Genomic DNA, 70,373 nt, shown 5'->3' with positions numbered 1-70,373 from the left:
AAAAAAAAAAAATCATTTTATTGTCTAAAACAGTGTTTTTCAACCACTGTGCCGTGGCACACTAGTGTACCGTGAGTGATCGTCAGGTGTGCCGTGGAAATTATCCATTTTCACCTACCATATTTTCCAGACTATAAGCTGCTACTTTTTTCCTCCACTTTGAACATGCGGCTTTTCTGTGGATTTTTCTTCAACCACCAGGGGGCTCTTTAGCAGGAAGTGAATCATTGGAAGTCAAAATTGGAAATCAAAGAGGAACGCGCTAATTTTCATTTAGAACAAGCGCATGCTAGCAGCAGGCACGATGGAGAAATGTTTTCAAACTCATATGATGCAGCTTCTAAGTTGAGGAGTATCGATCTGACTGTACAGGAGGGAAATAAAGCCGCTGCGCGTAAACTCGGCGTGAACAAAACCGAATTTGGAGACGGAGAACAGCGTCCTTAATATATCCAGCAGTTGTTAGGAGGCAGCCCTCTGGTTCCCTCTGCTGGGTCCTTATGGGAAACCGAGACCAGCAGAGATACCAGCGGCCTGTAGCCCGGTGCGGCTGATATATGTAAGTTTCCAGGGGGGTTAAAAAAATTTGAACATACAGTTTATAGTATGGTGCGCTCATAGTCCGGAAAATACAGTAATTGGTCTTAAAAGATTTTTTTGAAAACGAATTAATTATCTGCAAATTATGCCATCTTTGAGTGTCTTTGCTGTCTTTGCTTTATTCTAGTATTATTTCAACTTTATTTTTGTTATATTATGATTTTATTCTCTTGGTACTATTCTCATACGACTTTATTCTTCTAATTGTTTGACAATATCATCATAATTTATTAATGGTTTTCTTCTTAGCATGGCTCCATGCTAAGTTCCTTTGTGTATGCTGAATTATTTACAGCAAAAGATGTGTCTGCAGTTAAAAAGATACTTTTAACATCAGTATGCGAGTCCAACCCTTTTTGCTTAAATTAACCTCAATAAATACGGGGTTAATCTGTTGATTATTGATTGGATACTTAATAATCAATAATCATGAGTAGCTAAAAGTATTCATGCACCTGAGGAGTTCTAGGTAGAAATGTAAAACATATATTTTTGCACAGTTTTGGTTTAATTACTGCTCTAAATATGTTCTTCTTTCAGTAAATTGCCTTTTATAGGATTGTGTTAACGATTAATCGGTTACTAAATTAGTTGACGATAATTTTGATAATCGATTAATCACGATTAATCGTTTCAGCCCTTGGTTAAAGAATGTACATTTCATACAGTCTAGATGCGCTCTCTGCACTGAAGTGCCCTCTGAAAGCCTTGAAAATTTGTTGAGGCGGTTACAAACCCTGGTACCCCCTGCTGAGCCCTGTCACTTTGCTTTTATTACAGTCAAATCCACAGCACCCTGGCTGGACAATGCATGAATGTTTAAATTGCTCACAGTGTCCACTGGCATCACCATCAACCCCCATCGAAAGCAGGGAAGGCAGAGTACTCTATAGCTCCTCTTTCGCATTTTAATTACTCTTCACTGGTCTTGTCCATCAGACAGGTCTGATCTGTGCTTGTTTTGCACCGCGAGCTACAGTTCATGTATACTTAGCATTAAAAAAATAGAAAATTTGTGTTTAGTCTGTCCATTTTTTATTATAACAGTGCGTCTTTACAATACAGTTGGAAAGATTGTCTATTACCCCTCATATGGTGCCACATTTCTAAGTGTTGTTGTCCCACAGAAAACTTTTCAAAACTTCTCTGTCAATGTCAAACAGCTTATTTTGCTGCTGACTTTTGTTTGGAGCCATTTATTGGAATTAATGATGAAAATATAAAAACAAGCAGACACATTTTCTATTTAATAATGTATTCTAGGGTGCAAGTTATCGCTTAACGAGTTAATCTAACTCTAAAGTTGATTGATCTTATCAGAATTTTCTCTTGTATCAAGAGGATCCACCGTCTTTTCATAATATGCTGAATTAAAAAAAAATCATTAAGTTTTAACGTTATTTTGTGTCAGCTGTACTAAATAGCCTACCGACTGAATAAACAGAAAATCGTTTTCTCCGCTTTTCTGAATAACATCCTCGTCTTTGCAGCACATCAGTAATTTTTGATTGAGAAGTTCATGCTACTTCGTGACGCAGTTCGGCCGAATGAAGCGCTATTAAGGTGAAACTTAAAGAACTTGTCGAGTGTTTATATTTTAAAACAGAACCGCATAAAGTATATTTTGTATCCCAAACTGGACTCTATTTTGACTGTTTCTCTGTTCCGGTCCGCAATGGTCCTGCCCTTTTGATGTCTATGGTCCTGCCGTCATCTTTGTTTATATATCAGTTCCGCTTAAGAATGACCAGCAGCGCCCTCTGCTGGATGGCGGCCAAACTACATCACTAAAAAAAGTGTTAAGCGGACATTATTAGTAAATCCATCGAAATGAATTGTAATCTAATAAACCATTAATCGATATTTAATCGTAAATTTATTAATAGTTTTAATCCGTACTCTCTAAAAGTGAAGATAAAGGAAAATGCCTGAATATCAGCTTCTATCCAATGAGGGCAAGCCTTGTTTTTCCAGTGAGACAGATGCTATCCCACAGCATTACACTGCCTTCACCAACAGCTGTTAGGCTTTGGTAGAGCGGACAACCCTGCAGCTGAACCCACAAATGTATTTTCCTTACAAATGTTGGACCAATAGTATAAAATCTATAGCCAAGAAGCTTTTTTTCAACAAATTTCCTTCATTTTTTATGTTTACATGGTCAACCTCTTTGAGATGTTATTTCTTTGTTGTTGTTTTTTTAATATTTATCTGACATACACAGAGTTTTTGGTGAAATCCTGACTGATCCTGCATGTTTTCTGTGTATTAAAGCCCCCCAGTACTGGTCTGGTAGTTGAGGTCCATTAAAGATGCAATGTGTGAGACAGACCGGGGGCATGTCCTCCACTGTGTGTGTCTGTGTTTGTTTGCATGCGCAAAATGGACAAAAACAATCTCCTTTCTGTCCTTTTCTCACATGCCGACTCGTTCGCTTTCCTCTGTGCAACTAAAGACAAATCTGCTAGTTTTTCCACGTTGTTATTTACAGTTTTATTTACAACTGAAAAACTCAGCAGTGAGATCAAGTTTTGCACATATTTTTTTTTTATCTGTTTGTCATAATGCACAAATTTTGTGTGTACTATTGATTGCCATATATACATTAATGGCTTGCTCCATCAACATGACAACATTGACATGGATCTAAATGGTAGCACATTGAGAATTACTATGTATAAATGTCTGATCCGTTACACTGTACATGAATCAACAGTCCAGAAGGCAGATATTTAAATATCAATATTTACATTCATGCATCCATCATTTTTCTCATATAGGTACATGGTGGGGTATACTGTTAGCTATTACTTGTGCATGGTTACATGCAAGCATGTGTTTAATTTTTTTTCTTCTTTTCTTCCAAAATTCAACAGTTTAGCCAATATCTATGCATCTCTGACATTCAGAGACTCTTATCTCAAAGCCCTCATCTGCATGCACGCTCGCAGAAACTCACATCCAAATGCATTCACACTCACATGCATGGTCACACGCTGCTTTAACGTTGAAAAAAAAGCAGATCCGTTGTGTTTTTCCACTGAGGATGTGGAGGATGGCTGTGACAGCACTGAGTCACAATCGTCCCTGCTGTGGAAATCCTCAGTGCAACCTGATCCTGTTGCTGTTGGATAAGTCTTCAGCCACAATGTCAGCCCAGCACTCACATCCCCTGTTTCTGTAACTATAGGCAAAGCTCAGTGTAAGAGGGAAAAAATGAAGAGTGTCCGATCTGGACAAAACATGGCTGAAGGCGTCGGGCTTATGGAGAGGAATTTGTTCCAGTTTTGTTGCAAATAAAAAACAAAAATTCAAATATTTTAATTTGAAAAAGAAATTCTATGACGGAGTATAAACTAAAAAAGAAAAAGAAAAAGAAATTATGAGAATGAACTCATGCGAGAATAAAGTTGTAATTTTGCAAAAGTAAAGTCAAAATATTACAAGAAAAATGTCATAATAATATGAGAATAAAGTTATATTTAGAGAATAAAGTAACAATTTTATGAAGATAAAGTCATAATTTAAAAGAATAAAGTCCTAATATTATAAGAATAAAGTCAAAATAATATGAGAATAAAGTTGTAAAATTACTAATAAAATTATGAAAATAAAGTTGAACAAGAATAAAATCTAAATAATGTGAGAATAAAATTTTAATTAGCATATAACTTTTTTTATTGTGCAACTTGATTCTCTTAAATTTACTGATATCAAAAAATTTAAATCAAAAAAACTTCTTTATCAAAAATTATGACTACAGAGTAATTTAAAATATTTAAGTTGCAGGCTGATACTATTTCATACTCTATTATTTTTTATGTTTTTTGTATATATTTTACTCTTTGCTCACAATAATATTGGTACAAATTTCTCTCCATACCGGCTGATCACGTGACTGGAAACAAACCGTGAAGATTTGAGACTGTTGCGTGACGGAGTACAGGAAAAAAGGCCTGGAAACACACATTCACATAGCACATCATAGAGACCCTGACTTTCTACTGTAAGTCTGGTGAGCTGAAAGACAGACATGGGAAAAATAAAGTAAGTACACCCCTTGATTCAGTAGCTTTTACAGCCACCATTAGCAACAACAAAGCAGTGGTTTAGTGTCTTTTTCATTATTATTGCCCACAATGAAAAAAGACAATAGGTGATCTCACTTTAAAAAATGTCATTAATTCGCCACAAGTAAACAAATTGAGTTTATACAAGTAAATATATTAAGTTCATTAAGTTATGTTAAAAAAAAGCTTATATAAAGCAAGTTTTAAAAACGTAATTTATTACATAGAACAAATTAACTAATTTTTTAAAAGTTGGAGCTCCATTCTGTTTTTTCATTGTAATGCTCTCTGAAATTCCCAACCAACTTTTCAAAAAGGCTGAAGCCTGGGATTTGACTAGGCCATTGTGAAACCTTGATTCTTCTTATTTTTCAGGCATGCTTTGGTAGATTTGCAATTGTGTTTGCAACTTATAACAATAAGTTTTTCCATTGTCAGCAGTGAAATAATCTGCCAGAACTAGCACTTTTTCATCAATATTAAATAAATATTAACTTAAAATAAACTTGTATTTTATGCTGAAAAGTTATTTGCAAGTTAGTTTTGTCTTATTTTGGGTGCACTAAGATATTTGGATTAGAAACTAGGCCAAAAATACTTTAGGATTTTGGGATTTTGCAGTGCAACGGCCAGGCAAATGCAATGCAAAATCACAAAAGTTTGCCAAGTATTTTGGGTCTAATTTCAAGTATTTTGAGAAATAAGACGAAACTAACTTACAAGTGACTTTTCAGCAAAATATAGGAGCTTGTTTTAAGTACTCAATTTCTTAATATTGATGAAAAAGTTCTAGTTCCGCTTGCAGATTATTTCACTCATATAGGAAAAATTCTTGTTGTAAGTGAAATAATCCACCAATGGAACTAGCACTTTTTCATCAATATTAAGGAATAATTGACACAAACAACCTCCTATATCTTATTTCAGGTGTACTAAGATATTTGCTAGAAACTAGAACAGAAATACTTGGTAAGATTTTCTGTTTTTGCAGTGAAAACAGAATGATCAGCAGCACCTGGCTGCTAATTTCCCTTATGAATCCAATGTAAGCAGGGACCTCGCTTCTTCTTTCCTTGTCTGTATCTCAGCACCCAGAGAGAAAAAACAGAGTCTCAGCAGACTGACAGGAAGATCACTAGTGATTAACATAGTTTACAAATTATTTGCTTAAAAAAACAGAGCAATCAAGAAAAAAGACAAATTCATCAAAATGTCCAAGATTTGTAAGCATGTGTGTAAATTACAGGACAGTTTTATTTAAGTATAAAAATAAATTTGAAGATAGTTAAATAAAATAAATAAATGAATGACTTAAAATATATTACAGGGAACAGAAGTCTCTTTTTTGGCGTGGTAAAACAACCAGGACGTCCCGTGTTGATGTTGCTGCTCTTCTTCTCTGTTAAATATTAATTTCTTTATATTGCATAGTCAGATGAATCCACATCTCAGAGGCAGATCCTGCCTTTCACAACACGTGCGGTAAAACGGAGAACAAAAGGTGGACACCGTGACAGAGAGGAGGGTTATAAAAAAATCTTTCATTCTCTGTAAAAACATCATGCATGTTGTTGGTTGCCCGTCTGGTTGCTTGTTGTCCCGCTGCAGACGTCAACAGTGCGTGAGGTCTGGATCTGCTGCAGACTGGCAGACAGCTCCTCTCCAGCCTGCAGCCAACCAGCCTGTCAGCAACACTTGCTGTTACTAAAAGCATAATGCCCAGTCTGCTGTGCCACTTTTGACACCACAGGGAGTTGTGGTTCCTGTCTCTCTGTCTTTTCTGCTCCGATTTCGCTCTGCTTTCCGTCTTTTTTCAGCTCCTCTTAAGCGAAAGGGCATCTTCAGTCCGGGCTAAATGCCAAACAAAGAGGAGAGGTTTACCTGTCTGAAAGCTTCTGGTGAACCCATGTTGCGCTAAGGGTTGGAAAGGGTCTGTTGTTTTCAGGAGACATGATGTAGACATGATGGTGATTACTTCCTGGACCAGGAGAAACGTCTATACCACAGTGTTGTTTGTACCCATGGCCTTCTTGTTGCGGATGCTCATGGCGTACTCCCCGCGACTCGTCCCATTCTCCTCCTTTCGCAGTGGTTTCCTGTCAACAAACACGAGGTCAAATTCTGAGGCATAACATTCATCCTGTCTGTCATTACAATTTCCACTCTGTTTGTCTCTGTAGGGGAGACCTATTAGGCAAAATTCACATTTTGAACATTTTTGTACTTCGATTTGTACCCCAAAGGATTCTAAAAACCACTGGCAATGTTTTTTGGTGTCTGGAAGATGAGCCGTTTCATAAATCTTCAAATGTAACGTCACAAATTAGCAGGCACTGGCCTTCACCTAGAGTTTCGCCCGTCACCTAGCAACACCAGCAGAGTTCTGGCCGTCACCTAGCAACCCCAGCAGAGTTTCGCCCGTCACCTAGCAACCCCAGCAGAGTTCCGCCCATCACCTAGCAACCCCAGCAGAGTTCCGCCCGAAATGCAAAGTTGTACAACTTTGCAACTTTGCAAAGTTGTACAACTTTGCATTTCAAAGTAAATCTGTTATAGCTGCTAACAGTGGAAATAGCTGTTAACAGCTATTTCCACGTTCGAGTGTAAATGTTCGATTTGGGGTCGTGGCCGGCAGCAGCTTATTTGGATTTAAAGTGACAGAGCCCTAAAATGGCTCATTCTGAAAGGAGTTCAAACTAGTCAAAACTGACAAAAATGCAATGAAGATGTCCTGTATAGACCTATCCTAACCTGTTCAAGGAAGCACAATATGTCAAGTTTAAGATGATTTGATTTCTGCAGCTCCTCTCCTGGATTTGTTGATCTGGACAATCCTTCCTGTAAATAAGCTCAGTATTTAAAGGTCAATTTTGCAAGGAGACAGGAGTGAAAATACATCACCATGCAGCAGATATGGCAATTACCTACATGGACTGGTAGATGTAATTTCCCCTCTAAGTAATAAGCATGCAATGCTGTCAAAACAGCTTGAGAAATACATGACATGTCCTATTTGTACTCCACACTAAACTCCATCCTTTTTGTGAGTAAGTACTGCTACAAAATGCAGCTACAACCCATGATCCCTTCGTCGCTAATAGCCGTTTCACTCAGTGTGGCCCTTTTCATGCACTCCATAAAGCCTTTTTGGTTATATTATGTTTGTCCAGTGTACTGTGGCTTTTCATCAGCCCCTCTCTCCCCACACAGGCTTATGTAACTTGGAGACAGATCTGAATACAGTGAGTACAGTCATTGTCCAACTCAACACTGTACTTGGTCCTGACCATCAGAGCAACATTCTCACTGTGTGTCTCGTCCTTCGTCCGCATGGCTGAAAGCTCAGGTTAATATTCTGTTTTATTCTCCAGAATAGACCCAAAAAAAAGTTGTTTGTCACATGAAAAGCACAGTATGGAAGAAAACAAATATAACCACAGCAAAACACGGTAGTGGCAGCATCATGTCATAGGGAAGCATTTTTTCCAGCAGTGAAGTTGTTCAGTTTCCAAATGCGGATCAGACCAGACCAATGAAAACTGGTTAGAAGCTACAAAAGACCTGAAGCTGGAGACTGGGGGATGCCAAAGACTTAAATCCAAACAAAAATCAAGACTTGAAAATTGACCTTCAGAGAAACTCTCCAGTCAGACTGAGTTCAGCTGTTTTGCAAATCTAAGGTCAACAAATACCTTATTGTTATTTTTATAACATTTCATAGTTGTGAACTAGTTTGTGTTGATCAACCCCATGAAATTCAAATAAAATGCAATGAAGGTTGTAGCTGTAATGTTACAAAATATGGAGAATGTACTGAATATGAATACTTTTTCAAAAGTATGGTAAACCTTGTGGTATGGCATAACTCAGCATAAACTGCCTTCAATTTAGTTTAAACAAGCTCTCGTTATAATTTAAAACCTAATGTTTAATTCAATTTTAAATGAAAGGTATTTATGATTATAATTATTGTGAAAAAATTATACACAGACACATAGACAATCCAGTTTGGGGTGTCGTTTGTAAAGTTAAAAAATTTGCAGAAATAATTTGGGTTATTTAGCATTTCATGAGTCCATTTTTCAAGTTATATTATTCATTCATTTGTAAATGTTACTGTTTCAAACTAAATATCTCATTAGCAACAGGAATATTTACTGGTTCTTAACTAAATATTTAGTAAGCTACCTAAATAAGCTAAATAGTTAGATTGCCAATGAAATATTTAGCTCCAAACTAAATATTTAGCTAGCAAGCTAGATATGTTTTAGCTCTAAATAGCTGGTGAGTCAGTGCAGCCACTGTTGCTGCCGATCCATTGGTAAACATCCCACCTCCTTTGTTTTAAGCTGGAATGTTTTACATAATAGGAGGAAAACAAACGGTCTAGTTTAGTTTTATGGTCCACTTCCGGTTATCAGCAGGTGAACTTGCATATTAACTAAACGTTTAACTCTAAGCTAAATATTTAGCTATTTATCTTTGGACTAGATATGCAGTTTGGGGAAATATTCTAGAGTTTTTGACTTGGTCTTGTTGAGCTTAGCATGTTTTCAGAAATAAATCTGTAGTTTGAAGCTACATATTTAGTTGTAAAGTAAATATTTAGCTTGCTAATTAAATATTCATTAAATATTCATTTTGAAACTGAGACAATTATAAATGGATAAATGAATGACATGGTGAAAATATGACTTTGAAAAATGGACCCAAATTTCTTTCCTCTTATGTCAGGCTAAATAAACTAACTTATTGCTGTTAATTTTTAACTGTGTTGTGTAACTTTACATACGGCACGCTATAATCCTGTGCTTTTTAATAAATTCAAAGTTGCATTCTTTTGCTGAAGGTCATGAAAGTTAGCGAGAGAGAAAAAAACTGTGAACAAAGTGTGAGACGATGACTAAGACTTGTGTCATCTGGCTGGGTTTGTATGAGAGCACACCAGGGACACAGGATGGCCATATAGGACAGACGCTGCCTGCTGTGTCCATGTGGACGCTCAGAAATGAAAGTGCCCAGCCTCAGGGGGGAAACACATTCTGCTGCTGGGTTTGAGATGCCACACTGATGCCGCCGCAGCTCTGGGAATTAGGATGGACCAGAATTTCACCGATGCATTCCGGTGTGTTCAAGCAGCCAGGGGAATTTCCCTACTTTTCACATATCACAATAAATCTGCAGCTCCTGAAAGGATTTGAATCTCTAATCAATGACCTGTTCTAACTAGAATCTTGTAAATTGGAAATACTAGCATCCACATACAAAGTCAGTTACAGCTTAAACAAGTTTAAATAGTTTTCAGACCCAACTAAGATAAGATGACTGATGGATTTATGATGTTCCTATTCAGGTGACCTATTATGCAAAATTTACATTTTGCATTTTGTTGTGGTTTTAGTTGAGTCTCTACTGCTTCTAAAAACAGCCTAAAAAAACTCAGCTGTTTATTTTATCAAGTTAATGTCTTTTATTTCAAAAACCTTTGGAAGACAAAATTACCCATCAGCAGGCATTACCCGTCACCTAGCAACCCCTGCAAAGCACAGCCTGTTTCCTAGCAACCCTAGCAGAACTCCAGCATATTTGGTCAGGTGGTTTTACTGCTGTATGCGCTGTACAATGGCAGCTGGAAAAGACAAGTGTTTTGTTGTTCACTAACATCCAGAAACCACTTGCTAAATTCTTGTTGGTTGTGCAGGACACTCTACTAATGCTTTTCAAAGATGTATGGTTGTTAAATTGCAGCCATTTCCAAGGGTGAGTGTAAACGTTGAGTTGGGGGCGTGGCCAGCAACAACTTATTTGGATTTAACGTGACAAGAGGCCCTAAAACAGATGAGGCAGAATGACTGTGTGCTAAACAAAAAGAATATGTTTGGTGTAGCCCACAGACCTATCCTAACCTGCTCAAAAAACATAATAGGTTGCATTTAAATTCACTACAGCTGTGAATACAGGAACAGCCGTCAGTAAGACATGGTGGTGGCAGTATCATTCTGTCAGGATGCTTTTAAGTGGCTGAATACGAAGTGGGAGAGTTTAAAATGTAGCATCGTACTTCCATCCAGACTAACAGCCTGGAGCTGAATTGTAGCTTCACCGACACTCAGATAAAACATTCTCTGATCAAGACTTGTGCAGAAAGCCATCATCTTCAGACTCTAGACTGAACTGAAATATTTTAATCCACATGTGAGGTATCATGATGAATTTTTTTATTTAGACTCATTCAAACAAAGTTCAAACTAAAACTCTGAACGTCATGACCTGCTATACTTCTGAAAACAAAAGGTTTGAGACAATGATTCTGATCTTTTTAGTCCACGCAGAAGCATTACAAACAAAGTTAATTTAATCCTTCCTGCCAGTTTGATTTGTTCTGCTTTTCACACAGTGAAATATTTAAGCCTTTTTTCAGCCACTAATGATGATTTTCTGTTTACATCTAATGAAATATAGAATATTTTGATTTTAAGACAGAAATGTTTAACATCTGCTGAAAGTTTATTTTCAAAATGCACTTTTAATTTGGCTAACAATCCTCTGGAGAGCACATATTAAATTAATGCAATGCTGTACTGTCTTAATGAGAGATTAAATTTAAGTAAATAAATATAATTAAGCAGCTTCATTAGATCCTACATTTAACGAGCCACCATTTATGAGTCCTTATCGTTCGTCTCACTGCGGCTGTTCATTTCTAATCCCTCCTCGCCCAAACCTCATGTTTTGCTGACTGTCTTCTTTTATCTTTATCTTTCTCATTAAGTAAATTTGTCCTGCTGACCTCAGCATCTTTTTGTCTCTTTCCTAACTGTTTGGAGCGCTGCCTTTGCAGACTCAAACTGTACTTGTTTAAAGCTGCAGAAAAAGACCCCAAAGTTATTATTTTTTTCCTGGTAAATATATGATTTTACTCACATAAGCTTAGCAGAGCTACAGAAGCAATCCTTCTAGTCTCTGCTGATCCTCTGTATAATTATTAAAATAAATAATTTCCCATTATCCAGCTCATTTTGCAGTGTTTCACTTAATTACTTCATTGAAGTGAACAATCAGAGGCAAAGCAGGCTTATAAAAGCTGTTTTTGTGATGTTTCATGTGTCATTCTGTTTCCAGACGGATGGATTTGCAGGCTTGTTTATTTTCCCCAGGATGTAATCTCTCCACGGAGTGACCATGTCACTTCGGGCCACCGCACGGGGCCACAGCGCTGGGCCCTCGGAGCGACCTCTACCCGGCCCTTCAATAATAAATGTCATGCTGTCGGCACATGGCAGGTGGCAACACAACCCTTCACAGGTGAGATGAATTTTTCATGTCAAAGCTGTGCAATCACAGCGCACACTTTCCTGTTTGAAGTTTGGGGACTGGATGGTGGAGAAATTGGGACATGTGTTGGGCTGTTTACCATTACACCGGCCATCTGGAAGTTGGAGTAAAAAGTAGAAATATTAAACACAGGCTGTAAGACGTGGCTTCGGTTTCGATGCTGCTGGGTTGGCAGTTTTAATAAATAGCTGAATAATGTGTTGGTAAATATGTGATTATCAAGGTTATTACAGTTAACTAAAACTAATGAAATAAAAACTGATATTGAGAACATTCTCACTAACTGACAGAACTAAAAATGGTAATTAATGGGGAAAAACTAAAACTAACTAGATCTACATTGTGTTTGTAAGACTAACTAAAACATACTGAAATTATAGATACAATATCCTTTGTTTCCATGTTTATGAATATATTTATTAGCCTTTCGAAGTGATGTGAAATTTATTTATTTATTCCTATGCAAGAAATTTGTTGATTAAAAGTAACTGAATTAGACAAACAAATTCAAAAATTGTTTGTATTTTTTGAATACCAGAACAATGAGAGAAAGAAAAGATTGCAAATGTGCTGAAGCTCTGCTTAGGTTGCTTGGTAACGGGGCTGGGCTTGGCTGGGGTTGCTAGGTAACGGCGCAGTGCCAATTGATTATGACTCAACAATTAAGAGGTTTTTGAAACAGCGCATTTCCAGACACCAATAGCATTAACTTTTTATGAAATAAAACTTTAACGTAAAACCCAGAACTATTGCAAACCTACTGCTATTGGCCGGTCTTTGAAAAGCAGCCAATCCAGGAGCAGCATTTGTTTTCCTTGGTGCTGATTGGACTTACCCATCTCAGTTTTCAGTGATGAAAAAACTAAAACTACTAATAACTCACAAAAACTAAACTGAAACTAAACATCTAACTAATAATGACTAATAAAAGACAGCAAAGACACTCCTAAAAACTAACTCAATTAGACAAACAAAAAGTCGCAGCAAAACAAAATGAAGCTATAATGAAGAAACCCAAACTGTTATAACCCTGGAGATTATACTTTTCCCCCATGTTTGCGGTCGAGCCTCCCAGAGCAGGGAGTGATTAGGAAAAGCATTCATTAGTCAGATGGTTTGGGTTTCATTTGTTTTGGCTCTGTAGATGGCCAACTGCCTGGACTGCAGCATCATGTCTTTTGCTTTGGATGGCACAGCAACACTGAAACGCAGCATGTGTCTGAATCCTTTGCTCACTCCCTGGTGGTGTTGACTTTAGAAAAGGATTGTATGGAAGTTGTTTTTCTGCTTCAGCCCCTTTGCTTCTGACAGATGACTGGCAGACTGAGATTATAAGCACTAACTAAAGGGTAGGAGGGCTGGGACCTGCAGAGCTGGCTCATCTTCAGTCTGTGATGCTCCGGCTTTGGCCCTCGGCCAGCTGGTTTTCACTGGGAAAGCCCGGACCACTGAGCGGCTGGAAGGGCTATATATAACCAAATGTGTTCTTCACAGTGACAAACTCTTTCTCACATTGTTACTGACCAAGACGCTGAATTACTGCCTTCGCTTGCTTCAGGAACAGGGGCGTGAAAAAGCTCACTAATTTCAAGTAACGAGTGAAATAAGGGATTATAATTGCAAAGGAAGGAATTAGATTACTGTTAATTCCACACAAGCAGATTGTGTTACTGCGATTGATGATTAATGATGGTTTTTTCAGCAAATGGCATTTTTTGAGTCTCTATACTCCAGTTAAGCGATACTAAGCTAACAGGCAGGAAAAATTAGCCTCGGCGTTCCCAAGTTTTTCCAGACAATTCTGCAATTATGTAAAGAAACATTGAATTATCTTTACATATTTTTTTCTCACTTTTATTTATCATTCAATAATTATCTAGCATAAATGCTTCCTTCTGATTTTACTTGGCTATGAGTTCTGTGTTGGAAAATTTATCAGGAAATATATGATGACTTTTTTTAGTCTGATGTAAAATTTATAAAATAACATTTTCTACCACTATCCTCTCTTTTGATAAGAAAATATGTAACATTTTTATACCATTTACTAATCCCATACAATTATATTTAATCGCTGCAGTTTAGGTTTTTTAGTCGTTTCCTCCTTTCATATTTTTCTTGTCATTTCAAAGCAACTTGATGAAATTTGACTTGCAGCCAATCAAAGATGAAAATGACAAATAAAAATAAAGACTATTTCATTTTTCCATTTCAGTCTCCAGTAAGATACATTAATTTATATATTATAAAAATGACTGAAAAATAGAATTTTTTTTAAAATGAAAATGTCTGATTTAAAGATTTTTTTTCTCATCTTCCTTTCAAATTTCTGATGCTTCCACTTTGGAAAACACTGCCACTGTAACCAACAAATCTACTTCATAGTTTTCTCATCCTAAACAGACTCATGTGTTTTGTTTGGGTAAATAAATGTCCATTGCAATCTAAAACTGCATTAAATTTAGATTAAATTGTATATTTATTGTGCCACAGTCTGTGGCCCCCCACAGAGAGAAATCTAGACACGCCCCTGCTCAGTAAACGCATCACATTTGTCCTTTCCTCTGGACGATCAGCGTGCTCATGGTGTCACACTTTAACCTGACCAGCTCACCTCGCGGCTGGTGACTGATGAATGCGTAATGACGCAGTCTGGAGCCGTGCATGATGAAGCCTGCAGTCTGGAGCCTCGCAGCTTAAGGACACAACCTGCTTCTTGCATGTATAAAAGATGTGGTCTGCCACTGAATGACTGCGCAAATTAATCCATAAATAATGGCTTGGGTTTGGAGCCCCAGCTCGTATTGCGACGGCACGTTCTTACCGCTGCTGCATTAAAAATGGTGCCTGTTGGCTACGGGAGGATGGAGGATTGCCTTAATGAATTCCTGAGCCAACCACCCATTACTTCCACGCCCTGACTTTGCCCATTTGTTGTTTTAAATAAAGAGGAGGTGGAATAGATTTCTGCTGAGGGAAGCACACTTAATACACGTCCATAAATATACAGAGGAATGAAAGTAAATATCTTTAAAATTGCATAAATAAATTAGAGAACAGCCCCTAATTTAAAGCCTCAGAGCCGTTCTCACGAGAAGTGTGAGATCCATGTTTGCTCCATGTTTTATTAAGAGTGTAAATCTGCCAAATTATGCATGTATGCGTGTTAGATGTTTGTTTAGAGATGAGCGCATTTATGTTTTTGCTTAGTCACAGTTTTCTTCTGTTTCACATCAATTAACCTCCTGTAGTATCAGATAAACCTGAGTAAATACCAAAAGTAGGTTTAAAATTATGATTTTATTTATAAAGAGAGAAAACGTAAAATAAAAACAACTACAGTAAATGTTACACCCAGATCATGACGTAGGCTAAGATGTCTTATAAAGATACAAAATGTGCTCTGAAAATTAAAGGTGCGTTCACACCAGCCCTCTTTAATCCGCTTTAATCCAACTCCAGATTTTTTTTTTAGAAAGTCCGTTTCGTTAGGGGAGGAGTGAACAATCAATCGACCAAAAAAGTAAACTCTGTTCCGTCTAAAAACGAAGGTTTCAGTTCGGTTAAAGTGAGCTCTGGCATGATGCTAATGCTTATCTGAACGCCAACCAGGAAGTGGACTACAGAGCAGGGTATTCTGGGTAAGTAGAACCACCAGTGGGAGAAGAGGCTCATCATCTTTTACCGGAGACAAAAGAGAAATCCTACAACCGCTAAAATTTTACGCCATTCCGTTTTTGTTGACATTCCATGAAGAAGAAAGCTGCGTTCATGTCTTCTTTTGAGGTTTTTGTGTCACTTCCTCCTCCACAGGCGAGGAGGGGAACAGGTTTTTCAAACAGTTTGGTTTGTTTGACACAGAGCAGTGAAATTAAACCTCAGCAGCTGAAAATGTAACAAATGTAGCAATTTCGATTCCCAGTCCAACCGAGTCTACTGTAGCGTCAGATGTGAAAACACAGACAAGAAACAGACTGACATCTGTCTGCCATTTCTAAAGCTTTGGGATTCCAGCGAACCCCAGAGAAAGCCATCATCTCCAGATAGAGAAACATGAAACCTTCCCAGAAGTGGCATGTGAAAATTACTCCAAAAGCCCATCAGTGACTCATCCAGGAGGGCTAAAAGAACTGGAACAAACTTCCAGAAAACTGCAAAAAAACAACTAAAACACCAAATGAAAAACCCATTTGCTTAGAGCTCCCAGTTATTATCCTGTAACTACTAATAACTGGAAAATAGATTAATTATACTCCGGATTGCAAGTTATCATTTCTCTTTATTTAGCCACTTAAATCTAATGCTTTTTATTTGTTTACTGTGTTATAGTTTTATCATGTTCTTTGAATTGCTTTGTTGCTGAAACTGCAACACAAATAAACTTGATAATAATAATAACACAAGAAACAAGGAAACAGAAATGTAAACAAACACAACGGGAGAAATGATCAAGATTCAAAAGGTGTGAGGAGAACAGAACCAAACAATAGAAAAGAGGTTTTCAAAGTTATAAATTAAAAAAAAAAATAGATCTCAAAGGAATGAACTGAATATTAAAAGCAGGGATGAATAAATCCTAAAATAAAGCAAAACTAAAACTCATGAGAAGAACAGATAATAGAAAATCAATTAAATTATTTGAAAACTACTTTTTGTACTTACTGAGTTTATCTTTCTCTGATTACATGAATTTATTAGATAAATGTGACACAAAGAAGCAGAAAGAGGAGAAACGTTTATATATTTCACTAAAAAGCAGGATGTAAACAACTTTTGGTTGTACGTTTATCTGGAGGTCAGACAGTTTGTGTGACACTCGTGGCTGAAAACAAAGTCTGAATCTGTTGCTGCTGCAGGCGCTAAGCTCAACTTTTATCTTTTAATTCGCCGAATGGGAAGGAAGCTCAGAACGCTTTGTGTTGGGATCCCAATTCTTGCCTCTTTTGTTCACATTCACAAAGCCGGCTCCAAAGCATTAGTCACATATGGAAATTGTTCCGAGCGATATTGTTTGCTGTGTTTGCTCTTTGGTTAGCCACGCTGAAGAACAGGCCTGTGGATCTCCTCTTCTTAATTATATAACTTGGATTTTGTTTTGTTTCTTTATTCTGGGCCCAGTTTTTCTAATTATCACCTGTAATGTGTCTTTGTCTAAATACTAAATTATTATTCATCTGTGTATTAAATGGATCTGCTTTCCTCTGTTGATGTGGGATTTCCTGCCTGCGCTGCAGTTTGTTTAACGATTCATTTTATTTAATCGATCTGATCTGCGTTTGAACTCTCTCCATCGTCTCAGTCTGCACTTTGAGAAATGACAGAAAAACTAGAAACTGAGAGACTACAGAAGCAAGCTGGTGTTTTTTAATGGCTTCTAGATTGATTATTGTAACCTTTGTGACTTCGGTGCCTTCAGCAGAGTGGCAAAGGTCAAAAAAGCATTTTTAAAAAAATCTGTTAGATTTAGGCCTGTCACAATACGAAAAATTTGCCGGACGATAAATTTAAATTATTGCAATAAACGATAATATTGTTGTTTTGACAATCTTCAATTAATATGATGATAATGGGGTAATAATGCAAGTTCGTCCTCTCAAAAATCAATAAATCTTAATTTTCTGAAGGACTCTAGACTGGAACTGGGAAATATGTTAAATATCCATAATAAATAACCAAAAACGATTCATAAAACAGAGATAAAAACCACACACAACAGATACCATAAATTAAATGGATTACACTGCAAAAACACAATCTTACCAAGTTTTTTGGTCTTTTTTCTGGTGAAAATGTCTTATTTCAAGTAAACTAACTTGAAAGTAACTTTTCAGCAAGATATAGAGGCTACAGAGGCATATAAATGAATAAACAAAAACAAAGTAAAGCAAAAATCAAAATTGTCCAAAAGCAACAAAGAGTAACATCAACATAAGATACACAAAACGGAGCAACTTTTGGTACTGAGGATACATTTTTAGACAAACTGATGGGAGAAAGAGAGGAAAATAAAGAAACAACTGCGAGTTGATTTCAGGATCCTGTCAAACAACCAAAGTTTGTTTTAGATGCAGCTAAAATAAAGTAAATAAGTGAATAAATGATGAAAACCATATTCCTGACTTTTGAACTGACCATTTCACTCCACATAACGACATGCAAAATGGTTTTTAATGTTTCACGGACACGAGAATGTTATATTATAAATGATTTTCCCGTATCTATTGAAAAACAAGGTAACACTTTATTTGGCAGGGTGTGCATCAGACTGCCATGACACTGATATAAACATAACACCTGTCAGGAAGACGAACGAGTCTTTATGAATGTTTACGACGGTAAATAGTGACACTTTTAATGTAAAGTTGCATTAAAAGTCCATTAAAATGGTCAACTTTGCATTAAAAGTGTCATTATTTACCGACTGACACTTCATGACAGCAGTCATAAACATTCATAAAGACTTGTTCACCTTCATGACAGGTGTCATGTTTATGACAGTGTCATGTCAGTCTGATGCACACCCCGTCAAATAAAGTGTTACCAAAAACAATTTGAATACCGCATTTCAGCTGCAAGGTGCTTTGCATGATAAAAAGGCTTCCTCTAACCTTTTGATAGCCTTGTAGCAGATGATGATGGCAGAAAGGAGGAAGACGACTGAGGCACAGCTCACTGTCCCAAGCACTATAACGTCCACTTCCATCCACCAGGGCCTCAACAACGGCACCATGGGCTCTGCCACTGACAAAATGGAGAAAAGAGAGAGAAAATTAAGCAAAATTACAGCTGCAATCGATTAATCGGTTAATTCTGACGATTAATCGATTTAACATTCTACAAATTGTTCTTTAAACACAGGCTTATTCTATGTTAATGCTTGAAAAACATCTGNCAGCCTGTTTCCTAGCAACCCTAGCAGAACTCCAGCATATTTGGTCAGGTGGTTTTACTGCTGTATGCGCTGTACAATGGCAGCTGGAAAAGACAAGTGTTTTGTTGTTCACTAACATCCAGAAACCACTTGCTAAATTCTTGTTGGTTGTGCAGGACACTCTACTAATGCTTTTCAAAGATGTATGGTTGTTAAATTGCAGCCATTTCCAAGGGTGAGTGTAAACGTTGAGTTGGGGGCGTGGCCAGCAACAACTTATTTGGATTTAACGTGACAAGAGGCCCTAAAACAGATGAGGCAGAATGACTGTGTGCTAAACAAAAAGAATATGTTTGGTGTAGCCCACAGACCTATCCTAACCTGCTCAAAAAACATAATAGGTTGCATTTAAATTCACTACAGCTGTGAATACAGGAACAGCCGTCAGTAAGACATGGTGGTGGCAGTATCATTCTGTCAGGATGCTTTTAAGTGGCTGAATACGAAGTGGGAGAGTTTAAAATGTAGCATCGTACTTCCATCCAGACTAACAGCCTGGAGCTGAATTGTAGCTTCACCGACACTCAGATAAAACATTCTCTGATCAAGACTTGTGCAGAAAGCCATCATCTTCAGACTCTAGACTGAACTGAAATATTTTAATCCACATGTGAGGTATCATGATGAATTTTTTTATTTAGACTCATTCAAACAAAGTTCAAACTAAAACTCTGAACGTCATGACCTGCTATACTTCTGAAAACAAAAGGTTTGAGACAATGATTCTGATCTTTTTAGTCCACGCAGAAGCATTACAAACAAAGTTAATTTAATCCTTCCTGCCAGTTTGATTTGTTCTGCTTTTCACACAGTGAAATATTTAAGCCTTTTTTCAGCCACTAATGATGATTTTCTGTTTACATCTAATGAAATATAGAATATTTTGATTTTAAGACAGAAATGTTTAACATCTGCTGAAAGTTTATTTTCAAAATGCACTTTTAATTTGGCTAACAATCCTCTGGAGAGCACATATTAAATTAATGCAATGCTGTACTGTCTTAATGAGAGATTAAATTTAAGTAAATAAATATAATTAAGCAGCTTCATTAGATCCTACATTTAACGAGCCACCATTTATGAGTCCTTATCGTTCGTCTCACTGCGGCTGTTCATTTCTAATCCCTCCTCGCCCAAACCTCATGTTTTGCTGACTGTCTTCTTTTATCTTTATCTTTCTCATTAAGTAAATTTGTCCTGCTGACCTCAGCATCTTTTTGTCTCTTTCCTAACTGTTTGGAGCGCTGCCTTTGCAGACTCAAACTGTACTTGTTTAAAGCTGCAGAAAAAGACCCCAAAGTTATTATTTTTTTCCTGGTAAATATATGATTTTACTCACATAAGCTTAGCAGAGCTACAGAAGCAATCCTTCTAGTCTCTGCTGATCCTCTGTATAATTATTAAAATAAATAATTTCCCATTATCCAGCTCATTTTGCAGTGTTTCACTTAATTACTTCATTGAAGTGAACAATCAGAGGCAAAGCAGGCTTATAAAAGCTGTTTTTGTGATGTTTCATGTGTCATTCTGTTTCCAGACGGATGGATTTGCAGGCTTGTTTATTTTCCCCAGGATGTAATCTCTCCACGGAGTGACCATGTCACTTCGGGCCACCGCACGGGGCCACAGCGCTGGGCCCTCGGAGCGACCTCTACCCGGCCCTTCAATAATAAATGTCATGCTGTCGGCACATGGCAGGTGGCAACACAACCCTTCACAGGTGAGATGAATTTTTCATGTCAAAGCTGTGCAATCACAGCGCACACTTTCCTGTTTGAAGTTTGGGGACTGGATGGTGGAGAAATTGGGACATGTGTTGGGCTGTTTACCATTACACCGGCCATCTGGAAGTTGGAGTAAAAAGTAGAAATATTAAACACAGGCTGTAAGACGTGGCTTCGGTTTCGATGCTGCTGGGTTGGCAGTTTTAATAAATAGCTGAATAATGTGTTGGTAAATATGTGATTATCAAGGTTATTACAGTTAACTAAAACTAATGAAATAAAAACTGATATTGAGAACATTCTCACTAACTGACAGAACTAAAAATGGTAATTAATGGGGAAAAACTAAAACTAACTAGATCTACATTGTGTTTGTAAGACTAACTAAAACATACTGAAATTATAGATACAATATCCTTTGTTTCCATGTTTATGAATATATTTATTAGCCTTTCGAAGTGATGTGAAATTTATTTATTTATTCCTATGCAAGAAATTTGTTGATTAAAAGTAACTGAATTAGACAAACAAATTCAAAAATTGTTTGTATTTTTTGAATACCAGAACAATGAGACAAAGAAAAGATTGCAAATGTGCTGAAGCTCTGCTTAGGTTGCTTGGTAACGGGGCTGGGCTTGGCTGGGGTTGCTAGGTAACGGCGCAGTGCCAATTGATTATGACTCAACAATTAAGAGGTTTTTGAAACAGCGCATTTCCAGACACCAATAGCATTAACTTTTTATGAAATAAAACTTTAACGTAAAACCCAGAACTATTGCAAACCTACTGCTATTGGCCGGTCTTTGAAAAGCAGCCAATCCAGGAGCAGCATTTGTTTTCCTTGGTGCTGATTGGACTTACCCATCTCAGTTTTCAGTGATGAAAAAACTAAAACTACTAATAACTCACAAAAACTAAACTGAAACTAAACATCTAACTAATAATGACTAATAAAAGACAGCAAAGACACTCCTAAAAACTAACTCAATTAGACAAACAAAAAGTCGCAGCAAAACAAAATGAAGCTATAATGAAGAAACCCAAACTGTTATAACCCTGGAGATTATACTTTTCCCCCATGTTTGCGGTCGAGCCTCCCAGAGCAGGGAGTGATTAGGAAAAGCATTCATTAGTCAGATGGTTTGGGTTTCATTTGTTTTGGCTCTGTAGATGGCCAACTGCCTGGACTGCAGCATCATGTCTTTTGCTTTGGATGGCACAGCAACACTGAAACGCAGCATGTGTCTGAATCCTTTGCTCACTCCCTGGTGGTGTTGACTTTAGAAAAGGATTGTATGGAAGTTGTTTTTCTGCTTCAGCCCCTTTGCTTCTGACAGATGACTGGCAGACTGAGATTATAAGCACTAACTAAAGGGTAGGAGGGCTGGGACCTGCAGAGCTGGCTCATCTTCAGTCTGTGATGCTCCGGCTTTGGCCCTCGGCCAGCTGGTTTTCACTGGGAAAGCCCGGACCACTGAGCGGCTGGAAGGGCTATATATAACCAAATGTGTTCTTCACAGTGACAAACTCTTTCTCACATTGTTACTGACCAAGACGCTGAATTACTGCCTTCGCTTGCTTCAGGAACAGGGGCGTGAAAAAGCTCACTAATTTCAAGTAACGAGTGAAATAAGGGATTATAATTGCAAAGGAAGGAATTAGATTACTGTTAATTCCACACAAGCAGATTGTGTTACTGCGATTGATGATTAATGATGGTTTTTTCAGCAAATGGCATTTTTTGAGTCTCTATACTCCAGTTAAGCGATACTAAGCTAACAGGCAGGAAAAATTAGCCTCGGCGTTCCCAAGTTTTTCCAGACAATTCTGCAATTATGTAAAGAAACATTGAATTATCTTTACATATTTTTTTCTCACTTTTATTTATCATTCAATAATTATCTAGCATAAATGCTTCCTTCTGATTTTACTTGGCTATGAGTTCTGTGTTGGAAAATTTATCAGGAAATATATGATGACTTTTTTTAGTCTGATGTAAAATTTATAAAATAACATTTTCTACCACTATCCTCTCTTTTGATAAGAAAATATGTAACATTTTTATACCATTTACTAATCCCATACAATTATATTTAATCGCTGCAGTTTAGGTTTTTTAGTCGTTTCCTCCTTTCATATTTTTCTTGTCATTTCAAAGCAACTTGATGAAATTTGACTTGCAGCCAATCAAAGATGAAAATGACAAATAAAAATAAAGACTATTTCATTTTTCCATTTCAGTCTCCAGTAAGATACATTAATTTATATATTATAAAAATGACTGAAAAATAGAATTTTTTTTAAAATGAAAATGTCTGATTTAAAGATTTTTTTTCTCATCTTCCTTTCAAATTTCTGATGCTTCCACTTTGGAAAACACTGCCACTGTAACCAACAAATCTACTTCATAGTTTTCTCATCCTAAACAGACTCATGTGTTTTGTTTGGGTAAATAAATGTCCATTGCAATCTAAAACTGCATTAAATTTAGATTAAATTGTATATTTATTGTGCCACAGTCTGTGGCCCCCCACAGAGAGAAATCTAGACACGCCCCTGCTCAGTAAACGCATCACATTTGTCCTTTCCTCTGGACGATCAGCGTGCTCATGGTGTCACACTTTAACCTGACCAGCTCACCTCGCGGCTGGTGACTGATGAATGCGTAATGACGCAGTCTGGAGCCGTGCATGATGAAGCCTGCAGTCTGGAGCCTCGCAGCTTAAGGACACAACCTGCTTCTTGCATGTATAAAAGATGTGGTCTGCCACTGAATGACTGCGCAAATTAATCCATAAATAATGGCTTGGGTTTGGAGCCCCAGCTCGTATTGCGACGGCACGTTCTTACCGCTGCTGCATTAAAAATGGTGCCTGTTGGCTACGGGAGGATGGAGGATTGCCTTAATGAATTCCTGAGCCAACCACCCATTACTTCCACGCCCTGACTTTGCCCATTTGTTGTTTTAAATAAAGAGGAGGTGGAATAGATTTCTGCTGAGGGAAGCACACTTAATACACGTCCATAAATATACAGAGGAATGAAAGTAAATATCTTTAAAATTGCATAAATAAATTAGAGAACAGCCCCTAATTTAAAGCCTCAGAGCCGTTCTCACGTGAAGTGTGAGATCCATGTTTGCTCCATGTTTTATTAAGAGTGTAAATCTGCCAAATTATGCATGTATGCGTGTTAGATGTTTGTTTAGAGATGAGCGCATTTATGTTTTTGCTTAGTCACAGTTTTCTTCTGTTTCACATCAATTAACCTCCTGTAGTATCAGATAAACCTGAGTAAATACCAAAAGTAGGTTTAAAATTATGATTTTATTTATAAAGAGAGAAAACGTAAAATAAAAACAACTACAGTAAATGTTACACCCAGATCATGACGTAGGCTAAGATGTCTTATAAAGATACAAAATGTGCTCTGAAAATTAAAGGTGCGTTCACACCAGCCCTCTTTAATCCGCTTTAATCCAACTCCAGATTTTTTTTTTAGAAAGTCCGTTTCGTTAGGGGAGGAGTGAACAATCAATCGACCAAAAAAGTAAACTCTGTTCCGTCTAAAAACGAAGGTTTCAGTTCGGTTAAAGTGAGCTCTGGCATGATGCTAATGCTTATCTGAACGCCAACCAGGAAGTGGACTACAGAGCAGGGTATTCTGGGTAAGTAGAACCACCAGTGGGAGAAGAGGCTCATCATCTTTTACCGGAGACAAAAGAGAAATCCTACAACCGCTAAAATTTTACGCCATTCCGTTTTTGTTGACATTCCATGAAGAAGAAAGCTGCGTTCATGTCTTCTTTTGAGGTTTTTGTGTCACTTCCTCCTCCACAGGCGAGGAGGGGAACAGGTTTTTCAAACAGTTTGGTTTGTTTGACACAGAGCAGTGAAATTAAACCTCAGCAGCTGAAAATGTAACAAATGTAGCAATTTCGATTCCCAGTCCAACCGAGTCTACTGTAGCGTCAGATGTGAAAACACAGACAAGAAACAGACTGACATCTGTCTGCCATTTCTAAAGCTTTGGGATTCCAGCGAACCCCAGAGAAAGCCATCATCTCCAGATAGAGAAACATGAAACCTTCCCAGAAGTGGCATGTGAAAATTACTCCAAAAGCCCATCAGTGACTCATCCAGGAGGGCTAAAAGAACTGGAACAAACTTCCAGAAAACTGCAAAAAAACAACTAAAACACCAAATGAAAAACCCATTTGCTTAGAGCTCCCAGTTATTATCCTGTAACTACTAATAACTGGAAAATAGATTAATTATACTCCGGATTGCAAGTTATCATTTCTCTTTATTTAGCCACTTAAATCTAATGCTTTTTATTTGTTTACTGTGTTATAGTTTTATCATGTTCTTTGAATTGCTTTGTTGCTGAAACTGCAACACAAATAAACTTGATAATAATAATAACACAAGAAACAAGGAAACAGAAATGTAAACAAACACAACGGGAGAAATGATCAAGATTCAAAAGGTGTGAGGAGAACAGAACCAAACAATAGAAAAGAGGTTTTCAAAGTTATAAATTAAAAAAAAAAAATAGATCTCAAAGGAATGAACTGAATATTAAAAGCAGGGATGAATAAATCCTAAAATAAAGCAAAACTAAAACTCATGAGAAGAACAGATAATAGAAAATCAATTAAATTATTTGAAAACTACTTTTTGTACTTACTGAGTTTATCTTTCTCTGATTACATGAATTTATTAGATAAATGTGACACAAAGAAGCAGAAAGAGGAGAAACGTTTATATATTTCACTAAAAAGCAGGATGTAAACAACTTTTGGTTGTACGTTTATCTGGAGGTCAGACAGTTTGTGTGACACTCGTGGCTGAAAACAAAGTCTGAATCTGTTGCTGCTGCAGGCGCTAAGCTCAACTTTTATCTTTTAATTCGCCGAATGGGAAGGAAGCTCAGAACGCTTTGTGTTGGGATCCCAATTCTTGCCTCTTTTGTTCACATTCACAAAGCCGGCTCCAAAGCATTAGTCACATATGGAAATTGTTCCGAGCGATATTGTTTGCTGTGTTTGCTCTTTGGTTAGCCACGCTGAAGAACAGGCCTGTGGATCTCCTCTTCTTAATTATATAACTTGGATTTTGTTTTGTTTCTTTATTCTGGGCCCAGTTTTTCTAATTATCACCTGTAATGTGTCTTTGTCTAAATACTAAATTATTATTCATCTGTGTATTAAATGGATCTGCTTTCCTCTGTTGATGTGGGATTTCCTGCCTGCGCTGCAGTTTGTTTAACGATTCATTTTATTTAATCGATCTGATCTGCGTTTGAACTCTCTCCATCGTCTCAGTCTGCACTTTGAGAAATGACAGAAAAACTAGAAACTGAGAGACTACAGAAGCAAGCTGGTGTTTTTTAATGGCTTCTAGATTGATTATTGTAACCTTTGTGACTTCGGTGCCTTCAGCAGAGTGGCAAAGGTCAAAAAAGCATTTTTAAAAAAATCTGTTAGATTTAGGCCTGTCACAATACGAAAAATTTGCCGGACGATAAATTTAAATTATTGCAATAAACGATAATATTGTTGTTTTGACAATCTTCAATTAATATGATGATAATGGGGTAATAATGCAAGTTCGTCCTCTCAAAAATCAATAAATCTTAATTTTCTGAAGGACTCTAGACTGGAACTGGGAAATATGTTAAATATCCATAATAAATAACCAAAAACGATTCATAAAACAGAGATAAAAACCACACACAACAGATACCATAAATTAAATGGATTACACTGCAAAAACACAATCTTACCAAGTTTTTTGGTCTTTTTTCTGGTGAAAATGTCTTATTTCAAGTAAACTAACTTGAAAGTAACTTTTCAGCAAGATATAGAGGCTACAGAGGCATATAAATGAATAAACAAAAACAAAGTAAAGCAAAAATCAAAATTGTCCAAAAGCAACAAAGAGTAACATCAACATAAGATACACAAAACGGAGCAACTTTTGGTACTGAGGATACATTTTTAGACAAACTGATGGGAGAAAGAGAGGAAAATAAAGAAACAACTGCGAGTTGATTTCAGGATCCTGTCAAACAACCAAAGTTTGTTTTAGATGCAGCTAAAATAAAGTAAATAAGTGAATAAATGATGAAAACCATATTCCTGACTTTTGAACTGACCATTTCACTCCACATAACGACATGCAAAATGGTTTTTAATGTTTCACGGACACGAGAATGTTATATTATAAATGATTTTCCCGTATCTATTGAAAAACAAGGTAACACTTTATTTGGCAGGGTGTGCATCAGACTGCCATGACACTGATATAAACATAACACCTGTCAGGAAGACGAACGAGTCTTTATGAATGTTTACGACGGTAAATAGTGACACTTTTAATGTAAAGTTGCATTAAAAGTCCATTAAAATGGTCAACTTTGCATTAAAAGTGTCATTATTTACCGACTGACACTTCATGACAGCAGTCATAAACATTCATAAAGACTTGTTCACCTTCATGACAGGTGTCATGTTTATGACAGTGTCATGTCAGTCTGATGCACACCCCGTCAAATAAAGTGTTACCAAAAACAATTTGAATACCGCATTTCAGCTGCAAGGTGCTTTGCATGATAAAAAGGCTTCCTCTAACCTTTTGATAGCCTTGTAGCAGATGATGATGGCAGAAAGGAGGAAGACGACTGAGGCACAGCTCACTGTCCCAAGCACTATAACGTCCACTTCCATCCACCAGGGCCTCAACAACGGCACCATGGGCTCTGCCACTGACAAAATGGAGAAAAGAGAGAGAAAATTAAGCAAAATTACAGCTGCAATCGATTAATCGGTTAATTCTGACGATTAATCGATTTAACATTCTACAAATTGTTCTTTAAACACAGGCTTATTCTATGTTAATGCTTGAAAAACATCTGGAAAACATTATTTTTTACAATGTATTTATAATATTAGTGTTATTTTTGTGTTTTAGATGCGAAATTAAACATTTTGCTGTCTAAAATACAAAAACATAGATTTCCTTTGGTGATTATTTGTAGCAAAGGATACATCTAAAACTAAAAAAAATACTTTTAGCATCAGCTTGACTTAACATCAGTACATTTTAGGGCTGATCTGTTGAATGTTTTTGGGATTTACCGATTAATACTAAAATGTGCTCATCAGGATTTTTTTTTTACAGAATTTCTTTAGTTTTTCTTTAAATGAACAATGTAAATATTTTTGTAGTTTTGAATTAATTACTGCTTTGACTGTGTTGTTCTTTCACCAAATGACATTTTTCTGAGTCAGTCAATGATTAATTGATTACTAAATAAGTTGATGATTATTTCAACAATCGTGATTAATCACGATTAATCATTTCAGCTCTAAACAAAATGCAGATACCATATAAAATATTTTAATTTTTAAGCTTTTTTTTTTTTTACCCAAACCAATAGGTGAGCAGCAGGGATGCTCTTGTGTCCTTGCCGGTTCTGCAGGTCTTGGGTTCAGTGTTCAGAGATATCCAGCCTGACACCATGAATCATTTAGGGACCCGTCAGCCCCCCTTACACCAGCACTCTTGTCTACACCAATTACCGTTGCAAGAACCTCCTGCTCTTTCCACATTAGATCTGTGGAGTCGGACCACTCACCGGGATGTTGTGTAACGTTACGTGCATCAGCAACTCCAGCTTCTCTCTACGCATCATGCAGAATTTCATTCAAGTCGCCTGCAAATGTTTATCACCTTTATCACCTTGGAAATACATCACACAGCCTAAACAATAAACTAATAACTCTGAATATGATGTTTTTTAAGCCAAAACAACAAATACTTCTTCTCCAAGTTTTGATTTTCCAGTGCAGCTCATTTCCCCGGAGTGAAGTGATGGCTCTGTCATAAGTCGCTGTAAATTTAAAAGCTCTTCTCTGCCAAACTCTCATTTTAATCCTGCGTTTTGTCACCGGCTGAAGGCTCTAATTCAGCCGGTGTTAAGGATCTACCGCAGCGTGACGAGACTCCAGTCCTTTGAATTAACCATTTTTAGCACACAGACTCTTATTCTCCAACCTTTTATTACCTCCTTTTGGCAGACAGATATGGTCCCAGTCATTGTCCTAGTTTTTCATGTCGGTCATGCATATTCTATGCATTTTTAAAGACTACAGAACTTCAGCTCTAAGACCTCTTCAAATCAGGTTACACAGGGAATATCAAGATAATTATGCCTCTCTGTAGTAAAAAAAAAGAAAAAAGAAGCCCTCTCTTAAAATAAATTATTCATGCTGTCTCCACCTACTGCAAACAGTTCTGTGTTAAGTTAGGGGAGAATATAAATTGGACCACTTATACTTTTTATGATGTGCTGCTGCTGCTGGACGCTGAAAACATGCGGATGCAGCACAAGGTAAATGAGTCACTGGGCACAATTGGGCGTCCAAACCCCCACCTTTGGTTGCAGTCAGATGGCCGTGGCAGCACTCATGCAGTGACCTTGACAACAAGCACTGAAGGGTCTATAACTCTTGATTTTTAACTCTCGGGGTGGGGAGTGCGGGGAAGAGATCCATCTACATTGAGCGGACAGAAAGAAAATCATTGGGAGTGATAGATTAAAACCTTCCTACCCACTGATTAAGTGCTCTTGTTTTCTCGGGGATAAGAGGTGAGTGATTCCAAAGTGCAGCGCAGAAGGGCTGCATCATCAGCTCCATATTTCAACGCTCTGATTTCTGGATGCTTGAGATCATATAATCATATAAACTTTTAACAAGAAATGCTCGGATAAACAAGATGAAACACGATCATTTATTTCCAAATGCTTGGGTATTTCTTTTAGGGTGAATTCATATCATTCCTGTTCAAATAAAATAAATTATGAAGTCTTTGTCAACAAAATTGTCTTTTAAAAAATGGATAAGTTTAGACTAAAGCACCAGACTGAAGAGTTTAATCATCCAGTTTTTGGTAGAAAGAAAAGAGAAAAAAACCCTGATTGTACGATTAATTGATTAAATGATTTATTCTGACAGGTCCACACATAACTTTATATTTTGATTAGTCGGATGATGTAATTTTTAAATATTAAATTATGTTTTGATCAGTTACTCTGAATTCGAGTTGCATTCTTACCAAACACGTTTTTACTTTTCCTTGAGTAAAATGTTTTGAAGTAGTGCTACTCTTGCTTCAGTACAGTTTTGTGTTAATATCTGGTTTCTGCTGGTTTTTTCACTCCGCCAGCTGATAAACCTTCACAGTGGGAGACGATTCGGCCCCATGAGGAGAAAACTGCCGCAACCAGCAGTAGATCAGCACAGATGTACTGTAAAAGCCCAGTGTGCAACAGCTCCAACATGGTCTCTTCATGCTGCCGGCTAAACTTTGAAGGTGGAACTGCAGCACTGTTTCATTAGCACCTTATTAGCGAATTAAACGAACTCCTTTGTGTTACGATCAGTGGCGGCGGGGCTCCTCACGGGGAAAACCCTACCACTGAACCTCTGAGCATGGCGGCCCAGCAGGCTTGGATTTCTCAGACAGTTGGGTACTCCCTAAAGTCAGACCCAGCATAAATTAGTCCTGTGTTCAGCTGTCAGCATCCTGCTGGCTCTATTACATGCACAGATGCAAGAGTGCAAAACTGCACTCATTGCACTAATCTCAGGGGGGCTGATGGTACATTCCCCCCCCCAAACAAAAACATAAAAGCTCCAAACAGTTTCCTTAAACTTGTTGTATTACTTGAGGTCCATGCTGCAAAAACACAAAGTCTTGCCAAGTATTTTTGGTTTATACACTTGAAATAAGACAAAACTAACCAAGCTAGCTTACATCTTGCAGTTGATTCTTGGAGACATTCTGTGGTCTGATGAAACTAAAACTGAATTGTTTGGTCATAATGATCATTGTTACATTCAGAGGTAAAAAATGGAAACATGCACTCCAGCTGTAAAGTACGGGAGTGGTAGCATTATGCTGTGTAGGCGTTTATTGCAGGACGAACTGGTGCAAAACCGACATCAGGACGAACACTGCAAAAACACAAAATCTTCCCAAGTATCTTTAGTCTAGTTTCTAATGCAAATGTCTTAGTTCACTTGAAATAAGATGAAACTAACTTACAAGTAACTTTTTAGCAAGATACAGGAGATTATCTAAAATTAATAATTCCTTAATATTGATTCTAAAAGCACTAGTTCCAGTGTCAGATTATTTCACTTATAAATTTTTTTTTTTCCATGTCATAAGTGAAATAATCTGCCAATTAAATTGATATTAAGGAGTTATTTACTTAAAACAAGCTTCTATATACATCTGGATAGTTTCTTGTAAGTCGTTTTCTGTCTTATTTTATTTTTACTAAGTTATTTGCACAAGAAACTAAACAAAAATGCTTGGTAAAATTTTGTGTTTTTGCAGTGTATTGGCCTGGCCATTGCACTGCAGAAAACAAAATCTTACCAGGTATTTTCATCAAGTTTCTAGTGTAAATATCTTAGTAAGCTGGGAGGACAAAACTAACTTCCAAGTAACTTTTCAGCAAGATGTAGCAACTTGTTTTAAATCAATAATTCCTTAATAATGATGAAAAAGTACTACTTCCAGATTGTTCATTTAAAAAATTAAACAATCTGCCAGTGGAACAAGTACTTAAGGAATTATTTATGCAATCCTATATCTTGCTGAAAAGTTACTGAGTTAGTTTTGTCTTATTTTCCAAAATACTTGAAATTAGACCCAAAATACCTGGTAAGATTTTGTATTTTTGCACTGTTTGACTTCTTTGTGGGTTAGAATCTGTCAAAATTTGACAACTCCACATGATTTTGTGCCATATCTATCAAAATATTTCTAAACAAATCAATAAAAAGACGTGAAAGAAAATGAACCAGTTCTTTAACCGAGCGGTTTCGAGTTCTTACCTGTGGTTCCCAGAAGCCGAGGAGGCGGTGGAGGAGGCGGAGGCGGAGGGAGGGGAGGGTATCTCCTACAGTGGCACGCCACCTGGCACTGTTCGCCAACTTTCTCCGCCACCGTCCGCGAGCATGATCTCTGGATCTCTCCCTTATGGCGAGGGAAAGCAGAAGAAGAGCGAGCGCGTTACTCAGGAGTAGCATCAGCAGTGTACACTCAGCAGCACCGTGGATTTCCTCCTCTCAGCATTCCTTTCACATCACAGCTCCACTGTTGTTGTCACTGGGGCTGCTGTGTGTGTGTGTGTGTGTAGTACATGCAGAATAGTATCACGTCAACGGCTGCTGCTGCGGGTGCTGCTGCTGTTTCTCCCTGTAAGAAACCACCCACCAGCAGAGTGGGCAGCAGGCTGCCCCGAGGAGTGTGCGTGGGTGGACTTGGAAACTCGAGCAGATCACATTACACATGAACCCTGGCAACACTGCGTGCATGTGGAGAACATCTCACCACTATCTGTAGGCAGCTGCAAGGGGCAAAGGTTAGAGTAGTCATCAGTAACATATGCCTGCTGCAGGGATCCTGCTGGGAATGCTGCGAACAGAAAACACAACTGGCTACTTCATGTTCCCAGAACAGGAGAGCTGATTAGGACCAATTAGGACATACAATTAAATATTCAATACCTAATTTCATCTGATTTAAAAAATTATCTCTGAACAAGTTGCTTAATTAGGCTAAAACCTAAATTAATTGGAAATGATTAATCGTGATTAATCGGTTTCATAATTGATCATATAGGTGACTCTATGATCTTTGAACTATTCTGTTGCTAAAACATGCGATACAAATAAACGTTCATCATTATTATTCTATTATTATTGAAGTAATCTTCGACTTATTTAGTAATTAATTAATTGTTAATGGAGGTAAACAATTTGCTTTAAATTCTACATGATCGGAGCAGTAATTAAGATAAAACTGTACAAAAATATATGCATTTTGCATTTAAATAAAAAAAAAACACCTTTGTTGTGTAAACATGTTTTACTCAAATCTCCTAAAGCGCCGTAGTTTTAGCTCCACCTGGTTCAAATTCAATAAAGGAATGATGTGTTCCTGCATCTAAAGCAATTAAATGTTTATTTTCTTATTTAAAAAAGGAATCATGTGTTTATTTGCATCATTTAATGTATTTCTAATACTGAATGAAAATATGCTTAATTTTTTAAATGAAAAATCTTTAGAATGTGCCAATTTTCTTTACATGATTAATCGATTAATTATTAGATTAATCGATAGTTGCAGCCCTAAAATTAACATTTTACTCATTAATTAAAACATTTCAATACAACTGTGGGTAATAGCTAAAAACTATCACCAAACCCCTCCCACAGGGATGTCCAATATGCGGCCCGGGGCCCACTTCTGGCCGCTGGACTGATTTTATGCGGTCCCAAACTGCAAGAATTGTAAAAAAGTGACCCTTCCAGCACAGGTAATTGATGCAGATAGAGACTTTTTATCTCTAGTCAGGGTAAAATTATTACAAACATAATTAGGGCTGCAACTAGTGATTATTTTAGTTTTTGATACAAATTATTCTAATGATTAATCGGATAAAAAATTTGCCACACTGCAGATTTTTCATGTAAGCTTGTTTGCACCATACATGAAAAGATGCAAATAAACAAATAATTCATTTCTTTTTAATAAACATATTATTAACTAAAATGAAACAACATTCCTTTAGTGAATGATTGATTATTTGTATCAAAGGAGCTAAAATATACTAACATCAACATGTGAAAAGCTGTTGACTTATAATCAATACAGTGTATGGCTAATCTGTTTATTATTTTGGGGATTAACAAATTAGGAATTAGAAAGCAAAAGGCGCTTAATAAGAGATTTATTTTTTACAGAATCTGAACCAGGTGAAGCTAAAAAGTTGCCACATGAAAAGTTTTGGGTAGAACATTTACAATTTTTCTTTTGTTGATATTTTTGTACAGTTATGACTTAATTGCTGCTGAGTTTGTTGTTCTTTCAGTAAACATTTTAGAGTGTCTGTTAACGATTAATTGATTTGATAATCGATTAATCAGATTAACTCGATTAATCGTTTCAGTTTTATTATCAACATTATGTTCTTTCAATGCACAAATGTTTAGCACAACACAAAGTATTCCTCTTTTAATAACTAATCTTTTGTAATAAGTAAAAAAATATCAGCTTTTATTTAACTTAATAAATAGAAAGCATTTTGAAAGAAAGAGACCCAAACCCTATTCTCATAAATTAAATTAAATTTGTTCATTCGAGCCCAAAAGTAACTGAAATGACAGGAATAATTTCAGTGAGATGCTTCTTGCAGCCAGTCTTTGACGTCAGTCAGTCTGAGGAAAGTTTTTAACTCTTCTCACTTTCAGCCATGAGATGTTTGAGGCATTCAGGTTGTTTCAAATCTCCAAATCTCCATCCCAGGACTTTACATTTCTTTATTCTCACCAGTTCTTAGAGTATTTATAGAAATATTTTGGTTTGCTATCATATTTCAGGGTCCACTTCCACTTTAGTTTTCTTTCTTTTCTATTCTTTTTTTTTTTCTTTTTACAAATGGTTCACCTTCTGATACTCGATAAAACTCACAATAGTTCTCTGAAGCTGGTCAGATCGCCCAGCTGAGTCGAGGTTATTTTTGTTTGCTGAATTTTTGTTTACATCAAACATGTCCTCTGTCCCTTTAACTTTCATCTCTGCCATAAAACGTAAACTTAGCTTGACAGTAGCAAGAGCCTGATAACATTTTAGGTTTAACTTCTTTTGGCATGTTGCGGCCTGCTTTTGAGGTTAACTTGCTTGGATGGCCAGATGTAGCTGCGATAGCAGTGATTCTGATTGTCCTCTTATTTTCTGAACATAAGAAAACCTGATTTTAAGTTCTTTTGAGACCTATTTGTCTTCTCTTTAACTATCGGTGCACCGATTGCACCTTTCTGGTCAATTACCAATCTTTAACAAGCTTGACCTGCCGATTCCAGTTTTGACTGATACCAATTAATCGATTCAATAATCACGATTAACTCGATTAATCGTTTCGGCCCTATTGCCAACATAATTTTCTGTCAGTGCAAAAAGTTTAGCACAACACAAAGTATTCATCTTTTTTTAACCAAGCTTTTCTAATAAAATCATGTTTTTCTTATGTTTTAATATTTGTGCAAGTGGTCTAGTCAAACTTTTCTCACAGCAGAGCAAAAAGAGGACAGTGGATTAATTTTAGACGTTTTGCCAAGTTAAATAATAATGGTTGATAATATCAGCTTCACATGTAGGTATCGATCGATCACTGATCCTCAGAAATTAAGGAAATTAAAGCTGATTTATTGGTACACCCTTATTTTAGACAGCCTTTTGTTGAAATAAATCAATTATAATAAATCAAAACAAGCTTAATAAATTCTATTTTGTTGATTTATTGTTTCTCTTTTCTCTCTTTCTATCAAAAACTGGATGACAAAACTCTTCAGTCTGATGCTTTGGACTCAACTAGCCCTTTTTTGTTTACAGAGACTTCATAATTCATTTTATTGGTTGTTTCTGTTATTGTCTTCAAGTTACAGTGTTAAATGTTTGTTAAAATTTAAAGTTTACTCACCTTTGAGAATGTGTGTTTTTCCCCCATTATTATGACACTACCATTATATTACTTGAAAATGCTCTCAAAACAACGATATTATCGTTTACCGCTATAACTTCTGGGGCAATTTATCGTCCATTTAAATTTGATATTGTGACTTTCTGGTGTTATTCTCACTTCAGGAATAAGGAGCATCAAACTAAATGTGTTAAACAGTGAAAACCTCCTTCAAAATACAGAGCAACATTGTACTCCTCATGTGCGATAGATGCGAAAACCTACTTTTATTATGTGGAATAAACGTCATTCATGATCATTAATAAAAAAAAATCTGTAATGTTAGAATTGAAGCTAAATATCCAAAGGTGTTTTAAAAACTAGACTATTTTCACATGCGGAGAGCTGCAGCTGCAGCAGCACGATGAGCATAAACAGACCGCCGTAAGTTAGTTAAACATCCAACTCCAGTTGGATCCGTGCAGCCCGCTTCCCCCCTTCATGCACCTCAACGCGATGCTTACCTTGCATGAGAGTAAAAGCTGTGACAGGAGGCAGTGAGCGATGAAAAAAGGCCAAAAACTTAAAGTAAATGGCATCAGATCTCGGAGCAGCATTCCTCCTGCGCTGTTCTCGAAGATACTAGGAAGCGTTTCCAACAAATGAATGCAGTAGTATACATAGGCTTGAAGTGTTTGCGAAATAACCATCCACCCTTTCCACTTCAGCGGCTGTAGCTGTGACAGGCGTCTCCGGGAATAGTTTATGCCCCAATCATCTTCCTCTTCACATCCCGCTGTCGATCGCATAGGACAGGCGAGCTGGTGGGATGAGCAGCAAACCCGCGATCATTCACATCTCCAAAGTAGTTTTTTTCCTCTTTTTTTAACCCTCCTATCTCTCTCTGCGTGTGTTTGTTTCTCTCTCTCTCTCTTTCTGTCAGATAGCGACCTGAATCACGCCGCTGCTCCGCGCAGTGTGAGGGCGGTGGACGGCCCAGACCTTACATCTCTCCGCGGCGGCGAGCAAGAGCGCAGGACGAGCCGCTCAAGCCATCCAAGTTGAGGAGGAGGAGGAGGAGGAGGAAGGGGAAGAGAAAGAGAAGGAGGAGGGGGGATGTTAAAATCGAGAAGTGAAAGAAAACAGAGACGGGTCCTCGCAGCGGCATCACCTCAACTTCTCAAGGCAAGATTCGGGATGGGCGAGTCCGGAGGGCAGTGGCGCATCTCCACTCACCTCAGCTCCCCCTGACACGAACTCACCCTCCTCCTCCTCCTCCAAAACACAGCCAGCAGCTCCTGTGGTTGGCTGCAAAGCAATCAGCGCAGGCTTTCTTTCTTTGTTTATGTTTTTCCCTCCGCTCTCTCTCTTTCTCTCTCTCTCCTCCATAAAGGTCTATGTTGCGTGTTAAAGTCGTGGTTGTTGCGCTGCGAAGTCCCAAAAGTGGGCCGGTATAAACAGTGATTCAAACTGCAGCAATAAAAGGAGTTTCATCTTCTTTTCAATCGAAATTTGAATGTTAAAGTCCAGTTTTTACCCGTAAACTGAAAGCAGGATCTGACATGACTTTCTTCAAATTAAACCTGCAGGATGTAACTTTTATTCATTTGTTTTTACATATTTGCTAAAACTGCCACCATATCTTGACAGAATAAAATAAAACATAATTTGTGACAGGGGCACTGCCAGAAATCTGACAAAATCTGGCCCCCTGACAAAAAATTAGACTGTCGTAGCGTTTGTTATGAGACAGATAATCTGTGAAAAGATCAGTCTCCTCCATCTCCTTCCTGAATTACTTGGTTAAAGTACTGCACCATTCTGACCAAAACAACCAGTCAGAACCAGTAGGACGCTCTTAGAGCTGTCAATAATCCTCATTCACTCACTGCTAAATGTACTAATGGGGGAGAAACAACTTATCATTACAAGAAACCGTTTATCTGCCGTCATTGGTAGGTATGCTAACTAAACTGAGCATTCACAGTTAGAATCTGCACAGCTCTGTGCTATGCTAGCTGCAGCATGGCACAAATCGAGGGGGAGGAAGGATGAGAAGCACCACATGAGCTTGTGATTGACAGCACTAAAACTCCTGCCTCTGATTGGCTGTTTCTAGCACTGAGAGAAGGCAGAGGAAATAGATTTTTCACAGATTACCTCTCATACCATACTGTCACAACATAATGACATATGTGAAAAAAAAATATTTTTATAAAAGTTACATACTGCAGCTTTAATTTCACTTAGGAGAGGATGGGTCAGGAGGGACGTGTCCTGTCCTGTCTTCCCTGTTGATTGTTTCCCAGGTGTGTCTAGTTTCCTGATTACCTTCCCTGTGTATTTAAATCCACCTGTTGTCTTTATTCCTTGTCGGGTCCTCGTCTATTCTATCACTGCATATCTTGTTCCTTGGTGTTCCATGTGTTACCTGTGTTGCTGGGTCCAGACTCAGAGACCGGTCCCAATTCAAAGGATGATTCCGACTCGGAGGCAGGTCCCGACTCGGAGGCCTGTCTAAACTGAGAGGCCGGATCAAACTGAGAGGAGTCCGGTTCAAACTCGGAGGCCAGTCCCGAGTCAGAGTCCAGTTTTGAGTCCTAGTCCGGTTCTGAGTCAGAGTCCAGTTTTGAGTCCTAGTCCGGTTCTGAGTCAGAGTCCAGTTTTGAGTCATAGTCCGGTTCTGAGTCAGAGTCCAGTTTTGAGTCATAGTCCGGTTCCGAGTCATAGTCCGGTTCCGAGTCAGAGTCCAGTCTCGAGTCATAGTGAGAGGGTCCTTGAATCTGACTGTCGTCTGAATCGTCTCCTCAGCAGACAGCATGTTTAATCCACCTCCAGGCCTTTTTAAGATGGTCTTTTTTTCAGATGGTTTTTCTTTAGATGGATTTTTCTGGGACGTGAAAGGGTTCTCTTGAAGCTTTCTATCACCTTGTGGATAACTATTGGGTTGTCACTTTTAATCATCTTAAACAACAATTCTTTAACTGTATTGCCTTTGCCAGACAGAAGTTGAAAGATGTATTGGCAGAGTTTTTTTCCCCCATCTCATCAAAAAAGACAAAATCTATGTCCTTACATCTTCCCAAAGTTTAGGAGCAAGCTTCTTCTGGACGGTGTTCTTCATTTTGTCGGCAGCATAATTGCCGAAGAATCTTTTCCATCAGATCTCTTCTTCGCAACTTTTACTCTGAAAAATGTACCAAAAACAAACAATCAGAGCCAGAAGGAGGACCTGTCAATCAATCTCATGTACTTGTTGCTAAATGTGCGAATGGCAGAGAAATCTTCCTGGATATCTGCCGTCATTGGAAGCTAATTAGCTTTAGCATTTACAACAGGCTTTGCTAGCTGTAGAGTGGAGATTGATAGCACTAAGACCCGCCTCCTGACTCTGATTGGTTGTTTCTAGTTAGCACTGGGAGAAAGTAGAGGAGCTCTTTTTTATCTATATTAGACCATCACAACATAGTGACAGTTTTAACAAATATAAAAAAACAACATTTTTAAAAATAAATATCACTGCTGCTTTAATTGCAGGAAAACAACAACATGATGCTGCCACTGACTTTGATGTTTGGGGTGCAATTTTCCTTGTTTTCCTCTAAATGTAACAAATGTGTAATCTGGCCACTGCCTTAAGCAATTCTGCACTGTATTCCGCTCAATACACTATAAAAATAAAGTACAATAAAACAGAGAAGGCACTCTAGCGCCACCTAGTGTCTATCTGAACATATCCCCGGGCATTATAGTCAAACACTCTAACCTTACTTTCATCAAACCTCAAAACACGCCTCCAAAGCTATGAAATAACCAAAAGGAAATTTTTTATTTGGGCTTTCCAAAAGTAATCTTATTGGATGCAAACTTCTAAATTATATTTCAAAATAAAAATATCTCTAATTATTCTGACATTTAGCACATGATCCATAAGATAGTCGATTAATGGTTTATTAGATTAAAATAAGTTCCAATCGATTAACAACGTTCATTAGATCTTTTTTTTAGTGTTGTAGTTTGGCCGCCATCCGGCAGAGGGCGCCGCTCGTCATTCTTAACTGCAGCCGTTGGTACACAAACAAAGATGGCGGCCCTCTACCACATCGGCGAAGAGGTAAGGTCCAAATAGAGTCTGGTTTGGGATGAAAAATTCTGTTTATGCTGTTCTGTTTTGAAATATAAACACTTGATAAGTTTCTTAAGTTAGTAATTTAATAGTATGGCAGAGTAGAGTTAATTTCTCATTTTAAAAAATACTGATTTGCTATGAAGGTGATGACAGAAAGGCGGATAAAAATACATGACGCCAATAAACGGTTGGTTTTCAGCGCTGCCTGATGTCAAAATCGATAATTTTCTGTTAATGAGTATTTAACACATATGACAGAAAAAGATATTCTAATATAATAATTAGCTTCTTTTTTAGCATTCAGCAGTTGAACATGTATTTCTTAATGCCATGGAAAGAAGTTTGGACCTTTTGATACAAGATAAAAACGAGTCGATCGATTAGAGCAGGGAACTTTAGATTAACTCATTAAAGATAACACGCAGACAGACAGTGGGAATGAAAGGTTTTCTTTTTTCTGTGCTGTATGTAAATTTGTGGTTTGGCTGTAGTTAATAGTGGGTGATGCTGTGGGGCAGAGTGGAAGATATGAGACAACAATGGGTGGATTTTAAGAGTGGAGTTGCATAATGTTGTTGGTGGTCTTCTCTGGGCACGGTTATGAAATTAGCCCCCAGTCATACACGGTACCAGAGAGCCAACGTGACATTCAAACGCCTGATTGACAACGAGAATAAAACCCTGATCCTCCACCAGAAACTTGTAAAAATATGAGATTTTTCTGCCTTTTTTAAAGCAAACAATAAACAGAAATTCTCCTCCTTCCCCGCTGAGTGTTAGAAAATGAACATTTTCGCACATCTTCAATAATAAGTTGCAGTTTAATGTCCTCTCTCCTCTCCTGGGGGTTTAAATATTTGAAACGGGAGCCAACCGAGTCTGCTCAGTCCAAATAATTTAAATAACATCTAAGCCTACGATTCAAACCGGTTTGGATTAAGATCAGTGAATTCAGCAACCAGCCCTGCAGCCTTTTGTTGTGGCTGAGTATTCATCACATGTCTTGCCTATCAAAAAGCACTTCACAGACAGTAATGGGATGAGCTCATACAAAGAGCTGTGGATGACTTTTAGAGTGGAAAATCCTCGGCCACTGCATGTTGGGCTGCATTTGCAGAGCTTTTTCAGAGTTTTGAAGGATAGAACAAGCTTGGCATATAGTCTGCGGCTCCTGCTCATCCATCCTCTCCAGCAGTCAGTCCCAGTATTGATTATCTGACAAGAGGAAAGCTCTACATCCTCCTGTTTCCTTCCTGCTACCTCACCTCATTCCAACAACCAGCAGTCTGGCACAACATACATCACGGCCGTATAAACTGATAGGGAAGCCTCTTTATATAATTACTGTGGTCTTTCACTGTTATCTTTCTTGCCAAGATAGTTAATCTGCATCTCTTCGCAAACAAAGCCTGAAAATGCCGAGTGCATGAAATGAAAAAGATTTTACATCCCTCAGTCAGCCGCAGAATAATAATGTTCGGCTAAGATTAGCACAGCTGCCTTTATCTTTTCTATCTGTGTTTCTCTCTTATTATATCAGTGTGTGTGAACATTATTGGATCTGGTTGAACATGTGCAGTAGGTCAGAAAGCAGTGGAAGTACACTGCCATCTAGTGAAAAGTGTGAAGCAGGAAATAGGACTGTGACTACGTAAACTGCAAAACCACAAAATCTTACCAAGTATTTTTGGTTTAGTTTCTAGCAAATATCTTAATACACTTGAAATGATACAAAACTAACTTACAAGTAGATTTTTAGCTAGAAATATGAGCTCATTTTAAGTAATTCCTTAATATTGATGAAAAAGTTCTGGTTCCACTGGCCGTCTCATCTAATTTCTCACCAGGAACTGCATTTTTTAAAATTTACAACAGCTGAAATGAATCAGATTAATTTAATAATAGATTAATTGTTAATGTGGAGTATACACATAAAAAAGCCAATTTACTGAAAAACAATATTTTCAGTGCACTAGTTAAGCCAAAACTGTACAGAAAATATAAACATTGTGAAATTAAGAGAAGAAAAACAAAACAAACAAACAAAAAAACAAACTCTTTTGTCTGTAAAATGTTCTGGTCAAAACTCCTCAATTGGCTTTGATTTGCTTATGTAAAAAAAGACAAACAAATAAAAAAACTCTAATACTAGAAATATATTTTCAATAATATTTTTTAAAAAATTTAATATTTTCAGTTTAAAAAATATTTTTAAAATATTTTTAGAAAGTTTGCATTAACTTTATTATTTAATATGTTTTATTAAAAATAATGTTTTAATAAAAATATTATGTTAAAATATTACTTTTAGAATAAAAACAAAATATTATTTTTAATATTTTTATTTTAAAATATAAAAATATATATTTTTATAGAATATACTTTTTTGTTAAATATTTACAATATTTTTAAATGCATTTCTAATATATTGAATAAGCTTAAGTGGTTCTATGAAAAATCCATCGAATTATCCATTTTTAAAAATCAAATTAATTGATTGTCAGAATAATCAATTACTAAAACGTTAGTTACAGCCCGTATTTGAAACTCGTCTCCATACAAAATAAAACACAGACTTGCATGTTGAAGTCTGACCTCCAAAAACATCTGTTTAAAATGTAAAGTGACTCTTTCTTGTTTATAAAGTAGCTGCTTGAAAGGAAAAACAAGAAGGTTTAAGACTTCTCCTCAGGTTTCTATATTTAGTCGTTTGTCAGACGGTTGACTGACACAGAAAAAGTCTAAACAAAGCAACATTATGTGCTTTAAATATCTCATATAGGCCACCAGCTCTGAAACACACAGAGGCTTCAATCTGCATTAAAATATCCAACTCCATCAACAAAGCACTAAGATCATAAAATATTCTGTTTAATTTTCAGAATTTATTTGTTTTTACTTGAATGTTTACATATAAAACCACAGGAGAGTAAATCACATTATGTTAATTTAATTCTGTTTTATTTTTAGTGCTTTAAATGAAAAAATAAAAATAATGACGTGGAATAAATAAATGATGTGGAAACATCTTAGTTCACTTGAAATAAGACAAAACTAACTTAGAAGTAACTTTTCAGTAAGACATAGGAGTTTGCTTTAAGTTAATAATTCGCTAATATTAATGAGAAATTACTAGTCCCTCTGACAGATTATTTCACTTATAACACGGGGAAAATGTCTTAAGAGTGACTTACAATAAGCTCTTATGTCTTGCTGAAAAGTTACTTATAAGTTAGTTTTGTCTGATTTCAAGTGAACTCAGATATTTGTATTAGAAAATAAACGAAAATTCTTGGTAAAGTTTTGTCTTTTTGCAGTGCAGGTCATCTAGAGCTGGAATAAAATCTGTGTAAAAGTGTAAAAAGTTCTGAAACTCAAACCAAGAATAGCCTAAAATGAGCCACAAACATTGTATCCAGAACCACGGATGGATGCTGGATGAGCTTCCTCTTCCTCTTTCTTCCTCACTTCAAAAGCACAACAGTGGGTGACAGGCGGGTGGAGGGCGGGGGTCCCCATTGTTAACCAGCCTTTTCAGTTAAACAGAGGTGAGCCAGAGGATGGGGACAATAGGCCCCGACTGCCGCTCCAGAACCAGAGGAACCAGCCGGAGGAACAACGGCTCTAAACGCAGCGCAGGAGTCAATCGTTCTCCAAATAAACGGCCGTAAATCGGGAAGTATGTCTGCGATTTCCAGCAGGTTTTCCTGGAGAAACACGAGGATGTTAACCATCAGTCGGTTCCGTCCAGAGAGTTTAAAGTCAAAACTGAAGGAAAGGAGTTTCAAGTTTTTACTGAAATGTAAATAAAAAAGTAAACTACACATTTATTCCAATTTAAATGATCTAAAAACACATCACATGATTACAGCATCGCATATCAGCAGAGATGAATAGTAACAAGTTACATTTACTTGAGTAATTTTTTAGAGAAAAATTACTTTTCGGAGTGTTTTTACTTTTTGCTCTTACTTGAGTAAAATTTCTGGATTCTCAAAACTTGTCTGAAAGATGGACAAACTCGTTTTATTCAAAACCCAAACTATTTTTTTTACTTTTGAAAATCAGAAATATTCATGTCTTTTCTAAAAAAAATGTTTTTTGATTTTTGAAACTCAAATTTCCTTCTTAAGATATATATTTTTTTGCTTTATTATAAAAATATGAGTTTCCTAGACGAAAGATTACTTTTGCAACTAAAAAATGTCCTAATTATTTGTATAACATTTTTAAGATTGATCTCAAAGTTTCATTTTTTTCTAGCAAATTTCCAACTTTTTAAACTCAGAAATTTTATTTCCTTAGCGATTTTCTAGAAAAGCAAGGTAAATTTCTGTTCTCAAATGTAAAGACAAATTCTAGAAAATAATTTTATAGTTTGAAAAGTGAAATAATTTCTTGTAAAAACTTTTTTTTTCTAGAAAACGTCTAGAAAAAGAGAAATAAAAAATGTAAACTAAAATTGATTAACTTTTTAGGGGAAGAGGAAGTTCTAGATTTTTATTTTTATTTTTCAAACTCAAAGTCTGGAGTTTTTTCTGAAAAATTTCAGAGATTAATCTCAAAATTTCAGATTTTTTTCTAGAAAATTTTAGATTTTTTTTTCAAACTAAAAAAATAATCAAAGTTTATTCCAGAATATTTCTGAGATTGTCTTAAAATGTTTTACTTTTTGCTTTTTAAGGTTAAGTAATCTCTGTTATCGCCTCTCCTTTCTGAGCCGCTGAGCTCCAGCAGAACGACACTTCCCCAGCTCAATAAAGGGATGAAGCTCAATTAGCATTTCACAAGTCCCGTTCCCCCTCCGCCGCAGCCTTCCCCGTGGAGCCCATGCTTTTCTGGGGATTGTCCTGTTTTGGGCCCTTGTTGCGGTTGGCAGGGTGACAGTATTCGAGTGTGCAAACTTGTGCCATTGTCCTCCGGCCAGAGGGAGCCATGGAGACCCCATAATATGACACAGGAAAATGTTTGCTGATGGCAATTCTATGGGCTTTGTCCGAGTCTTTTTTCCTTCATGACGACTCGATTTAAGTCTCTAAATGTTTGACTACAAATGCAGGAGTGCTATCCAGCTCCTTCCCCTTTGTCCCGCCAGGTTTGAATGAGTAATTCAGCCTTTGTGTCGCTCGATTGAGGGGGCAAACAGAAAGACAAGATTCTTGAGCGTTCAAGCCTCTTTCCATGGTTATGCGCTCTTTAGATCCCCCCCACCGCCACCAAATCCTACAGCTGACATCATGTGGAAGGCATTAAACCTCAACTTTAACCCGTGCAACAGGAAGTTAAAGCATGTCCAATACGATATATTTCATTTATGTTGAATTATTTTGCGTAAAAGGAGCAGAGTGAGAAGCGGGTTTTTTGGGGGAAATATCGCGTTTCCAGGGCTGGGCTTTCCAGATCTCCATGGCAGCAATTTGCGCTGGTGAAGAATTTGATACCAAGGCGCTTGGAGACTGATTGGAGTGCATTGTGATGGGTCTGGGGTCGCTGATTGGTTCAAGGGAAGGAGCATAACTACAAAGGGTTTATATTCATTCAGCTTCCTGAAGTACCTCTGCAGTCTGGAGGGAAGCTTCGATTAAAACGGTGAGCTTGAGTTTAAAAAACGGAGATTTATTGGTGCGCAATTACGCAAAAATCTAAACTAATTTATGATATTTCACAGATTGTGTCGGTGGATTATGGTTCATATTTCTATAATGGACTCATGAAGTGAGCCAAGGAGCTTCTGGTAAAGATGTCAAGTGCAGACAGCGAAGTTAAAACTTTACTCAACTTTGTAAATTTGGCATCCAGCGACATCAAGGCGGCTCTGGATAAGTCGGCTCCCTGCAGGCGCTCCGTGGATCACCGGAAATACCTACAGAAGCAACTCAAGCGCTTCTCACAGAAGTTCTCCAGAGTCCCGAGAGGTCAGACTCTCACTTCTGCGGACTACAGGTGCGCCAGAGGAGCTGAGCGTCAAAGGGTGACCGCGACGGATGAGGCCAGCTCCGATGCGCAACTTGCGCAGAGCGTAGGCGGCGTAATGGACCAGGTGCCGATGCGGAAACGACAACTACCAGCGTCGTTTTGGGAGGAACCCAGGCTAACCAAAGCCAGGAGAGACAAACCCTGTTTGGATTTGAGAAGAAGCAGCAGCTCGGGGACATCTGATGGCGGCGAGAATGAAAGGAGGAGAAGGAGTCAGGAGGACGCGCAAAAAACCGCAAACTCCTCATCCGGCAGGCGCAGCTCTGCGGAAAAAGAAGTGCTGAAACTGGATCTGACTTCACATCGCTCCGTGAGTTTCTGCAGCTGCTGCCCCTTCCAGTTCCAAGGACATCAGGTCCTCCACAGCCAGATTGTTGTTCCGCATCCTCCCTTTGGTCTGTGGAGCAAGGCAGCAGAGCCGGAGAGGTCCGAGCATCCGTACGGACAGAAACTCCACACGCACGTTGTGGTGAAACCGATACCGACCAAGGCCACGGCGCAGTCTCCGATCTTAAGCGTGTTTGGGTTCATTTAATCTGCCCGTCACATGAGGATGCGGTGCCGTTTGTAAAGTCACAGACAAACATTTACAGAAATAATTTGGGTCATTTAGCCTGTTACAAGTGAAAAAAGTTCATTTTTAGTCATTTTTGCCACGTTTTTTTATTTACTTAGAATGTTACTGTTTCAAGCTAAATGAAATATTCAGTGTACAAGCTAAATATTTACTTAGAAAGCGAAATATTCAGTTGAAAGTTAAATATTTAGCTCAATACTTAAAAGCTATCTTGGTAGCTAACTAGCTCGGAGGTACCTATTTAGGTCTGACCTAAATAGCTAGACAGCAAACTAAATATTGAGCTAGCTCAGAGCTAAATATTTAGCTGGTATGCAAATTCACCTGCCAGTAGGCGGAAGTGTCTGTCAGAGTAAAAGCTGGGTTTGCTGACCTCCTCTGTAAACGCCTGAGCTAGCTAAATATAGCTTGCTAGCTAAATGTTTAACTCTGAGCTATTTAGTTAGCAAGTTTGGAAATAAGTATATAGCTAGCTCAGAGTTAAATATTTATTCAAATTAACTTGCTAATTGATGGAAATGTCTGCCAAAATAAAATCTGGGCCAAGCTAGATATTTAACTTGCTAACTAAATGTTTAACTCTGAGCTAAATATTTATTTTTGAGTTAAATATTTAGTTCACAAGGCAAATATTTAGCTTTAGTTAGCAAGCTAAGTATTTAGTTTGGAGCTAAATATGTCGTTAGAAGCTAAATATTGATTCAGAACTAAAAAAAACAGAGCTAAATATTTAGGTTGCTAACTAAATATTTAAGTTAATTTTCTTAGCTAAATATTTTTGCTTCAAATATGATAAATGAACATTTACTTTATTTGTGAAGTAAATATTTAGCTTGCTAAAATATTTTTTAAAATATTTAGTTGAAACTGACATTCATAAAAGAATGAATAACATGTTGAAAATATAACTTTTGGAAAATGAACCTCCATTTTTCCTGTTAGGCTGAATAACCCAAATTATTGCTGTTAATTTTTGACTTTGTATCTTTACAAACGCCACCCCACACCTGGGAAGGTGAAACTGTGAGCTATGTGGCGTGTTTATAATTTTTCTCTTGTATTTTGGAAACGGGACACTTCGTTAAGCACTTACTAGAATGCTGCATCTATTTGTGATGTTTAAGCCTAAAGGAATAAATTGCACTTTTCCAATAAAGTAATCAGCTTCACCTTTATGTTTATTTTCACTCTGTATCCACAGAGAAAGAAAATGTTTTTTGTACTTGTGTGCTGTCACAGTTTCCCCTTTTAACAACAAAAATCTGTCTTTGTCAGGTAATGTTTGCCAAAATGATTTATAAAAAATGATACATAAAAGACTCAAATTCCCTCAAGAAATCCTTTTGGCAGCCGTCTCTGAAGGTCTCTTAAAAGCACAACGTAAATGACAGATTAAAAGGCCTTGCTGTCACATCGCTTCAAGTATAAATAGATATTTAAACATAACAGATTGAAGATGCGACTAAAAAAAGAAAAAGGAAGATAAATATAGTGGTGCATAAAAAGACTAAAATCTGAGGTTTATCTGTTTGAAATCAGCCATCAGGACTCAGATATGTTTTTAGTCTGTTTGGCAGAGGCAAACTTGTAACAGATTTCCTGTTTCTCCCCATCTGAGTCCAAATCCTTAATCTGCAAAGGTGCTGAAGTGGACGTGGTGACACTGGAAGACAAGATAAGAACGATTGTTTAAAAAAAGTAAAGTGTTTTTCTATGAGGAAATGAAAGCAAAGTGTTTCCTTGCACTGATTTTTATCTGGCACCTACATGACTTCCTTTTGATGGCGCGCCATTCGTCTCTGCTGTCCAGGAGCGCAGAGAGTTGGCTGCAAAGCTGAACATGGCCGACATACTCCAGCAGCAGGTCTACGACCGGGCCGGCCCATTTACACATAGCTGGGGTTGAGATCCACTCGCAGAACTGAAAACCATAAAAAAGCAAAACAATCTTCATGAAAAACCCAAAACCATGATCTCTACTGATTCTGTTTCATCTATTTGTGTGGAAATCTGGGGACACACACAGTGGCTTTAAAAAAAGCTGGAGACAGAAGTAGAAGACAGCCAAAGACAGAAAGACCAGAAGACAGACGTAGCTGAAGACAGAAAGACCGGAAGACAGACGTAACAGAATTAAATAAGTTCATACTTCTGCCTATATTGTCATTGTGAAATGTGGTTGTTGGTTTTCCCACCTGTGTCGCCCGCTCTGGCCTTTCATCACAGCTTAAAGGAGGTAGACGGTCATGGCCGCCAGCAGTTCTTATGTCGGATCCTCCGGATGGAGGGTGGGGCGCAGCACTGTGCGTACAGGTGAAACAGGCCTGTGTGTCACAGCCGTGGTCCAAAAGGCACTTCAGCACAGCTAGATTATTCCTGCTGAGCGCAATCAGAGCTGGGAATGTGGTCGCCAAAGACGGGAGCGTGGCGTTCAGGTCCGCGCCTCGCTCCAGCAGCAGCGTCACAGTGCTGACGCAGCCCTGACGCACCGCCATCAGCAGAGGGCTGACCGGATCCAGGCTCAGGTTTGCGCCGGCGTTCACCAGCACTTCTGCCGTCCTCTTGCTGCGGTGGGCGACGGCGAAGTAGAGAGCGGTGGCGCGTCGGTCCTCGTACTGGACGGAGCGGCTGTGCGCCAGAATGGCGTTCACGTCTGCGCCCGTTTTCAGCAGTGCGGCGGCCGCTGCGTGGCGGTCATGCTGCGCTGCCAGGTGCAGCGGGCTGATCCAGCTGTGGCGCAGCTTGGCGCGGCTTGTAGCGGAGACCAGTAGAGAAACAATCCTGAAAACAACGTGTGATCACAGAACCTGTAATAAACTACTGCTAGATAGCAGAAGAAAAACAGGAGGAAATTTCCGCCAAAATACTTAGTTTTGAGATTCAACTCAGAAATGTTCAAGAGAAAATCATGGAAATTTCTAAAAGTTTTTCCTAGCAAATTTAGACAGTTTCTTATTTTCTAGAAAATTTCAGTTTTTATAGCAAAATTTCAACTTTTGAAACTCGTATTTTGTGATTTATCATACATTTTCTAGAAAAACACATAGGAAATTTGAGTTTCAAAAATTTCTGCGTTTTTTTCTAGCATTTTTTTTTACTTTTCAAACAAAAAATGTCCACGTTTCTTTTCCAAATTTTTTTTTGATTAATCTAAAAATTTCTGAGTTATTTTCTTGTGATGTATTTTTACTTTTTAGACAAAAAAAAAATACAAAAAAAATTCTAGAATATTTCTGAATTTGTTCTAGCATATTTTTGACTGTTCACTGCAAATTTGACTGTAAATTCAGGTCAATGAACTACACAAATCACATATTATTGTTTTATCTATTTTAAAGAAGAATAAAAATGGAATAACAAAAGGGGGAAAGTAACAAAAATTTAACTTGATATAAAAAAGTTAATGAGAAAATCTGAACTGGACGCTATGTTGATATTTGAAATTAAATAGATAAAATAAGCAAGGTCACACCGTTCCCTCTAAACCTGCTGGTTTGTATTAAAGTAAGTGACATGCAGACTCACTCATGGTGTCCAGACTGGGCAGCAACGTGCAGAGGCAGCAGCCCAGAGTTATCAGAAATGTTGGCATCTGCATTTTTAGAGAGGAGTAAAGCAACAACTTCCTGGTGTCCGTTCCTACTGGCTTCATGCAGCGCTGTGACACCATCACATGTCTGCATGTTCACATCTGCACCTGAAAAAACAGCAACACTTTTTATAGGATTTAAAATGCATGGCAGTGTATTAGGACCATTGCAGATTGATAAACTCAGAAAATTCTGCCAAAAAACAAAGAAATGTTAAAAATAATCTCAGAAAAAAAAGAAAATTTCTGACTTTGAAAAGTCTGAAATTTACTAGAAAAAGCTGAGAAAATTTGAGGTCTAACTCTTTTTTCCTAGGACATTTCCAAAGTTAATATGAAAATTTCTGAGTTTTTCTCACAAAATTTTAAACTTTTGGACCTCAGAAATGGTTGTGTTTTTTCTAGAAAATTTCTGAAATTAATCTAAAGATTTCTGAATTTTTCTACAAAATGACTTTCCATACAGAGAAATTTTCTTGCTTTTCTAGAAATGTTTTTGAGATTAATCTAAAAATTTCAGAGATTTTTTTCTCACAATTGTTCCTGTTTTTTTCTAGAACATTTCTGAGATTAATGTTAAGTTTTAACTTTTTGAATTCAGACATTTAATTTTTTTCTAGAAAATTTCTGAAATTATATCATCTCAATTTCTGAATTTATGAAAATTTTAGACCTTGCAAACTCAGAAATGTCCTTGTTTTTTGGGGAAATTTCTCAGATTAATCTCAGAATTTACTATATTTTTGGCAGGAATGTACTCCTTTCTTTTCTATGTACAATGACCCTAATATGGTTTGTAAGAATGAAATCAGTGACTGTTTTCTTCAGCAGCTACCTCTCTCAGTGAGGTAGCACAGCGCCCTCTTCAGGCCTCGCTGAGCTGCTACAGTGAGCGGTGTGATGCTGTAGGTGTTTGCTGGATTGATTGTGGCTCCGGCTCGGATCAGAACCTCACAGATCTCCGTGTTTTCTCTGGAAACGGCCTCATGGAGGGCCGTCCAGCCCTGACTGCACCGCTGGTTCACAGAGGCACCGTGAGACAGAAGAATGTTCACCATGTTCATATTTTCCAGTTCACAAGCTGTAAAGACAGAGAACTCAGCATTTCACACACACACCCGCGTACGTCATCACACTTCTTAGCAGCTCTGATTTCACAGCTGTACCTTTATTCAAAGGAGTCTCTTTGTTGCTGCTGCAGATGTCGGGGTCGGCGCCTGACTCCAGAAGAGACTGGACGCAGGGCAGCTGTTCACAGGACACGGCCAGCAGCAACGCAGTCTGCTCCTGCAGCGTCCGCTTGTCCACTGAGCCTGGATGGGCTGCAGCAGAAAGGAAAACATCCACAAAGCAACTGTAAGCATTTAGAAAACAGTTTAACAAAGTTTACTGGATCTGAGTTTTACCATAGGTTCAACACTGGCTAAATTCAGTTTCTTTAAAGGGCATCCGTTATTCAAAATTCACATTTAGCATGTTTTATATACTTCTATTTGGGTCTAAACTGCTTCTAAAAACAGTTCAAGCACTTAAGAAACACCCAGTTGATTTTATTAAACAATAAATTCATGTTTTTTTGTGGCTGGAAACTTCCTGATTGTTAAGTTACATTCCAGGGGCACTGCACCATTACCTAGCAACCCCAGCCAAGTCCAACCCGTTATCTGGCATCCAAAGAGAGTTCCAGCATGCTTGGTCAGCTGGTTTAACCTCTGTATGCACTGTACAATGGCTGCTGGAAAAGAGAAGTGTTTTGTTGTTGACTTACCATCCAGAAACTGCTTGCTAATAATAGTTTTCTCTTAAAGCTGACCTTTTCTCCTGTTGTTGCATTTGTATTGTTTGTTTTTATTTCTGGTTATGGTGTACAGGACTTTGGTCAACAGTGTTGTTTTTAAAGTGCTTTATAAATAGAGCTGGTATAACCAGAGAGATTAAACTAAATATATGGGAAAACCTTAAAATGGTTCATACTGAATACAGTCATTTATATGTTTCAGGTGCTTCTACTGGTTTGTTTTGTTTTTTCCTTGTTTACTTTATTATTTAAATTGCTAACTAAATATTTAGCAGGCAAGCTAAATTTTTAGCTTGTGACTTAAATATTTAGTTGGGAACTCAGACATTTTATTAATATATTTAGGAATATGTTAATAACATGGTGAAAATATGACTTTGAAAAGTGAACACCCACATTGTTTTCTTTATCACAGGCTAAAGGAATACAATTATTGCTGTTAATTTTTTTTTTACTGCACTCCATAGCCTTCATCTACTCCATAGCAATAAGTCTCCCATTTTTAATAAATTAAGTCTTAATTTCTGGGAATGTGGAGAAAAGGGTTTAAATTGGATTTATATTTATGTTTTTACCTTTCAACAGAGTCTCGAGGCACCCCGTCTGGCCAGAATAGGCAGCATCATGCAGAGGAAGCCACCCGTCTTTGTTTTCCTTCAGCAGGCTGTGGGAGGAAGATGCTGCCAGTTCCTTCAGGGTTTCCACATCTCCGCGCCTCACGGCAGAAAACACCGGGTCAGCATCCCTAAAGGATTGGGAACACCAGAAAATTATGATTACAGATGGAAATTAAAACAACAACCTTCAGGATTTTACATAAATCCCTCTTATTCCGTCAAGATGACGAGAAAACGCTGTCATGTTTGTGATGCGCGTTGTGTTTCAGGACAGCAACCGCAAACACCGAGCCACCATAAACGCATCATCCACTCAAACAAAGACTCACTCCGGGGGTTCTGGAGATCCTCCGCGCCGCGGATCATCTCCGCATTTACGTCCAGCGTTTCGGAACTGCGATAAATAATCGGCGTAGTTGAATTTGGTCATTGTTGGCAGCGGATATGTCGCAGCGTCGCGCCGCACAGGGCGCAGCTGCTGTCGGATTATTTTGGGAAAGAAGCGTCAGGCTGCGGGTTGACGGCTGCAGCCTTATATGTCAAAGACATCCAGGGAGATAAGACAGACGGCTATGAAGATAATGCTGCTGCTTTTTCGTTCCAGAACAAACCACAAGCTTAAAAATAACACATTCAGTGATTGGTGTCGTGTTTTAAAAAAAGTCAAAACAACTTTTTTTCAGTCCACATTGACTTGTAAGCGTAAAAGTATTTACCAGAATGACATAAACTTTGAAAATGGTCACAAAATACCGAGGCAAGGGGTATTTGATCTATTTTATGGAGCTACATTGGGGCCATAAAGTTTGTTCAAATGAAAAAAATAATAACAATGAAATGGAAAAAACGATTTGAAATGGAATATATATATAGAAACTGTAAAGTACAGTTTGAAACTGGAAAAAAAATCAAAACTACTTTTAAGATTTTAGTGGATTTTTGTTTCAGTGTTTTTATTTATTTATTTTTAGTTCTGAACTAAAGAAAATCTGAAACTGGAAAGTAGTTTTTAACTTTTTTGTTTCCAGTTTTTTCCCCATATCTTAAAAAAAAGATAATTTGACACTGAAAAAAAAACATTTTCAGATTTTTTTAACTGAAAAGAAAAAAATCAAAAACTGGAGAAAAAATCTGACATCTTAAAAGTATTTAAAACATTTTTCAGTGTCAAAACATATTTTTTCAGTTGTTTTCAACTGAAAACAACCGTGTTTTCAGTTGCAAATTTTGTTCAGTTTGAAAAAATTTTTTCAGTATAATTTTTATTTTCAGTTTCATTTTTTAAAAATCAGTTTTAACATTTTTTTTAGCTTCAAAATAATTTTTCAGTTTTATTTATTTTTGTTCATTTGAACACACTTTATGACTACATTTTACCTCCATAAAAATCATTCATTCAAATTACGCAGAAGTGAGGTGGAGTACTCAAGAAAGAGTAGCATTACATATTTTTACTCAAGTTCAAATAAAAAGTAGCCTTGCAAGAAATTACTCAGGAGTAAAAAAGTATTTGGTAAAAGGTGACTTGAGTATTAACTGATTAAAAAATTTATAATTTAATTAATATTTAAAAATAAAACCATCAGATAGATCAAACATATAGAAATAAATAATGGAATTTTTGGTATTTTAAAGATGAAAATGAAAATAATTCATAAAATCAGGTAAAAGAACATTTATTTCCAAAGTGTGCCATGGACACACTCGTAACACGATCTCTGCACAGAGCTGCTTTGTTTAATAAATGCAAAAACTGCTTTTATCTCGGTGAGCCACTCAAGTTCAATGAGCGGCAGTTAAACCGCAGGGGGCGGGGCTAACCCCGTGACCGATAAGATGCAAACGTCTGACGTCACCAGGACGTGCGTCTGCAGGAAGCCGCAGGATTTGCTGCACATTCAAATTAAGGCCACCTGCAGTCATTGAAGGCTGCAGATGCAGTTTTCTTTGTGTTCACTGTAGATTTGATGGTTTCAAACTTATTAAAACTGGAAAATAATAAAAATAATCCTCACACAACAAGAAATATTTATAAAATAGAATTATAAAGCTGTTGACTGACATATCAGATGTCTTTCAGTGAGTATCTGATTTGTTTTACTTCTCTTACTAAATGTAGTTTGTAATTCAAATATTTTAGTGCACTTGAATTAGGACAAAACTAACTTCAAACTATTCAACAAGATAAATACGCTTGTTTTAAGTTAATAATTCCTGAATATATACTTTTAAAAAGTAATTCCACTGGCAGACCATTTCACAAGATGTTTTTCCTGTTTAAGCGTAAAAATCTTATTTATCGTATTTACATTTTGCATTTAAGATAACACCTTTTTCTGTAAAAACTCAAGTGTCATTGTTTTAGTTTCACCTGATTCAAATTCAATGCTGTACGATTGCATTTTAAGCAATAAAATGCTTATTATCTTCTTTAAAATAGGATAATCATTATTTGCATTGTGTAACGTATTTCTAATTGGACATAAAAATCCTAACTAGTTTAAGTGAAAAATCTGCAATTTTTTGTCTGATAATCATCAGAATAATCTGACACTAAAATAGTCGTTAGTCGCTGCTCGGGTCTGTTGAGATGCTCGGTTTGTAACAGATTTTATTTTGCGTCTGTTTTCCGTACCTGAAGAAGTTTGGTGAAATGAGGCGACTCTGGAGGCAAACAGATCGTCTCTGCTTCAAATCCCCGTTCAGTCTGTTGTAAAGAAACCTGTATCTGCTGACCGCCGTCATCGCTGCCGTCTTCTTTACAAATAAATCAGAATAAAATCTGAAAAACACATTTTAAAAAAATGAATCCAGACAGGTAGGAGTATGTCCAATGTTTTTGTGTAATAAAAGGCACAGAGAGCAGAGTGAGAGTTCAGCATCTCCTCAGTGAAAAAGATGAACACGGTGCTGGGAGGAATTAGAGCAGCAGGTTTGAAGAGGGGATTCCTTTTAAGGTCATGCTGTTCGGTTCAGTCTGCTGCTGCAGGATCACGGTGACATAAACAGCTGGGCACAAACTACTTACAGTTACTCAGTTACATCTACGTCAGTAACCTTTTATTAATAATAAAAAGTACTTTCAGGAGTATTTTTACTCTGCTGTACTTTTTACTTTTACTCAAGTAATTTTACTATGAAGTATTTTTACTCTTACTTGAGTAAAATTTAAAACAAACACTTTTTAGCCAAAAATTCACCAGACACAGACACACACCTGCAGTTTTTGTTAAAGTTTTATACGTTTTTATTAAATTAACTGATTTGGAAAAATTTTCTTTTGCTTGACTTTGTTATGTTTTGTTACTGATATAAACTATTGTCATTTTTGTACCTTAAAATACCAAAATTTTATTTATATAGCACATTTTCAGCAAAGGCAGTTCAAAGTGCTTTAAAGCACAACTTAGGAATTATAACAAGAAACAGCTAAGAGAGATGCTTATTATTCCATCATACCTTTAAAATCAGCCAAAATACTCATCAGATTCATAAACAATAAGAGCAGCAACACAAACACAAATAATCTGTTAAGCTTAATTTTAAAGACTCACCACCACAAAGCTTCGTTCATCCTCTGCTTTTAGAGAAGTTGCTCTCTGCGAAGCTGCCGGCGGAGTGTGAAAACATGCTGGAGGAAACCCACAATGACAGCTGATGTTTGTTTCACAATCACTTCTGAGGAAGTGTTTTTTTAAAGCGCTTCCTTATTGTGAACTGGAGGTGGCCCCTAGATTTTGTCATGCACGTTTCCTCAGCACACCTCACCAAATTTAGTGGAGGATGGAGGAAGAATCTCGTTAAATTTACTGTAGCATTGCTCAGACTTGGCATTTCTGTTCAAACTTGTCATTAAACATTTCATAACAGTCAAAAATTCTTGACATTTTTCTTCACTGTAAAATAAATGGAAACATTTAAAAATCTGCGTTCAAAGCACAGTGCAGTGGGAAAACAAGTTTTAAATCAACATATCTTCGCTGCAAAGCGTGGGTTTGTCTAAGCTTTGTAAAAACAAGAACAAGTCAGAACCATAATCCTGTTTATTAACTGTTCTGTAAAGTTCACCGTTTCTGTAAAGGAGAAGTTCATGTGACGTTTGCCTAAGTTATTTGTTTGTTGTTATTTTTAAATAAATACAGGATTGACTTGTCCAGTGGCGTTTATCAGGAAATACCCAACTGGAAAAAAGTGAGCTGTTCCATTGAGCTGTCATGCGTCGCTTCATAGAATTAGATTTTATTAGCAGGAATGTTTAGCCAGAAAAATAACTGGTTTTATTGTTATGATGAGTAATGGTATGTTCCTGTTGGCAGCAGAAAAGTGCTTCAGTACTTAGCAATAAAATACAAAGTAGCAGAGCGACGTGAAGTGATGTGTAATAGATTTGAGGTTTTACATCTCAAATCTTGAGAATAAGCATTATGAAAACCTTATTAATTAACATATATTTACACATGTAATAAGACACAAAATGGTTTTCTTTTCTCTCTGTTTGAAGTTAAATCAAACCAAACTTCTTTTGTTTTAGCTTAATTAGAATTACCAAAAATTCTCCGATTTACCAACTCTGTAAAAACTTAGAAAGGTTATTTGAAATTTTTTCATAACTTTCTTTGAATTCAGAACCTTGTATATAAATCATCAGTATCAGGGATAATTGTTGTCTAATATAGTAAAACTTGTCCTGTATTGAAATGGGCTGAAAGGCCGCTGAGCAAAGAAGAAGCCAAAGAAACGTAAGGACAAAGATCTTCATTTTTTGAGAAATGTCCTGTGTCTGAAGAAACTAAAGTGGAGCCGTTTGGCCATAATGACCATTGTTACATTTGGAGGAAAAATTGGGATTCTTGTACCATCAAAATGGTGAAGTATGGTGGTGGCGGCATCATGTTGTGGGGCTGTTTTGATCCAGGAAGAACTGATACACTTCATAAAATAGATGGTATCATTAGGAAAGAAGATTATGTGGAAATATTGAAGGAACATCTGAAGACAGGAAGTCAAAAATGGATGCATATCAGTCTTCAAGATGGACAATAACCCTAAACATTCAGGTAAGGTGGCTTAAGGACAATAAAGTCAATGTTTTGGCGTAACTTGATGTCAGTCCTACGTAAAGGTTTTAGTTTGATCTGAAAAGAAATGTGAAAGTGAAGTGGCCTACAAAATGGACTCAGTTAGAGGAAGGAAACCCAAAACACTTAACCCATTTCATAGTTTAAAAGAAAATTATCCCTAAGACTAATATGTTAAAGTTATACAAAAAAAAATCTCTAGAAATAGTCCTTGCCAATTTTCTTGGCATTTAGCAAATATAAATAATTTTTATTATGCTAACTGACTTAAAACAAGAGAAATTTGTTCTGATTTAACTTCAGACAGAGAGGAAAAAGGTATAAATATCTGGCTCTGCCTTCAGCCTGTGACATCACACTCAGGTGAGTTTTGTAACTCAGTCTGTCAAAAATGTGAGTAATGGAGGATAGAGTGTGATCAAAATAAAACACAAGCCTGACTTCCTTATAGTAAGGGTCAGTTGAGTCAGTGTTTTTTTGAAGATCTAGCCGTTGATGTTCCAGCGAGCTCCGTTTGTTTAACCCTCATGCACCTATAAATGAACTCGCCATTCAACATGTTTGTTGAATGGCGAGTAATTAGGTTTTATCTCCAGCAAGAGGAACCAAAAACACTGCACAGATCTAACAGCCTTCAATGTAAGAGTGAACTTTGTTGGGCTGACAACTGAGAATGAGAAAGAGGTGCAAGAGGTGTTTCCAAACCCAAAATGGTTTTGGTTAACAGCTTTCCGATCCAACATTTGTTGGACAGGTATTCCTACATGATGGGATTTTTCTTTTCACACATGAGTTAGGTTAAAAACAAACTGGTTCATTGCCCACCTTTGTGTAGTTTGTTTGTGTAGGAAAGCCAACAGTAAACATTCCTTTGTACTTCTGATTATCTGGATTTTATCAATTTTTTCGCACATTTCCTCGTTCCATAGAATCTATTTTAGGTTGCTAGTGCGTCCAAATTCAGAAGTTACATCCTCCTAAGGACCCAGTCTACCTGGTGGACATTACCTTGGTCCATCGTTGACCGTCTAGTTTTCAGGTTTGTTCCCGCCATTACTTCAGCAGAAGTCCTTTCGCTTAGCAACCATAGCACAAGGTAGCTGTTGCAGTTTATTACTTACTTAATCCTGTATAGTTAATGAGTTATTTAAAAAAAATACAAAGATATTTATGTAAATGACAAAAGACTTTCAGCTTCTAACTTTTGTAGATTGTAATACTGCTCTCCCGCTCTGTCACCCCACTTCGTCCGTTACAAAAACAAATATCTCTCATTTCGCCCCATAAATCAGTTACGATTATTTTGATCTTACATTTTTCTGTTTTCTGTTCTGATTTGTTCAGTTTTGTAAATGTTCAGTCCCATTAAAGCATAAAATAAAAACTCTTCTCCACGGGTTTTTGTCAGGCATTCTTCTGGGCAGTCTGCGTGGTGGTTGCCAGGCAACAGCTACACAAACCCAGGAAGAAGAGTGTTGATTGTGTTTCATGATCAGAACGACAGGGAGACACATTTACAGCAGAAATGACAACGACTCCTGTACCAGTTCTGGACGGAGATTCTTGTCCAAAACCTCAGATGGAAAAACGAGTGAAAAATGTTTTTGTTACTCAACCGGAGGACCCGAGGTAGGCCTGATCTGTTCGTAATGGACAGGATATTCAAAATGTCTTTACTAAATCACATTGCTAGTAACCATTGGTTTGTTTAGAGACAGAAAAAAAGAGACGATGTGCATACCTGCTACAACAGAAGTAAGGATAAATATTTTTTAAATGTGTAACAAATGTTATGCCAGAGTTGGATGTCCCTGATTATTTTTTTAATACCTAGACTTCAAGCAAACTCTTAGAGGCTGGAGTGAAAGCACTAAAAAAGGCACTTATTGCAAGAAAACAGGCTGAGCTGCATGAACTGGACGTGCAACTCGCACTCAAAAGACAAGATTTCAGAAGCTGCATGGAGGCTTTTGCTATTAGAAGGTCAGAGTTGGAAACTCAACAACAGCAGGTGAGGTGGAATTTCCTAAAATTACTGCAACTGGAGGAAGAAAAATAAATCCAGTAGCGATCTTTGGTTTTGGATTTCTCTCCCAGAATAAAGAGGAGGAGATGAAATTTGAGAAGTTTGTGGCTGAGAAAGAAGTGAAGCGACGAAAAGCGCTGAAACAATGTGAAGAAACTTTGGAGCAGAACATCCTGAAACAGAGAGAGATTGAGGATTTAACAGAACAACTGACAAAACTAGAAACCAGGTGAGGATGTGAAACACACAGTTTAATAATGTCAGAGGCTCCCATTGTTTGCTAAGCCCATCTTAAACTTACAGGAGACAAGTTTTAAAGCAGAGAACAGAAAAAAACAAAATCTACAAGGATTATCTGATGAAAACTCTGGATCACCTCCCCAGCAGTAAGTCCAAATATGTACACTGTATAAAAAGTAATTTTTTAAAATCTCATTTTCTGACTTTAAGGATTATTAGGTCCGTCAGAAAGTCTTCACCCTAGATCAGGAGTGTCAAACTCAGTTTCATTTTGGGACGTATCCAAAATCTGAATGTTTTTAAAGGGCCACTTGTCCCAGAATGTATTGATAAAACATGTTAAACTGTTAAAGTGTCAATAAGTAGCTGTCTGTTTCTGAATTCAATAAGTGTTTCTTAAAATTAAATAATGTTGAACATTTTTTCACAGGATCTTGTGATTGTTTTTGTGGTTTTGTAATGAAAATCACAGAGTTTGTGGTGTTAATTTAGGAATATTTGTAAGGATTTTTTCCAATATTTGCACTAATTTATGAGGTGACGTCTTATTACTCGCCATGTCAATCACAGACTATCACTTGACATCAAGTAAGGCTGAGCCAGCAGTCAATTAAATACAATGTTTTTGGTTAATTTTAAGACAAATTTGCGGTAAAAATCTGAAAAAAATATGGAGGTGAGTTGATTTTGTGTGAATTTTGAGGGTTTGTGAAAAACTGGAGGAACTTATTGATGTAATTTGGAGTCTAGAGGGCCACATAAAAAGATACGGCGGGCCAGATTTGGCCCCCAGGCCCTGAATTTTACACATGTGCCCTAGATAATTACCCCTCTCATTATTTTGTCATTTAGCAAACAAAAATGTTTTCTGTAATCCTAAGCAGGAATAGTCTGATTTAACGTCAGACGGTGAGAAAAAAGGTGCGTGTGTTTTTATACGTTGAATGTTTGCCAACTTGCTCTGCTGGAACAAAGTTTGTGCGATCTCTTCCAGTTCCCCACCACAACAGCAGCAAATCTTTTACCATGCCGATCATTCGACGCCATGAGATGCTGTCCGTCACCCACCAGGAGCTGCTGCAACGTTTGAGGCGAATGGAGGCGGCGGTGGAGCAGCATTGGCGGCAGCTGCAAGACATGAAGCAGCAGCACAGCATAACAACGCTGGTTAGAGATCCATAAACATTCAGATCAACAGGGCCAGCCTAAGCCTTTTTGGGGCCCAAAGCAGATTTTCATTTGAGCCCCCCCCCCATACCGACATGTCAACACCAGATGCTTCACCATTCCTAAGCTACTCTATGTTATTGTTATTTATAATTAGCTTACATCGTCCTAGTGTTGTTATGGCTTATGATTTTAACCTTAAGGAGCAGCAAAATTAAAATAAAGGATTTTAAAATGCAGAGTGGCTTTTATATTATTTTAACTATTTGTAAACACTAAATTTACAGAAAACAAATTAATATCTCATATTCCTATTATTTGTGTAACAGTTATGAAAATAATACAGAAATGTGCAATAGAATTTAATTTGTATTATTTGAAATATTTTTATATTTTGTTAGGTTGGGGTTCTTGGGATCCCCCTGGTGGTGTGGAGGCCCTATGCAGTTGCTTAACTCCCATTGCCTTGGGCCGGCTCTGGTTCTGAATATCATGTGACTTTAATGTTTGCGTCTTTCATGCACAGATGTCCAGTAAAGAACTGTCTGAACTGCACAGCGAGTTGGAAAGCCTGAAAGAGAAGAACAGGCAGGTTGAAGTTAATCTGCTAATGAAACGAGGCGTATCCAGAGAGAAGGTGTGATTTTCTCAACATTACAGTTCAAAGATGGTTAATTTACAAAAAGCAGAACTGCTCTGAAAAAAATGCAACGTGCATTTGTGTCTCACAGGGAGAGGAAGTTGGAAAATTACTTATGGCTGTCAACAATCTTGCACAAGAGTGTTACATCCCAGAATTTGGACCGCTGGAAGGCATGAGTGTCCTGACTATGATGGACATGGTGAAGGTAACTTTCTTTACTACCGATAATACAGGACAATACAGGAAGATTACTTTTATAACTACAGTTATAAGGCATATGTGGCATATTATTTTCTTAAACACAGAAAATATTTTCAAAAAGTGGCTTTTATATCAATCATCCCAGGCTAGGAACATTTTTGTTCAATTACAAGAATGTTGTCACAATATTAGCAAAAAAAGATGCAATTTTACCAGAAGAATTACAAGAAAAAAGTTGTTTTAAGGAAACAGAGTGTCAGAATAGAAAGAAAGAATTTTCAGTTTCTCAGATGGTGCAATCTATTTTGTCCCTCCAGAACCACAAACCTCCTGTAGCATAATGCTGCCACCCCCAGACTCCACATGACAGATAACAGTTGAGACTGCCCAGAAGCATGCCTGTCAAAAACTTCAAATTTAATTACATTACGTCCAAAATGAACAAATGCAAACAGAAACTTGGTTTTTATCTTGCTTTTGGGGGAATGGCTTCTTCCTCTCTGAAAAGCATCCATTGATTTGACTTTGTTTAACTGAAACTTTGGGAACTAACTCATCAGAAGTTTACATGGTTGTATTATATAAATACGACAAAGTATTTAAGTTTAGTATCAGACACCGATGGAATAATAAAAACAAACGTTTTGTGTCTCTTCCTACATGTTTTCATCGATTAAAATCTATAAAATCTCGTTTTCCAGGAGTTTGTTCTGGACAAGGTGGACACGGAGAGGAGAGTGAGGAGGCTGGAGTCCTGCTCCAACGCAACTCTGACCGACAAACAATGGAGAGAGTCGCTGAAAAGCATCGGCAGCAAAACTCAAATCAAAAGCTCAAGTAAAGCCAGTAAAATCAGCGACTCGTCCAACTGATGCTGTCGTTTTCATTTTTTTTAATTTTTGTCAAGCTTTTATTCTGCTAGTCACATTAAAGTGTGTTTTTATGGCTTGTGTTTTGAACCTGTTTTCCACTTGAGTGCGTCTTTTATTTCCAGAATCAGGAAAATGTCATGGGGATGTAGCCGTTGTTTCATTTCAAAATGAAGAATTAGATTCAAATAATGCAGAAAGGCACAATATGCAATGCAGTGTCTGAGCAATTTGGTTACAAGCATTCATTTATAGTAAATTATTCATTGAAACAAGGGTTTCATTTAAGACAAACAGGTAAGGAAAATTCTTTTAATCTCTGATGGTTATTACAGATTGGGTTGAAGTGCAATTTGCAGAAAAAAATAGGGGCTTTTTATTGAGTTATTTATGTTTCTACAGATAATCTGGAATCTGTGTTTTTCTTAAATGTGCTTAATTTACCCTTTTTCATCATGGAACATCTTCTAAAGCTGCAATAAAACCTTAAAACTAATTATCTTACATCAGTATCCAACACTGACAAAACCACATGTCAAGCATAAACCTGGATATTATTACTTTTTATAGTTCTAGTTTTTAACTTTTTAATTATTGCGCTGACTTTTTTCTTCTACATTTAAGTGGCTGCTCATACTCATACATACAATTTCTTTTATTCTTTATTCTATTCCCTCTAAAGTTTATATATTTATATTGAATGTGTGAGGTTGACAAAAAGTCAATAAAGATAATTCAGATTCGATTCTGACTGAAAATAATAGTAATTTCCTGATTTCTTTCTTAAACAACATGTTTTCTTGTCTTTCCCATTTTTAATATTTTCAGGTTATGTTCATGGAAATCTGAAGTCAAAAATTATTCATTTAAAATTCTTGGACAACTTAGAAAGCAGAGCATTAAAAAAATAAACTCTTCAGCTACATTTATTTAACTGATTCTACAATATTAATTTAAAATCTTTTTTTTTTCAGCAATTTTTTCAATTAAAATTTGTATTTTCCAAAATTTTGCAGAGTAACATTGTGTTGCTGCTTTATTCTAAGTTTTTTTTTTGGTCAATCTTTAAGGGAAAACAATTAATTTAGAGGCTACAATACAGGAAAAATACAATAAAAATGATAACATGATAGTTTTATTCAACTAATGCACATAAAGTATTTTTTAAATATTTTAAGTGAATCTGTAATCTATTTGCTATAGTTTTAAAAGGACGTAAATGTTTCGACCATACAATTTCTTTAGCATGACGTCAGCATTGCTAAACGTGGACTGGCCCTTTAAATGGACTACGGACATGCTCTTCCGCAAACATCCGGTTTTCGGGAAAGTGGAAGTAAATTTTTTTTTTTTTACAAAACGTTTCAACGCTTCTTTTGACGTGCGTGGTGTTGCGTGTGCCCGTGTGAAGCTGCGCTTTGGTCCCAAAGCTGCTCCGCTGTCGGCAGATGGAGGACTGCAGCCTGGTTTCATGCATAGAGGACATTTCATCGCTGCTGCCGGAGGGAACACTGAGTCCCAAGTACCAAGTATGAGGCTTCATGTCCAAAAGAAAGCAGCTTCTTCTGGTTTACTCGGTCCGCTGTGTCGTAAACAAACACAACTCCTCCTCTTTTAGGATTTGGGCCGCCAGTTTTCGGCAGTGAGGAAAGTCTACGGCGATGGAAACTGCTTCTACAGAGCGATCTGCTTCGCACACCTGGAGTTGATTCTGCACAACCCCAGAGCCCTGCAGAGGTCAGTATTGACCTGTGCAATGCAGACACACAGACACCCAAACCAAGGGTGTGCAGAGTGCGGCCCGCAGGCCATTTGAGGCCCTTTGACTTATTGTGTGGGGTCCATGACAAGGTTATTATAGTTAAAGGGGCAGTATAGTGTGTTTTCCAGGCATATGGAGACATTTTATAGCACAATAAAGCAACTCTGTTAACTTCAGTTGTTATAAGAATGCTAAATATATCAAATATGACTTTACTTTGTAATTTAAGGCCTTGAATTTGGGCTCTTTAAAAACTCTTGCGCTTTCTGAAACTCCATCAGTTTCAGATTGCACTGGTAAAAACAAAGTTTTTTTTACCAGTGTTTTATTAACAAGTAGCTCTTAAAATGAGCTCAGCAGTTCCACCAGGTGTTTGCTAATTGCTGCTGGCTAGTCTGAAGGAGCTGGGTGTTGGAGGGCTGCACTCCAACACTCCTCCTCAGAACCTGCAGCTCTGAGGAGGAGCTGTGGCTTGAAGGCAAGGCTAGGTCCATCCAGCTGTTTCACACAGCTGAATGGTTGCCATGGAGATTAAAAGATTTATCAAACATACATGAAAGAATCAAAGCAACACTCCAGGTGTATTTTTGACTAGGAAATGACAATATAACATGACGTAAAGCTCAAAAAAGTTGTTCTTGCACAATAATGCCGTTTTACTAAAACTAGCAAAATAAAAACTGAAACTGAGAAAAAAATTTTTGCTAATTGAAATAAATAAAAGCAATAATTGGAATTATACTATACATCTATGAAACTAACTAAAGCACACTGAAATTACGGACATATCCTTCGCTTTCATCTTTATGAATCTATTTATTAGCTGTCGTCAAATTACGGTGCTCCATATTCCTTCTGGCGGCATTAAGCTAATCTGCTAAATGGATTTCTTTGAGGAGCAAGTAACTTTTCAGAAAGATATAGCAGCTTGTTTGAAGTAAATAATTCCCTGATGTTGATGAAAAAGTATTAGATCCACTGGCAGATTATTTCACTTATAACAACATCCTTCTTATAAGTGAAATAATCTAGCAGTGGAATGTTTTTGTCAATATTAAGGAATTATTGACTTAAAACAAACTCCTGTATCTTGCTTTTTTTTCTGTTTTTGGTCTGAGTCATTGAGTCATTTAGACTTGACAGTTTTGGGCCATATGATGAAACATTTGGCCACTCCAGCTCAAAGCACTTCAGAAATAAACTGAACTCTGCACAATCCCAGCATCAGTATCTTTACTCTGCAGAGACCCAGAGCCAAGCTGAGGTCAGTATCACACATAGAAAAATGTTTTTTATGTCTTGTCTTTCTTTATTTCAGATTTAAGGACCGGGTAATACAAAGTGGAAAAGTTCTGATTTCTGCAGGATTTGAAGAGGCTTCATTCGACCACCTCCAGAGCACAGTGAGTTTATATTGTGGTGGAGATTCAGAGCAGGAGTTTCTTAAAGAGATGGTCCCAATTTCAAGGCGTTGAATTACAAATGTCTTTTTAGTCATATTTGCTACATGGAGCATTTTTAACACTCGAGGTCATATAATTACTTGATTGTGGTATAAAATGCTTTTGACTTTACAATTTTGGCTTTTATGGCTAAAAGTTTGGACACGACTGCCTTAAGTCTTAGTCAGCTTCTTGATTCTTATTGAAATACTTGAAATAATTAACATTGCCCCATTGTGGAGCCAACACTTTCTAGAAATATAGACGGGGATTTTCAAACGGCAACCTTTGTTTCACTTCCATTTAATCAAACCAGTTGAGCCCAACCAACTGGTTTGGACTTAATGTGAACATTTTGGCATCAGAACCAACAATCATCCAAACAGCTTTAAAAATATTTCTTGCTCTGGCTGCAGGAAAGAAAAATGACAGAAATGTTTTCCGCCTCTGCAGCTCTATCTGTTTACCGTTTGTCTCGCCCTGCAGGTCCTACATGTGGTGGATCAGTGCATTGCTGCGCAGCATGAAGACGTTCTCCTCAGGCTCTTCAACGAACAGATCATCTCAGACAGCGTTGTGCAGTTCCTCAGGTTGCTCACGTCTGCACACCTCCAAATCCATGAAGACTTCTTCTGCAACTTTGTTGAGGCTCCAGATCTGAAGGTGTACTGTCGTCAGGTAGGGAACAAACCTAACGCCTGCTGAGAAAATTTATTATTGGGAGTTTAAAATGGATATAAGAAGGTGTTAATTAATGAGCTAATTGATTTTTATGGACCAACTTTAGATTAATAAGCGGCCATTTTTAAAAAACCTGAATTTTCTTACTGTCTTGCAGTAACAAAGAACTACATTTTGAAAATGTCTCATTTTCAGTTGTATTAAAACTGAACACATTAAATAAAATATAACAAAACCGGAATCTCTTAGGTTGCTGAATTAATATGTGAACCAGGAAACGGAGATGCTCATAAGGAAGCATTGTTTGCTCTTGACGAAATGTTTAAACTTCTTTCCATAAAGTACATTAAAGCCCTCAAATCAACCTTGCTTATTGGCATGTTCTTTTTCCCGTTAAATTTTTTATCCTTTGCGCCTTTTTGTCATAACATCTTAGCCTGTGTAGCATATCGGTACTTTTTGAATGAGAAGCTGACGCAGCTCGGCTGAATGAGCGCGATCAAGGTGAAACTTAAGGAGTTTGTCAAGCATTTATGTTTCGAAACGTCTTAAGGATTTTTCGGGTGTTTATTTCAAAACAGAACTGCATAAAGTGCATTTTGCGACCGTTACTCTTCGCCGTTCTGATATGGCCGCCATCTTTGTTTATTTCTGTGTCAATTGCTCCATTTAAAGATGACCTGCGGCGCCCTCTGATGGATGGCGGCCAAACTACAACACTAAGTTGTAGTTGGTGTTGTAGTTCCGATCTACATTATTCCGTAGATCGGAACTTATTTTAATCTAAGATGTAATGAATTATTTGTTTGCACTCGTGGTGCTGATGGAGTCTTGTTTGGCCTCGTTCAGGAAGTGGAGGTGATGGCCATGGAGTGCGACCACGTCGATATCTTGGCCCTGTCGCAGGCTCTGGACGTTGGGATCCACATTGTGTCCATGGAGGGTAACGAGCAGCAGCTGGTGCACCACGTCATTCCCGAGGGAGTGGATCCATCCGTGCATCTCCTCTACCAGGCTTCACATTACAACATTCTATACCAACGGACTTGCCTGTGACTAGCTCAGGAAGCGGCCAAATGACGATAATAAAAACACACACAGGCTTTCAGATCATTATGAAAACAGAACTTTATAAAATATAGCAGCCCATCCTCAAAGCTACACAAATATAAGAATTATTAAAGGTAGAATTAAGCTCTTTTTAGTGCAGAAACTTTTTCTTTAACCACATTATTCCTGCTTCTTGATCCTTGTCCTTTGTTTTTGTTGTTTCTGCTGTTGTGGGAAATATCTTTTCAGCTGCTTCTGTCCAGAAATCCTGGTCAGGGCGCTTTCCATCCCTGCAACAGGCATGTTCGCCAGGGCCAGTTTTCCCATTTTAGTCGGGTACTTTGTTTTTACCAAGTTCTTAAAAATTGGTTGAGAGATCAGATGTTTTAAATTCTTCTTCATCTGCTTTACCATCTTCTTCTGCTCCATGTCTGTTTCCTGGTCTTTAGCGCTGCCTGTGGACACAGATGGTTTTCAGTATTATTTTTTTTTAGTGATTTGAGTATTTTTTTAACTTGGGTTTTTCTCAGCTGCTTTAGTACACCCATTGCAGATGGAAAAAGAGGGGAAACAAATTTTCTAGAAAAAATAAGGACATTTCTAAGTTTGAAAAGTCACATGTTTGCTAGACGTAAAGGAATTGACATTTTAGAAACTTAAGTGTATCAAAAATTGAAAGATCTCCAAGTTTTTTCAAAGATTTGAGTTTTTCTAGCAAATTTGCAACTTCGAATCCAGAAATGTCCACAATTTCTCTAGAATATTCCTGAGATTACACTCAAAATGTAATTCTTTTTGCACATTTTTTGACTTTTCAAACTCAAATTTGGTTTTTCTCCAGAAAACTGAGATTTTTTGGCAAAAAGTTACTTTTTTTTTAGCTACAATGGCCCTAATAGTCCATCATATGATAGCATATTAGGACCACGCTAAAATAGCATTACGAGAATAAAGTCATAATTTTACAACTATTCTCAAAATATGACTTATGACCTTATATTATTTTGACTTATTTTCATACATTATTGTAATGACTTTATTCTCATGCGAGTTTTGTCTCATGACTTTATTCTCAATTTTTATTTTTTATTAGTATGGCTCTAATACTCTGTAGTACTTTGGTGCATTTCTCAGTACAGAATTTAAATTCTTTGATCTCCCATAATTACAATACTTGTCATCAAAACAGATAATCCTGAGTACACCGTTATATTAACATGACGGCAGTTTGAGTGTCTCAATAAAATAACTGGTCATACTGAATCAGAGATTTTACTTTTGATTGATGAGCTAAGGACTTTAAGAAACTTGTTTTTTGCATGAATTGTTTTGAGAAATGCACCAAAGTGACCGGGAAAAGCTGTAAATTGAGTGCGTTTAACTTAATTTTACCGATCAGGAGGTCATCGTCGAGGTCGACCTCCAGGGCCTCTGCTGCCTGCTTGAACCACGAGTCATGCTGCTTCTCCCTGTTGTTGTAGTATTCAATCTTTTCTATCTTCCTGGCGAGGTTCACGCGCTCCTGTAACATGCCAGACGTTTTGTTAATGGAGACATAAAATCACAGAGCTCTGTCACATGATGCTGATGGGTTATACCTTGATGGCCTTCATGCATTTGTTTTCCACGGGGAAGGTGGGGAGCTCCTCATCCTTTCCCAGAGTTTTGGAAATCTTTTTGAAGTTTATCACATCGTCTGGGCCGATGAGCAGCAAGCTGAGCCCCTCCTTGGTGGCTCTTGCTGTGCGGCCGCTCCGATGGACATACGTCTCTGATGTTCGAGGAACCTGCATGATAAATTATCGATTTTTTTTTGTTTGTTTTTACATCCACTTTGCTTTATTTCTGCACTGGATTCACAAAGCAAACTACACTAAAGACATGCAGGAGCAATCCCGCCCACTAACGCCAACACATTTTGTTTGAGATTGCTGCTGTTTGCTCTTGAACACATACAGTATTTTTATAATTAATACTTTAATTGAGCCACTTGAATATCTTAAGGGGCACCTTGTACGCACAATTCACTTTCTCATGATTTTATGCTTCCATTTGGGTCTCAGCTTCTCTTAAAAACGTGCACAATCGACAGGCACTTCACTGTCACCTAGCAACTAAAGCTGAGCTCCATCACGTTTGTTCTGCTGATTTTACCACTGTATGCACGGTACAATGGCTGCTGGAAAAGACAAGTGTTTTGTTGTTGACGTATCATCCATAAACACTTGCTGCATTCTTGTTGGTTGTGTAGGAGGCTTGACTAATGCTTTTCGAAGATGTACAGTTGCAAAGTTGCACATCTGTTTACAGCCATTTTCACAGTAGGGTGTAAACATTGAGTTGAGGGGTGTGTGGCCAGCAGTAGCTTATTTGGATTTAAAGTGACAGGAGGCCCTAAAAGGAGAACTGACCAGACTAAAATCTCACTAAGATAATTTGTACAAAAAATTTAATCGATAGTTTTGTAAACCCCATAAACCTTCCTAACCTGTTCAAGGTAGCATAAAAGGTCACATTTAACCTTTTTTTTTGCTGTCTATTAGGAGACACTAAAGTGTGTGTGTGTGTGTTTTTTTTTTTTTTAATGATTTCTTAACATTCCAATTCAAAATGCAGTTTTTTAAATCTAATATTGCTGCTAATTTTGTTTTCATTTGCTGGTGCAGGAATCTCTACAATTTCACGTTTTATTGTTTTCCACTGGGTGGAAATATTTTTTTCATGTATTGTAAATCCACCAGCTTGGATGGGAAACGATGTAATCGTTTTTTGTTTTAAAAAATAAAAATACATAAATTGTCATGCAATGTACATAATAAAGAGGATATTCATATTTTTACATCTGTTTGTGCACTGTGAAGGTAATTCAGCCAAATCAGTGCAGGGTTCTTATTGAAATAGATGTCAACTATTTTAATAGTCAATTAATGCAGACTCAAAAAAGGCGATTTACTGAAAGAACACACTTAGAGCAGTTAAGACAAAACTGTACAAAGAATGAACATCTAAAATAAAAACATCTCTGTAAATATGTTCTGCCCATAACTCCTCAAGTGGCATTTTTCTTCATTTTGTTCAAATTCTTTAAAAAAAATCCTTATTAGGTGACTTTTGCTATCCAATTATTAATCAAGTAATCCAAAAAATCACCGGATCAGTTCTACACTGTATTGATAAGTCAAGCAGACAGAGCTGAGCTTTTCACATGTTGGAACCCATTTTAAGCTGCAGGTGCACTAAACTAAGGAATGCTATGCTGCATTTTAGGCAATAAAAATGTTTATTTTCTTTAAAAATTTTATTAAATTGTTTATAGGGAACTTT

The 70,373-nt window shown here is 37.3% G+C and overlaps 6 protein-coding genes and 1 long non-coding RNA gene across 8 annotated transcripts; 4 read left to right on the top strand and 3 right to left on the bottom strand.

The window, feature by feature from the left end:
- Positions 1-27,252: 27,252 nt before the first annotated feature.
- Positions 27,253-36,777, bottom strand: prima1 (proline rich membrane anchor 1). The gene is made up of 3 exons (XM_015058187.1): positions 35,729-36,777; positions 31,576-31,717; positions 27,253-27,428 (listed from the first exon to the last, which is right to left on the bottom strand). The coding sequence occupies exons 1-3, from the start codon at positions 36,011-36,013 to the stop codon at positions 27,253-27,255; spliced, it is 603 nt and encodes a 200-aa protein (XP_014913673.1). The 5' UTR covers positions 36,014-36,777.
- A 7,213-nt stretch (positions 36,778-43,990) lies between these two features.
- Positions 43,991-46,487, top strand: LOC106963340 (protein FAM181A). Its single transcript, XM_015058206.1, has 2 exons — positions 43,991-44,922; positions 45,002-46,487. The coding sequence occupies exon 2, from the start codon at positions 45,074-45,076 to the stop codon at positions 45,842-45,844; it is 771 nt and encodes a 256-aa protein (XP_014913692.1). The 5' UTR covers positions 43,991-44,922; positions 45,002-45,073; the 3' UTR covers positions 45,845-46,487.
- A 562-nt stretch (positions 46,488-47,049) lies between these two features.
- LOC106963339 (ankyrin repeat and SOCS box protein 2-like) lies at positions 47,050-54,946 on the bottom strand. Of its 2 annotated transcripts, none has more exons than XM_015058204.1 (8): positions 54,526-54,946; positions 51,849-52,018; positions 50,642-50,797; positions 50,311-50,556; positions 49,412-49,583; positions 48,082-48,667; positions 47,654-47,807; positions 47,050-47,549 (listed from the first exon to the last, which is right to left on the bottom strand). In XM_015058204.1, the coding sequence occupies exons 1-8, from the start codon at positions 54,633-54,635 to the stop codon at positions 47,422-47,424; spliced, it is 1,722 nt and encodes a 573-aa protein (XP_014913690.1). In that variant the 5' UTR covers positions 54,636-54,946; the 3' UTR covers positions 47,050-47,421. The 2 variants fall into 2 exon arrangements, with proteins under 2 accessions (XP_014913690.1, XP_014913691.1); XM_015058205.1 differs by lacking the exon at positions 54,526-54,946 and adding an exon at positions 52,220-52,683.
- Positions 50,505-51,947, top strand: LOC106963341 (uncharacterized). Its single transcript, XR_001428174.1, has 3 exons — positions 50,505-50,597; positions 50,677-50,831; positions 51,859-51,947. It is a non-coding gene; the product is annotated as an uncharacterized LOC106963341 (long non-coding RNA).
- Positions 54,947-58,402: 3,456 nt separating the features above from the next.
- Positions 58,403-62,204, top strand: ccdc197 (coiled-coil domain containing 197). Its single transcript, XM_015058201.1, has 9 exons — positions 58,403-58,597; positions 58,681-58,723; positions 58,803-58,979; positions 59,066-59,223; positions 59,298-59,380; positions 60,229-60,401; positions 60,928-61,038; positions 61,133-61,249; positions 61,947-62,204. The coding sequence occupies exons 1-9, from the start codon at positions 58,494-58,496 to the stop codon at positions 62,115-62,117; spliced, it is 1,137 nt and encodes a 378-aa protein (XP_014913687.1). The 5' UTR covers positions 58,403-58,493; the 3' UTR covers positions 62,118-62,204.
- Positions 62,205-62,300: 96 nt separating this feature from the next.
- On the top strand, positions 62,301-67,197 carry LOC106963336 (ubiquitin thioesterase OTUB2). The gene is made up of 6 exons (XM_015058202.1): positions 62,301-62,411; positions 63,526-63,643; positions 63,733-63,851; positions 65,195-65,279; positions 65,805-65,996; positions 66,849-67,197. Exons 2-6 carry the CDS (start codon positions 63,563-63,565, stop codon positions 67,053-67,055), a joined length of 684 nt encoding a protein of 227 aa, XP_014913688.1. The 5' UTR covers positions 62,301-62,411; positions 63,526-63,562; the 3' UTR covers positions 67,056-67,197.
- On the bottom strand, positions 67,113-69,607 carry LOC106963338 (ATP-dependent RNA helicase DDX24). The gene is made up of 3 exons (XM_015058203.1): positions 68,648-69,607; positions 68,442-68,571; positions 67,113-67,504 (listed from the first exon to the last, which is right to left on the bottom strand). Exons 1-3 carry the CDS (start codon positions 68,840-68,842, stop codon positions 67,230-67,232), a joined length of 600 nt encoding a protein of 199 aa, XP_014913689.1. The 5' UTR covers positions 68,843-69,607; the 3' UTR covers positions 67,113-67,229.
- Between the last annotated feature and the right edge of the window lie 766 nt (positions 69,608-70,373).

The sequence above is a fragment of the Poecilia latipinna genome, unplaced genomic scaffold (assembly GCF_001443285.1).
Source record: "Poecilia latipinna isolate Pla-1442-1.1 unplaced genomic scaffold, P_latipinna-1.0 Scaffold1522, whole genome shotgun sequence".
Lineage (NCBI taxonomy): Eukaryota > Metazoa > Chordata > Actinopteri > Cyprinodontiformes > Poeciliidae > Poecilia > Poecilia latipinna.
Note: the sequence above shows the minus strand (reverse complement) of the source record. Positions and strands in the feature narration are given on the sequence as shown.

Coding starts and splice junctions, on each gene's coding strand:
- LOC106963338 (XM_015058203.1), bottom strand. CDS start 68,842: ATGCAGGTTCCTCGAACATCAGAGACGTATGTCCATCGGAGCGGCCGC. Junction 68,572..68,647: donor AATGCATGAAGGCCATCAAG/GTATAACCCATC, acceptor GGCATGTTACAG/GAGCGCGTGAACCTCGCCAG. Junction 67,505..68,441: donor CGACGATGACCTCCTGATCG/GTAAAATTAAGT, acceptor CTGTGTCCACAG/GCAGCGCTAAAGACCAGGAA.
- ccdc197 (XM_015058201.1), top strand. CDS start 58,494: ATGACAACGACTCCTGTACCAGTTCTGGACGGAGATTCTTGTCCAAAA. Junction 58,598..58,680: donor ACTCAACCGGAGGACCCGAG/GTAGGCCTGATC, acceptor TGGTTTGTTTAG/AGACAGAAAAAAAGAGACGA. Junction 59,224..59,297: donor CTGACAAAACTAGAAACCAG/GTGAGGATGTGA, acceptor TTAAACTTACAG/GAGACAAGTTTTAAAGCAGA.
- LOC106963339 (XM_015058204.1), bottom strand. CDS start 54,635: ATGACGGCGGTCAGCAGATACAGGTTTCTTTACAACAGACTGAACGGG. Junction 47,808..48,081: donor GGCCAGAGCGGGCGACACAG/GTGGGAAAACCA, acceptor TATGGTTTTCAG/TTCTGCGAGTGGATCTCAAC. Junction 47,550..47,653: donor CGCCATCAAAAGGAAGTCAT/GTAGGTGCCAGA, acceptor CTTGTCTTCCAG/TGTCACCACGTCCACTTCAG.
- LOC106963340 (XM_015058206.1), top strand. CDS start 45,074: ATGTCAAGTGCAGACAGCGAAGTTAAAACTTTACTCAACTTTGTAAAT.
- LOC106963336 (XM_015058202.1), top strand. CDS start 63,563: ATGGAGGACTGCAGCCTGGTTTCATGCATAGAGGACATTTCATCGCTG. Junction 65,280..65,804: donor TCGACCACCTCCAGAGCACA/GTGAGTTTATAT, acceptor CTCGCCCTGCAG/GTCCTACATGTGGTGGATCA. Junction 65,997..66,848: donor TGAAGGTGTACTGTCGTCAG/GTAGGGAACAAA, acceptor GGCCTCGTTCAG/GAAGTGGAGGTGATGGCCAT.
- prima1 (XM_015058187.1), bottom strand. CDS start 36,013: ATGCGATCGACAGCGGGATGTGAAGAGGAAGATGATTGGGGCATAAAC. Junction 31,718..35,728: donor AGCTTTTACTCTCATGCAAG/GTAAGCATCGCG, acceptor CCTCGCCATAAG/GGAGAGATCCAGAGATCATG. Junction 27,429..31,575: donor TCGGCTTCTGGGAACCACAG/GTAAGAACTCGA, acceptor CCATTTTGTCAG/TGGCAGAGCCCATGGTGCCG.